This window comes from Pocillopora damicornis, chromosome 6 (assembly GCF_964200805.1).
Source record: "Pocillopora damicornis chromosome 6, jaPocDami1.2, whole genome shotgun sequence".
Taxonomy (NCBI): Eukaryota; Metazoa; Cnidaria; class Anthozoa; order Scleractinia; family Pocilloporidae; genus Pocillopora; species Pocillopora damicornis.
Genome location: NC_142675.1, coordinates 7,426,494 through 7,498,582, shown reverse-complemented (window position 1 = coordinate 7,498,582; position 72,089 = coordinate 7,426,494). Strand labels below are relative to the sequence as shown.

At 37.4% G+C, this 72,089-nt stretch overlaps 3 protein-coding genes and 1 long non-coding RNA gene across 5 annotated transcripts; all 4 read right to left on the bottom strand.

Moving 5' to 3' along the window:
- Positions 1 to 8,340: 8,340 nt before the first annotated feature.
- LOC149043717 (uncharacterized) lies at positions 8,341 to 18,459 on the bottom strand. Of its 2 annotated transcripts, XM_089210522.1 has the most exons (6): positions 16,241 to 18,459; positions 15,075 to 15,132; positions 13,877 to 14,536; positions 13,358 to 13,480; positions 12,307 to 12,417; positions 8,341 to 11,329 (listed from the first exon to the last, which is right to left on the bottom strand). In XM_089210522.1, the coding sequence occupies exons 3-6, from the start codon at positions 14,511 to 14,513 to the stop codon at positions 8,541 to 8,543; spliced, it is 3,660 nt and encodes a 1,219-aa protein (XP_089066648.1). In that variant the 5' UTR covers positions 14,514 to 14,536; positions 15,075 to 15,132; positions 16,241 to 18,459; the 3' UTR covers positions 8,341 to 8,540. The 2 variants fall into 2 exon arrangements, with proteins under 2 accessions (XP_089066648.1, XP_089066647.1); XM_089210521.1 differs by lacking the exons at positions 15,075 to 15,132; positions 16,241 to 18,459 and having other exon boundaries at positions 13,877 to 14,949.
- Positions 18,460 to 25,877: 7,418 nt separating this feature from the next.
- Positions 25,878 to 28,157, bottom strand: LOC149043716 (uncharacterized). Its single transcript, XR_016187988.1, has 3 exons — positions 28,000 to 28,157; positions 27,748 to 27,813; positions 25,878 to 26,406 (listed from the first exon to the last, which is right to left on the bottom strand). It is a non-coding gene; the product is annotated as an uncharacterized LOC149043716 (long non-coding RNA).
- Positions 28,158 to 36,399: 8,242 nt separating this feature from the next.
- On the bottom strand, positions 36,400 to 64,881 carry LOC149043714 (uncharacterized). The gene is made up of 19 exons (XM_089210113.1): positions 64,756 to 64,881; positions 60,933 to 61,277; positions 57,810 to 58,064; positions 48,058 to 48,330; positions 43,929 to 43,979; positions 43,568 to 43,656; positions 43,316 to 43,371; positions 42,163 to 42,341; positions 41,556 to 41,574; positions 41,401 to 41,431; positions 40,350 to 40,653; positions 40,071 to 40,181; positions 39,432 to 39,622; positions 38,625 to 38,747; positions 38,330 to 38,400; positions 37,739 to 37,779; positions 37,450 to 37,546; positions 37,267 to 37,366; positions 36,400 to 36,883 (listed from the first exon to the last, which is right to left on the bottom strand). The coding sequence occupies exons 1-19, from the start codon at positions 64,820 to 64,822 to the stop codon at positions 36,818 to 36,820; spliced, it is 2,469 nt and encodes an 822-aa protein (XP_089066239.1). The 5' UTR covers positions 64,823 to 64,881; the 3' UTR covers positions 36,400 to 36,817.
- On the bottom strand, positions 49,771 to 53,888 carry LOC149043715 (uncharacterized). Its single transcript, XM_089210640.1, has 5 exons — positions 52,619 to 53,888; positions 52,160 to 52,230; positions 51,537 to 51,640; positions 51,163 to 51,272; positions 49,771 to 50,622 (listed from the first exon to the last, which is right to left on the bottom strand). Exons 3-5 carry the CDS (start codon positions 51,541 to 51,543, stop codon positions 50,257 to 50,259), a joined length of 483 nt encoding a protein of 160 aa, XP_089066766.1. The 5' UTR covers positions 51,544 to 51,640; positions 52,160 to 52,230; positions 52,619 to 53,888; the 3' UTR covers positions 49,771 to 50,256.
- Positions 64,882 to 72,089: the final 7,208 nt, after the last annotated feature.

Here is a 72,089-nt window from a genome sequence, read left to right as displayed (position 1 = left end):
AAATTGTCATCCCGGCTGACAGGGTTACCCTACATGGCAGACCGGGTAACCCGCCTGGGCGGGTCACCCCAGTTATTATGTAAACGTGATCAAGATAAAGTAAGAAATTATATGGACAGGCGGGTTACCTCACCTACCTGGGGTCCTCCAGGTGACAATTTGCCATGTAAACGTCTCAAGGTGGGGTAACCCGCCTAGCCGGGGTCGCTTTCATGAAAAAAAAGGTTCTAAAGCGAAACACTTATGTTTTAAAACTTTTTACATTTCCTAGCCGTCTCATGGCAGAAATCACAAGAAACCGCAACGAATACACAAAGAGTGTAAAATGTTCACATTTCGGAATATTTGGCGTTGTAAATCGACCATGTTTCGTTTCCCAAACTATTCTAAAATTCAATTTTTTTTAAAATTATTTTTCGACCACGGCTAGGCGGGTTACCTCACCTACTTGGGGTCTCCCACCTCCTTTTAAACAGGCCCTAAAATAGCGTGTTTGTGTAGTCCACCTGTTTTCGACTGATGCATCAAATTTCATTTGTCACGCAGTAAGCATGCTAAAGGCTTGCTGACATGGAGGTTCATGGCCTGATCGCCATGAACGCGACCCCGGTCAGGCGGGTTACCCCACCTTAACACGTTTACATGGCAAATTGCCACCCCGGCTGAGAGGGTTATGCTACCTGGCAGACCAGGCAACCTGCCTAGGCGGGTCACCCCACCTATTTTGTTAACGTGACCAAAATAAAGTAGGAAATTATATGGACAGGTGACTTACCCCACCTAGGCGGGTTACCTCACCAACCAACTGTATTTGCGTTGTGGAAACTGATTCAGGATACCTTTCGCTGGGGAATCTGAGATCTGTAGGTATAATCTATTTCAAAAACATGGACTACATATACGTAAGTGCATTTCTCTATAAGTTGCATGGGAATAATTTCTCAGCAGGGTAAGAAAGTGGTCTACTACGGTAATCCATGAATTAGTGTCTGAGATGGAATATGTTGCATTATTTCTCAGATTTCTTCGACAATCTTTTCAAATAGAATTCCAACCTAGAGTTAATTTGAAAATGTATCTAAACAGCTGGGCTACACAAACATGCTATTTTCATTATGGTGACATTGGTAGAAATCTATAAAAGCAACCGAGCAAAACACCGAATGTATACACGAGGTTCATGCACAAGCGAGTATTTTCTTGCGACAGCTACATGTTTCGAACATTTTATGTGTGCGAAGATTTATTTAGCTCACACTCACGTATTTACAACAACATTTATAGTTATCTGTAATTTGCTCTAAAAAATTATGCCAGTGGGATAGATTATAAATTAAAGAACAATATAAGCGACGAGCCAATTTCAGCCAAAAACACGTCGACAGAGTTGGTATCTTTATAAACAGCGATTTGTTAATTTAGCACTCGAGAAAAATAAACTCAAAAACTTTACCTAAAACGATGGTTTTTTCGCTTAACAATAAAGTTAGGGTAATTTTTAAGTTAAAATTGATAGATTTAAATGAATCAAAACAGAAGTAGAGACCAAACACTTCGAGTTTTGTCCCAATAGCGTGTGATTTGCAATAGGAATACAGCAAAGAAAATAGCCGAACTCCGTGAAAATGCACGCTGTATATTTTGGTCTGGCGCGCTCGCTTTTCACGGGCCAAAAATAATGTTTTTACATGATAAACATGAAGAATTGCTTGTTGAAAAGAGCTCTTTTATTTTATGTACATTCGTATACCCCCGATGTTATGGTCGTATGAAATATAGCAAAATTCAGCGTACAAACGGAATACAAAATATAATGTACTTTACGCGGATGGTTACAAACGAAAGAAAGTTTAGTTGGAGAGGAAATATAGTTGGAGAGCTATTCCAAGGGATGAAAAAAATGAATCCAAGATAATTTTTCGTCGTCTTGTACGAGCGTTGTGAAAATGCACTGAAAGGCCGATATAAATTATGCAAATTAGTTACGTTTTGGCCGATTTCTAACTTTCGTATTTTTTGCCAAAATAAAAACTCGCTGGAACTTTTGAATATTATTTTTGAAAACAATTCACCAAAAGGGTCTTTTGGAGCAAATGAAAAAAAGTTGAATTTTTGCTTGTGTCGCCGGATTCTTGAAAATTACTGACTTCTCTTAAGTTCTAGGCTTCTTCACGTACTATAGTGTATACGTGCGTATAAACTGGTCTATTTTGCTGATTGAGATTGGTACACTGAAAGATGTCGGTCCTCAACAAATCACACAGAAATAAATCATGTTTAACTGTACACCAAACTGCTCATCGAGCGGGTCAAAATGCATTTACAACTGTCCTGTTCTATTTTAGAATCGATCAATTTTTTATGAGCATTATATGAGCTCGGAGATGTCGGTTTACGTTATATTCGATGAAACACCCTCGAGTAACTGCCGTATTTTAAAGCGAAAATATTGATAAAGGCCGCCCCTGTTGAATTCCTAAATGTAATAACTGTCCTAAATGTAATAAAGTCCTAAATGTAATAACATTTGGTCCTAAATGTAATAAATCCCTAAATGTAATAACGTTCGATCCTAAATGCAATAAGCCTCCTATGCAATCGTTTAACTGCGCTAACATTGAGATGTTGAAGTGACAGCTGTTGCATCAAAGAATCCTCTGACCAATATTTATGGGATATTGCGGGCTCACTGATATTTATCAGCGGCTTTTTATTTGTTAAAGACGTAGGTTGAGAAGCATTGGCTACAAAACCTTATTCTAATACTGATGTGCTTTTGGCATCAAATTGACGGACGCAGAAGCAACGAGAACGTTGACTAATAGCTCTCTCTATATCATTGGCTCAGACTCTTAAGTGTAACAGATTTTGACGAAATACTTCTGTCCTCAGTGCTGAAGTTAACACTTGATGAACCAAGTTACAAGGAAAAAGAAGTCCACCGACTTATACGTCTGACAAATTTTGGGCTCAGAAGGGCATTTTTGTACTATCTTCCCTTGCCAGATTTGTACGGGTTTGCATAAAATATATTCATATGCGTTATTGACCGAACGTGAGGTCAAAATGGCTATATATTGGCCGAGTTCTTGTTTTTTTTTTTGCGTTTTTATGGACTGAGACGAAGTCACGGTCCATAAAAAAGTAGAAAAAGAACGAGGCTAATATCCAGTAATCTTGACCATACAAGAGAGTTTATATTCTCTTGGCTTAATCATTAAAGGATTCATTGTATAGCAAAAGATTTCGCTTTGATAAGAATCAAGAATGGCCTGTTTATTTCGAGAGCCGATAGATAGACAGCACAATAAACCCAAGAGGGTCGTTTATTTTTTCTGAAATATGAATATGAAAACATTGTCCAAAAGTTACGAACTTTGTAAGTTTTCTTGCGTGGGATCAATACGGGGGATCCCGAACGGGCGAGGGTGGGCCCATCATGCCCGCTCAGGTAGCCAATCAGAACACAGGATTCACTTTATCTTGCCCGCGTGCGCTGCTAGCTATATGATAATGTGACTTGCAGAGCAAGATATCGACTGACCAATGATATGTTATCCCATTTCACGATCACAGGTCTCGACATGTTGCCTTTTTTCCACGCAAGAGTCAAATTGAACCATTGAGCTACACCATTCAACACATGATGGTCAGTTGGCGGTCTAATGAACCATTCATTTTTTTCCTTTAGCCCCTTATGACGGGTTCATCAGTTCCCGAACCGAAATATTAGGAAAACATACATTTTAAAGTTGATCTCAAGTTTATATTTCATTTTTTGTCTTCACCTCTTCTCCCCGCCGTGAAGGGAGAAAATGAATAGATAAATAGATGAATGAAAAAAGAAAGCTCAACAGTTTCCACTTATAGTCATATGGTACATTAACTGATTACTGAGGTGGAGTAAAGCCATAGAGGGCTGGAAATGCAACACCCCAGGTTCAAAATTGAATAAATCAGGATAGTCATTCTTAAAAATGAACTCAAATCCTTCATTAGAATCAATTGACACTGAATAACATTGATGTGCAAAATTTCAATAACGCTACTGATAATAATAATTTTCTTTTGGATTAACATGTGACACAGCGAAATCATTCAAACTGCTCTAAAATGGTGCATCACTTCTAAAGACTTTAACACGAACGATAACATCAACAATAGCATGCTAGTTCATCATCAATTGTAGTAAATTTCTTTACCAAAAAGTCTTAATGGTTACGTACCAATCGATTCCATCCTATGGAGCTTCCAGCCAAGCACTAGCCCACTTTGGGCTGGAAATGATTTTCTTCAACTCGATCAATAAACCGCTATAAGGACCATACTTCGACTGCTGATATTTCTTATGTCTAGCAAGACGCTGATTGATATCAGCGGGCCCATAATGTGACATGTATACTGGTCAGCGGTTTTTTTGGAGCAACAGCTGTCACTAACATATCAATGTGGATGTCCACCATAACAACAATGCAATGCAGGAGTTAAACGATTGCATAAGAGGCTTATTACATTTAGGACTAAATGTTATTACATTTAGGACTTTATTACATTTAGGACAGTTATTACATTTAGGACTTCAACAGCCCCCGAATAAATGCCAAATCATTACGCGACTCTTATTCGAATAATAGACTCAAAAAAGCAGACCGATGCCTACTGAGGGCCTGTTTTCAAGGAGATGGAGAGCCCCAGGTAGGGTGAAGTAACCCGCCTAGCTGGGTAACCCGCCTGTCCATATAATCTATTATTTCATCTTGATCACGTTTACATGATAGGTGGGGCGACCCGTCTAGGCGGGTTTCCCAGTCTGCTGGGTAGGGTAACCCTGTCAGCAAGGGGGCAACATTGCCATGTAAACGTCTCAAGGTCGGTTAACCCGCCCACGCGGGGCGCCGTTCATGTTACAAAAGGATCAAATAAGGAAAACAACAGCGAAACAGGAGTGTGTTAAGACTTTGTGCATTTCTTGGTCTTCCCATGCAGAGCTAAAACGTTAAAACATCAATTTTTACATCCACTTAGCAATAAAACCTCGACAGCGATTTAGTCACGTTTTTACTTTTAACTCAACACTACATTCACACGTTATGCCAAAGTGAAGACGTTGTACTGTCAGAAACGGTTAACGCATCGAGCTATTGGCCAAAATCTTAGAGGAAAATTAATTACGTTTTTTCTGCAACGTTTTTACGACACGTCCTAGTGACATCTTAAACTCCTTAATTGTAAGTGTGATAACAACCTCGAGAAACTTCATCCTCGCATCTCGGGGTTGTAAGATTGTATGTAAACGCTGGCTATTTTTAGCCCACGGTTAGGCGAGTCACCTCACCTACCTGGGGTCCCCCACATTCATGTAAATAGGCCCTAGGGCAATGAAATACAGGTTGGTGGTTGATCACTATTAGCCTGGAACTTCTTCGACTGCAAAACTGAAGATAGTATTGCTTACGTATTGCAGTCGGAAAAAAAAATCGATAAAGTAATAGTGCCAAAAGGGTCCACCAAATATATCCAGGCACCGGACGTTTCTTATAACAAGCCGTTCAAGGCCACTTGCACTAAAAAGGAATGATTGGCTGGGTACCGTGGGAATTCACGAAGAAACAGCTGCTGAAATTTGAAATTATCCCCTAAAAGTACCATTTTGGAAAGAATTCTTGATTCTTGAGCAGAACTACCCACAAAGGTAATAAAAAAAACTCTCTCGAGCTGCATGTTGAACCTTCCCGTGGACGACATGATTCACTGCCCCAAGGAACGACAGCCTCGTGGCAGTGAACGATTATTGCTTCAATCGCAGTTGCAAGTTCTGAGTAAGCAAGGCACAAATCCCCTTGAATGTACCGGTTCTGATTTTGAGAGAGAACATCCGTCATTATATCTTTTGGATTCGGATCATGAAGAGGACAGAGACATTGAAATTGGGTGAACTTTGTTCACTTTATTTCACATTAAGTATTGCAGTAGTATTAACACGCAGATTGTGAAATTGAGGACAAGCACTAGAACGTGTTTTTGTTTTTTACAATTAAAATGGTCAGTTACCATACTATTGTTTGCAAAAATTAAATTGAATTTTAACTAAACGCCGCCCTCGAATAAACAACGCACTTGAATCACGTAAATTTTAATAAACGCCGCGGCGTTTAATCGAATAAACATGATAAGTGAAAACACTTTATTAGCTCTATATTTAAGAGAGCTCCTTTGGGAGAAATTTTTATAAGAGTTGTTTACAGTCTGTTGGACCAAGTTCTATCCACCAATCTTTCGATGAAAGAATTTATAATTGGTGCCAATCCTGATCTTCCTGCAGCCAGCTAATTTCCCCAAGGTCTTGAAACAGGTAGGAAATCGACAATCATCCCTTCATATCTGGGGCTCTTCTGACTCGTCATTAAGTACTAGGCCTTTGCGGAAGTAGGCATCCGCCGGCACACATTACCATTTTAGAGTTATCCACAACAACTTTGTTTACCTCGCCCCTATTGTGTCCCCACCTCCCCCCTATTGTCAATTCCCCCCCCCCCACCCCACAAACCTCCCGTTCAGGAAGCTTTCAGTGATCAAATTTCATTGAATGGCTCTGCAGCTCGCAACAGAAATAAAAAACCAATGCCTATGAACGTTTTTTGTCTTGGTTTTTAATGAAAGAGAGACGCTCGAAACTTTGAAGTAATGAAAATCAAAGAGCTCTTGGAGCCAGCTCATTCATGTTATGGCTTAGGTTTGAATTGATTTCTTGGACTTGCTGAATATAAGTGCAGTGAATTCTGTTTATGTGAACTTTCAAGACTTTTGGAATAAATTTTCTTTTATTTTTGGGCAGTTGTGTGATAAGAAAACTTGTGCATACGTAGTGATGGGGATCGGAAAAAAGTTTGTGTGGGCTGGAGGTGGGATGGGCAGAGGTCATTAGGCAGACTACGCCCTCAGTTGGCTGCAATATATCTCATAACGCTGACTGCCGCAATAATTTATCTATTAAATATTCCTTGCCCGTTTCTTGATATCTTTTGTTTTAAACAGAGCGGCCATTGCATTTGATTTTTAACAAAGCGGCCACAATCGTTCCTAATAGAATTTCAAGTCTTCATATAATCTGATTTTCTCATATTAATATTTGCGTAGTCACCAAACCAACGAGAGATAACACCACCAAAAAAGTTAACAAATGGCCAGTCACGAGGGCAACGCTTCGCTTTTCCCTATAAAAATTCTCCGGTTTCTCATGAAAACCAATGACAATATAAGACACTAAGGGAAAATCAGTATGTGTACAGTTCTGAACGTTGAAAATATATCAAGTCGAAAGGAAAGTTCTGGTCTTGGTTCGCATTTTTGTCAGCAAAATGAACACATATCGGTTAAAAAGATGAATTTCTCGAATATTGCGCAGGTTAAATATTCAATAGTGGCATCCATTTACATCCACATCTACTTTTAGTTAGTTGGTAAATTCTGTACAGACATCACGCCAACCAACTCGCGCGGAAAATGAGAATACTAAACGAGGCTTGAAAAAAATTAAGAACGATTGTGATTAAGAGACAGGCAAGGAATGTTCCACAATAGTGCAAATAATCGCGAAAGATGATCACGGAAAAGCGCTTGCGTGACGCTCGGTAAGTTGTAAGATGCCATGTTATCACGTATCAGACGAAAAAACAGTACAAATTCTCAGTCTGCATTTTGTACCCGGTCTGCGGTCCGTAGTCTGCATTTTGCACAGAGTACGAAGCCATCCAAGCGCTTGATACGGCTGGACACGGTACTCAAACAACTCCATATTTCTCTTTGAAATATACTAATTTTTCATTGGAAAATATTCTACCTTCATTTACAATCCTCAAGCGCTTCTAAAAAGTGAAAAAATGCCAACGTTCTCCGTTTCGCTGACCTTGCGCACAGAGTGCGAAGAGATCCAAGCGTGACACTAAGAAAATTTTCACCAGACACTACCGGACACGGTCTTTAAATAACTAGACGTCCGGCAGTCTGATATTTTTCCATATTTCTCTTTGGAAAATACCAGTTTCTATTGGAAGTATTTTGTCTTCATTTAGAATCCTCAAGCGCTTCTAAAAAGTGAAAAAATTTGAATATTGTCCTTTTCGCCGACTCTTCATAGAGTACGAAGAGATCCAAGCGTGTTCAGGGTGGCACTTGAGAAAGACGATTTTAGAAGATTTTAGTGATCTGGGAATTCCGTGTTACAGGAAATTGGGTCGCGTCAAGGTTGTAAGGCGTTGCATCAAGGTTGAAAATGGGCCTTTAACTTGTAACTGTAGGATAAAAAGAGGCTCCGAAAACAACAGTGAAATAAACAAATTCTCCCAGAGTACCATTCTTTTTTATTATGATAGATTAAGTATGCATCATTGCAAGAAGATTTCTTTTCCAGATTGCAGGAAAATGCGTTTCTGGGAGACTAGAGACTAGAGAGTGGAAGTTCGGGCCTTCGGCAATCAATTTTCAAGGGAACCTGCCTACTTTAAAGGCAGTGCCCTTTTACTTCAAAGTTGTTTAAATTGTTAAAACCAATCCAAATTGGTTAGCATCTTGTTGACTTTGATTGCCTCAGCAATACATGTAGCACCCGCAGCACTAATACGATTACCTGACAAATCCAAATTGGTTAGCGTCTTGTTCACTTTCATTGCCTCAGCAATACATGTAGCACCCGCAGCACTAATACCATTGTAAGACAAATTCAAATTGGTTAGCGTCTTGTTGACTTTGATTGCCTCAGCAATACATGTAGCACCCGCAGCACTAATACGATTACCTGACAAATCCAAATTGGTTAGCGTCTTGTTCACTTTCATTGCCTCAGCAATACATGTAGCACCCGCAGCACTAATACGATTACCTGACAAATCCAAATTGGTTAGCGTCTTGTTCACTTTCATTGCCTCAGCAATACATGTAGCACCCGCAGCACTAAAATCATTCCCAGACAAAATCAAATTGGTCAGCGTCTTGTTCACTTTGATTGCCTCAGCAATACATGTAGCACCCGCAGCACTAATACGATTATCCCACAAATACAAATTGGTTAGCGTTTTGTTCACTTTGATTGCCTCAGCAATACATGTAGCACCCGCAGCACTAATACCATTGTAAGACAAATCCAAATTGGTTAGCGTCTTGTTCACTTTGATTGCCTCAGCAATACATGTAGCACCCGCAGCATTAATACGATTAGCCCACAAATACAAATTGGTTAGCGTCTTGTTCACTTTGATTGCCTCAGCAATACATGTAGCACCCGCATCACTAATATGATTACCTGCCAAATCCAAATTGGTTAGCGTCTTGTTCACTTTCATTGCCTCAGCAATACATGTAGCACCAGCAGCACTAATACGATTACCTGACAAATCCAAATTGGTTAGCGTCTTGTTCACTTTGATTGCCTCAGCAATACATGTAGCACCCTCAGCACCAAAATCATTCCCAGACAAATTCAAATTGGTTAGCGTCTTGTTCACTTTGATTGCCTCAACAATACATGTAGCACCCGCAGCACTAAAATCATTCCCAGACAAATCCAAATTGGTTAGCGTCTTGTTCACTTTGATTGCCTCAGCAATACATGTAGGACCCGCATCTCTAAAATCTTTCCCAGACAATTTCAAATTGGTTAGCGTCTTGTTCACTTTGATTGCCTCAGCAATACATGTGGCACCCGCAGCACTAATATCATTGTCAAACAATTTCAAATTGGTTAGAGTTTTGTTCACTTTGATTGCCTCAGCAATACATGTAGCACCCGCAGCACTAAAATCATTCCCAGACAAATTCAAATTGGTTAGAGTTTTGTTCACTTTGATTGCCTCAGCAATACATGTAGCACCCGCAGCACTAATATCATTGTAAGACAAATTCAAATTGGTTAGATTCAAACCAGTTCCAAACGACTTCGATAAATCCGAGTGAAAATCGCTTTTTTCTCTTTTACATTCGTTGATGGCCTCCAATACAATTTTTGCACCACGGCCTTTATTTTTGTTGACTTCATTTGTTAAACTCTTTACAAGAGCCACAACTTGTTCATCGCATTTCATGGCCAAAATTCCACATGAAAACAAAAGAATTTGTTTAAGTTCAACGAAATACCTTGGATCGGAAACTAGTTCTTCAGGTTTCATTTCCTTGCTTTGAATCTGAGAACAAATGAAGAGTGCTGCAAAGAATTCTTGAAAACTTTTATGTAAGAAGGCATAATGCAGTCTTTGTCTCAGTTTGCTGCCACCAGGCTGCACTGACAGAAATCCAAATTCAGTCAGGTCTTTTGCATGGTTTCTCAATTCACTTTCATTAAAATCCAGCTTATCGTCAAGTAAACCATTCAACGCTACCTTTCCAAGGTGATTCAATTGCGGTTTGTAATAGTTTGTCAAGTCTTCGATCGTTTTTAGTAGTCCCTTCTTTTTTCTATATCTTCTCAAAACACATTCAACCATATCCAAGTACAGTTGAGCTCTGCTTTCGGGGAGTGTGCCCTCAAACTCTTCGCATAAAAGGCAAAGAAGTGCTGTGTTTAGAGGATTGGCCGCTATTTCTGTCAGGTTTTTATCTCGCGACATCCGTTGCAAGAGCTTGGTGGCTAAATCCGTCCTTTCTTTAAAGTACTTGGTGACAAATCCTTTCACATGCTTTTCAGTGAATCCTTCGATCTGAAGCAGCGCATCACAACATTTTCTCACCTCTTTTCCAGCTTCGTGTCTTGCTGTTGCAACTATGTGGCATCTGGGGAGTACTCTTCCTTCAATTAATTCGGAAAACATCGACCATTTACTGGACGGTAACTCATCCAATCCATCCAATATCAGTAAAATGCTGGACTGATTTTCACGAATAAACTGAAAGAATTGTTGTTTGACTTCTTCATCGATGTCTCGGGGCAGAAGCTGATCATCAATAGCTTCCCAAACGTCAGAATGGATATCTCGGCATTTCAGCAACAATACCACTTTAAATGCAGTTGAGCCGCAGCCCTGAGGTTCTTGCTGTTTTGTGGCCCAGTCGTAAGTGTACTTTTTACAATAGGTGGTTTTCCCCATACCAGGTTCTCCTTCAATCAACACTGTTCTCGGCGCTGAACACTCTTCATACGGGTCTAGTATTGACGACATGCCAACAAATACGTCAGTGATTTCTCCTCTCGTTTTCTTTCTTCTGACCACTTTGAGCCTTGTAAAAATATTGCCAAGAAAAAACTGAAACTCTTCACACCATGGAAATGGTGAGAGCCATCCCTCTCGAGTCTTGTACAGCTGGCGAATTCCACTGATAAGCTCAGTTGGATCAAAAATACCTAACAGTAGCAAAATAAGTAGGAAATCTAATGAATGCAGCATTGAAAATTGTAGTACCTCTCTGGTATTCGGCACTGAATTTAAATATGCGAATGAGTACGATACCGTTACCAAAGAAATTACTTGGACGATGCAAAAAGGTTTAAGTATATGATTCATGCCTACTGATTAAAAGCCTTTTAGATTATGAATGCAGTTGAACCTCCTCTGTTTGTTCGGCTTTAACGCTGTCTGACAGTGAAACTCTGTCGTAAAATAAATTACTCGGGGGAGAATATTCGTATCATTGGAGCCGTAGCCTAAGCAAGGCTTCTTCGGGATACAGCGAGACTACGAACAAATAAATGAAAACCAAACAACGCCTTTGTACCTCCTTTGTCGCGCGCTTTCATCAAAAATGCTGCAGAAAACCGGAGGCTCGCCTGCGATGAAGTGGAAGGTTTTTCTTACAATCTTTTCTTCAGGAAATGTAAAATAACCACATACATCTTATTCTAACCTATTTTGCTCAAGACGACCCTCATTCAGCGATTTTTCCATGTAAAATGGTATACTCTACAATAAAGTTTGAGTGGAGGAAGAATTGCATTAGTCTTTTCCAGAATATGCAGGTCATATCGAACGGATTAAGAAGGTAGATTCATTATGTCCTTAACAAAAGTAAAACCAAAATAAGACAATGACCCTTCTCGGCCAAATGTGTATGAGAATGTGTATCCAAGCTGAGAGGTAGCCTGAGATTCCGTGCCATCCCATTCATCCCACACATTACCTTGTATCTTCATTTGTAGCCAGAGTAGGTTTATCCTAGTAGCCAAGGCGTGCTCTTACAACAATACATTACTTGAAAAGTGTTAAATTAGCCGAAATCAAGCGAATAATGTGGTCATGCTCAAAAGATGTGTTATGTACTCAAGTTAATTAATCCCCGTTGATATTTCAGTTTATCTGTGAGTAGCTATTTCTAGCAACCAACCTTCATCTGTGCTTTTCTCCACTTTGGTCGTCAGGCTACAAAGCGTCTTTTGAACCTCCTTCATTTCAATCTCTATTTTCTCAGTTGTATCTCTGAGGTCATTTAGCGAATCTGCATTAGTAAGAAAGATAAGCGTAATTCATAAGCATATTTACACCACAGATTAACGTTTAGGTGCAGATAAACAATGATACCTATGTCAATATCTACTCGATTTCGATGGGATCAAACTCAATAAGACGCTCAGAAATCCCAAAAATGCACTCCAGCAGTTGTACACGAGTACCCACGAACAGACAAAAATACTGCCAATGACAACACACTGTGGACATTTGGGTTAATTCTTAATTTTTCACACATAACGCCAGATTAACCTTCCAAATATGTGACTAGTTCCAACCAAAATGAAAACATTATGAGTTATACTACACTGCTGTGTTTCATTAGGCAAAAAAAAAGAAACGCAAAGGAAACCTAGAGACCCGTCTGCAATGGAGTGGGAGGTTCTGTCTGCAGTCTTTTCCTCGGGAAATGTAAAATAACCACATGCATCTTATTCTGACCCATTTTACTTAAGACGATTCTTATTCAACTATTTTCCCATGTAGAATTGAATACTACACAATATGACCGGAGGAGGGATTTGGTTATTTTATTGAGAAGTATGTGGGTCACATCCAACGCTATTGGGAAGTTAGATTCATCATAAGAAAGATGATACGAAAAAAAAAAAAGGACGATAAGCTATCTCGCCTACGATCATACATATGTATGAGTGCTGTCAAAACTCCATCAAATCAGAGAGGTAGCCAGGGCAGAATATCTCACATTCTGTGGCATCCCACACATTATAGAGTATCTTCGTGTATGGCAAGTGTGAGTGGTGGCCAGGGTGTGCCCTTAGATCAGTAAAGAACCAAAGTATGCTGTGTTGGCCGACATCCAGCGATTACCGTCATCATGCACAAGAGCTGGGTCATGTACTCAAAAAAACAGTGTCGCTCTTCATAACCTTTTTTTTTTATGTGAGTAGCTCTTCTTACCAACTAACCTTCTTGTGTGCTTTTTTCAGCTGAGGCCGTCAGACTAGTAAGCTTTTCTTTAACCTCTTTCATATCAATCTCTATATTGTCAGTTGTGTCTCTGAAGTTTCTTCTCATGTTTTCCAGCGAATCTGAAAATTTAAAAAGGTATGCGCATTTTCATAAGCAAATTTATATCACAGCTTCACGTTTAGGTACAGATAAAACAATGATACCTATGTCAATATCTAGTCGATTCCGAGAAGATCAAACTCAATAGGACGCTTAGAAATCACCAAAATGTAGTCCAGCAATTGTACATGAGTACCCCGAACAGACCAAAATATTACAAATGAACACACAGTTTCAACATTGGGGCTAATTCTTCATTTCTCACACAAGACGCAAAAATACCTTCCAAATATAAGACTAGTTCCGACCAAAATGAAAACTTCATGAGCTCGCCTGCACTGCTGTGCTAACTGAAAATATATACATTTGTAGCCTTCTGGTTCATCCACATTTGCAGTGGACAATGCTTTTCTTACCTTCAATTTCTTCAAGCTTGTCTCTGATGCTGTCGTCGTCTTTCTTCCATTGTTTCATCAGTTCACGATAATGCTCCTCGATATCTGGATCCATGCAGTCGTGCTCAAGATTGTCGATTTCAGCTCTAAAATGAGCTCCTCCCAGTCTCACCAAAGCTTCTCTTACTTCCTGCCAGTAAGCACTGAAACTACTGTCATCCACAGAGGCTTGAGAAGCATGGCCGTATACAGTGTTCCTGTAATACTTGACTCTGGCGATGTCATCTGCGATGCTTATGTTTGTAGCTGGGGGAAGACGATCCCATCCGTTGGCAGGAGGGCCCAAACCACAGATATTTCTAAGAAGCACCGTTAGAAGTGTGATATCGAAGGCTGCAGAAGACACGGGTGCGTGAGAAGGGTACAACTTTCCCCATTGCGTGGGATTCAGCACTTTCTTCCTCCCTTTGTACAGTGATTGCAATGTGGCGTAATACACTGAGGTACTTCCCAAAACTGTATGTAGAGTCGCTGGTGGATGTATTGTGTCAAAAGTGGACCGAAGCACCTGAGATCCAACATCCACCAGGAGGCGGCATAGCCTTGCATAGTTAGTAGTCTCTTTAGTAGACGCAAATGGTGAAATAGCCATAGCCATAATACTAACTTTTCCAGGATGACCTGTCAAACAGAGAATTGACATTAAGTGATGCTAATCAAACCCATTCGAAAAAAAGAAAACTCCCGATAGCCAATTAAGACCGAGAATGGTTTCAAATCGTGATATCATTTTCTAAATCCTTTGGAGCAAGGAACACCAACGAAAGAACCTAGCAAAAGATTTAATCTAAGATTTTTCATTTCAATCCAGTTTTTAGATTAAGAAAGAGTTTTGTTTTTTAGTTAACAAAGTAACAACCAGAGACATAAACAGCAAAAATGAAACGCGATTTAAAAGTTTGAGGGGAAAGGAATCACCTAAAAGAGTTTTCATTTCCTTTTGGGGGCCGTAAACTTAGTCAGTTCTGGTGGCTCGTTGACGTTTGATTCTTAATGGAATGGAATCTGCGTTCTAAGTACCAAGGTCGACATAAGATGTAATTATACTTTGAATATTTTAATTCAGGCATCTTCTTGAGATCTACCAATCCAAGACCTCTCCCTCACTAATAATAAAAGCATCTGTTGAAATCTTTCATAACCGAGCACGCAATCTTACCTTGAGTGTCGTATTGCAAACCAATTGACCATAAATACGTCTGAATTGTTTATTGATGCTAAAAAAAGAAGATACAACTGGACATTAGCGTCTGCTATAAGATTTCAATGTGGAAAGCTGCCAAAGTACACAAATAAGTTAGTTATGCTAGTACAACAAAAATACCGAAACACACATTTCCCAATAATCACCGCCACTGTTACGCATTAAATTCAAGCCACTCGCGTGCAGTTCATCACGTTCTGGCACATTATCACCTTTAACACTGCCAATTAACCACTGCATAGGTAAGTTTCAAAATTGATCTAGGAGCAATAACTGCGACAACATCACCAACTATAATTTGTCAGCGAAGAGATGAAAAAAACCAAAACCGTTAACCCCTACGTCCGCCAATTATCAGTGCTTCCGAAACTGCTACCACACGAGAACTAAAATCATCACTAACAATCAAGTAACACACAAAATGAAGACATGCCCAACACATTAAAAGGCAAAGCCATAGGCATTAAGCCAATAGCACTACCACTTAAACCAGAGTCACCTGAATTGGCAAATAATGACTCTTTTTGATAAAAGAATCGCCAGTGATTTCAGTCAGTCTCCAGAGCAAGGACAAGTCCAACAACAATTCCACCAGCATCAATACAAAAGCCACACCCGTTTTTACTACTTCATGTAGCTTAAAAAAGATCCAAGCATTGCCAGCGCGACTATTACACATAAACCTGAAAACCTCCAAAACTCCGATGTGATCCACAAGCTGACACAAACATGTAGACCACAGTGTAACATCAAAGCAAGACACCACAACCTCCATGTACCACCCTGCAAAGATCACTGCACCAACTTGGTCATTTGAAGCACAACTGCAGAAGTATCATCCATCACCATCCCAACAAGGATAAGAAGTACATAACCACATGCAAGCTACACATGGAACCAACTCCATGACTAGAACAGGAAATACTAACACAACAAATACCGAAATGATATTACTTCAGGTCAGTGAGTTTACAAAAATCACTAAACGACAGCCTACAGTTAGAAGGCAAAACCCATGTAACACACCTTAACTATCCCAATTTCTATGGCATTAAGCAATATGGGGTATTAATCATCACTCTAAGAGGAAAAGTAAATGCAATTCTTCACAGGTATATCACCTAACATGACACCAGGTCTCCCTCCCAGCACCAAAATTCCTGGAGCAACTCAGAAGGAATTTGCAGATTTCCTCACCAGCTTCTACTTCACTATCACAACTGGGAACATCAAAAGCCTTTTTAACACTCAGGCAATTCATGGTTTCTCTGCTTATTGATATTAGATCAGTACAGCCCTTGAGAACAGATTGCACAGTCACTGTTATTAAATGCACCTTTTTTAAGTTATGTACTAATTCTGCCACATGAAGGTAACTCTAATTGTTACTGATACAATACAAGGTCATTGAAGCTTGTGCACCAGTACAAAATATGGTGTCCCAGTTCATGGAACAATAAAGTCTGAGTCAACAGATTTAAAAGTCTCTATAATATTACCACCTACACCAGCAAAATGTGCCTAACAGCAAAACCCACCACTTGCAGTTACCACTACAGTTAGGGCAAAGAAACTCAACAAAAAAAATTGTTCTACATGCACATCCCAAAAATTTTGGGGATGCAACCTCCATCTGCAACTGAACCTGCAATGACAAAGAAGCCAAATGGGATCACTAGCATGCACTACTCTGAGGCCAGCAGGAACATAACTTCCAGAACTGGAGCTAAATTCCAGTAGGAGGTTTCCCACCAGCTTGGTAAACATTTTTACTAGAAGAAAGATGTGTTTTTATGCCCTGTCATGTGCGTGGGTCAAAGTCTGAAATCTGAATCACCACAAGAAGTTGAATTATAAAACTTCAGCTGATCCCACCCACCACTAAGCCAGTAACAGCAATTATAAGCAAGGCAAGGCCATTAATTACTAGGTTAATCTGGCACCCCTGTCACAAACTTTTGGCAGGTCTTCAACCACTGGCATTAATTATTCAGTCAATTTCCAAAATAAGCAACTCTTAGACTAGACTTTTTCCATATTCCAGGGTAAGAGAGGGGAACTCAGTCTGAATTAGTACATTTTCTCACCAACAACCTACTGAAATATCTACCTAAGGGATTAACTCAGCATCAGAGTGACACTTTCTACCTCTCAAATTGGTGTCCCAGTGCATTAATCCTTACACAAACAAAGCCCCAGACACCAGGATAAGCTAGTCAGTCTCAGTATACACCACCACTTACAGCATATACCAGTAAGAAGCAGCTCTGGCCACAATTATAAGGTTAAGTGCAGCAATCCCAGCCATTTGTTACTGGTGCCAAAGCCATATTTTCTAGGTGCCACTAACCAATATATACAGGAGAACAAACGTCTAAACACAGTCAGCAGGGGTTGCTGTGTTTGGAAAATAAAATCTCTCATTGGCTACCAAAAAAGAAAGATATACATCATTCTGTTTATAATTGCATGATCAGACTGAGCATATGCATCCTTCATGGCCACTCCTAGAATGACCAAAGAAATTACAAGCTAGAAAAATAGTTAACAACATTGCTGAGGCACATCCACCACCACTCAAAGAAGGACAAACCATTGATATTAATGTTGAAACAACACTACTGCTCCATAAGTGATGACCAACAATTGCATAATATATCAAAACCAGTCAGCAATCTCCTTTATGATAATGCATGCAAGTATTATCAGATTAACCACAAGTGACAAATATCTAAACATGAAATCAGGTTTCCCTTACACTTCACCAAGATACTAAATCCATACAAATCTGCAGAACACAGCCCACAAGTCAGTTATACCTGAGAGAAAAAATCTTTGCCAGCCGCCCTGAGGCAAAGCTCCATATACACTCATGTGAAACTTCTATTGGCCATTGCAGCCCTACAATGATGACAGAAACCAGACAAACACTTTAATAACTGCAGAGCTTCCAAAGGAGATCATACACCACCACTCTCAAAAGTAGATCAACTATATAAGGAGCATCACAGTAACTTCATTGTAGTAGGAGATTGATCAGTAGCAGTAAAAATCAGTGCACATTTTACAGGTTGATTACCATGCAAAACCTGCAGTTCCATGACCAGACCCAAGACTGTACCAATACCAATACCATAATTATTTTATAACTACTTCTGGTTACCAATATTTGCGCATTTTAGGTAAGTTATATTATGCATAGTTCTTCACATAACATTACCAGACAAAAAAATTAATACTCACATGGATATGAGTGCAGTGAGAGCATGCAGAATTTTAACATATGGAAACAGGACACAACTATTACCAGCAAATAAATTATTAAATAAACACAGATTGACAAATAAAGGCAAGTTTCAAAAATGAGAGAAAAAAAAACAGCAAGTCCTTCTACCTTGTATAGAGTTTCCTGGGTTCAAGAAAATAACCCTTGAATCAGGGATAAAGTCAGAGAGTCTGAAAAGGGAAGCAGCAGAACAACAGTTACTACATATCAGTCATGAAAGACAAAGACAGTCACAAGGGCACCAACAGGTGCCCCAAGGTTATAAGTGGTGTTAACCACAACATTCTATAATCATCATGGAGTAATTTTGTATTATCAACTGAGTTGATAATGTAAATTTGCCACCTTGACAAGTTTAAAACTGACAATTTCTTTGTTACTCCAAATGCTTGGACAAAGGGCTAACACTCAAATTTTCATTTTTTTAAACTTTATCAGCTCAGTTGATAATACTTAATTATCCTGGTATATACTCCCCCACACAGGCAGCACCACAGTCTCTTTAGAAACTTACCCCCTTTATTCATTTAATTATAAATATCAAAAGTCAACTGGAATAAAAAAAACAACAACAACAACCACAACAACAACAACAACAACCACAACAACAACAACAAACCACCATGATCCACAATGGCTGACTGAATGAGACCCTCCATATGATTTCAGGGACAAAAGTGATAACACACACAAACAACACCCCAACACAACATGCTTAGCATGTTCAATATGTGCATATATTATTTTTAAACAATAAAGGACACACTGTGTTTTGGTCAAGTTTGCATGCTTGGTCTTTGTTTTGGTTTTAAAAGTCTGATTGATGTCACGCTTAGCGTATTATAAGTTAACACAGTGTAACACAATTAAATGATAATAATTCAAGAAAAACAAAATGTACATGTAGCTAGACATTTCATTTGTTCATCCACATCTTTTCCTTTTGACCTCAATAGCACTCAATTGTGATGGGTAAGCTTAAATACTGGTAAACATATGGGTGTAACAAATGAATTTTAATGCTGTATAGTTTCCAACCATAAACATTGTTTGTATGCACAAAATTTATACACTCAGTTACAATGTTTTTTTCCTTTGTTGCTGAAGAACATTTGTGGTGTAACAACTCCAATATTGAAATAAAGAAAAATGTTTTTTTTTGTCTTGTCACGAGCATGGGACAAAGAAAAAATTCTGAGTCCCCATGATGAATAGAACCAATATTAGAATATAAATCAAAAGTTGTACATCATAATGTTATTGAACAGAAGTTTCTTGCATGTGTGCTTATTATGAGAATTCACATTCTTCACAGGGTACTTGACAGCAGAAAAGATACTTTCCTTTAACAAAGGCTTCCAAAATTTTTGTGTTAAACTTTGTTACAGACACTACAAAAAAATTCAACCTTCAATTGTTTGTGTTCACTTGACACTTTTTTCTTGTGAATTGACTATTCAGACAAAAATCATTTAATAATAATAATAAGAACAAAGCTGCTTTATATAGCCTTTTAAAAATCTTGTGGTATCCCTTATTCTGTAGCTAGATTTTGAGCTTAAGGTAAAAACTTCCTGTTATGGACATCACCTAATTTTGGTACAGATATTACAATGTGGAACTTTTTTTTACACTGGTAAGAATAAGGGAGTATTTTTGTTTATTTCTAAACTTTTAATAATTGACTTTGTCAGAACTGATAAATTTGTCTTAATCAGGCCCAATAACAAGTTAAATCTCTTTTCTGGTTGTGCTGATAATCATAACATATTTTTCCATGATTTTGATAATTTACACACTCAATTTTAGGCCCCTCAAAAGTAAACAAGGAGTCAAGCTGATAAAAAAAAAACTGGTTTTTAATTTCAGAGAAAACGAAACAAAACACTGTTTTTGTTATGGACATACCAAAATAATGTTACTTGCTCTTATTTATGAAGTACAACCATTTTGGAAAAAAAATCTTATCCACAAGTTCTTCTTTGTGTTGAGTTCTGTTAGTTTTGTTCCTCTGGTGAAATTTTGGGAATACATGTGTCTTACTTAAATCATTTTAAATCTTTCAGCATGCCAGCTACTTTCATACACTTTTCATTGGACAAAAATAAACAGTCTCTCTTAGCCAATTTCCACAAAGTCAACTTTCAGACTACTATTTTTTAAACAATCTAGGGTCTCCTTATTCTAAAAATCCATGATTGGGCTAGATATGAAATATTTTAAATTTCATCATTTAAGCAGTTGTAAAATGGTATGGGCCATGATGGTTTTCATTATTTTTACCATCCCCTAAAAATTGCTCTGGCCATCCAATGAAATCTACTTTTACACAAACATTTTGGCCATTAACAGCTATATGTAATGGTGATTTATGAATATCTTGAACATGTTGGATTGTTTACACAATCATCACAATTCGTCCAGCATTGAGTTAGATTTTGTGCTTTAACATGCTAAAAACATCATCAAAAGTAACCTCCACATGAGAAAAAGTAATTGAAGTGTCTGCTTTAAATCCTAATGCAACTCATTCACAGCCAAGTGATCCAACTTTGTTTTTGCTAATCAGGAAGTTGATAATCATAAACAGCTGTTTTAAAGTAGAAGCATGTTGTGAGCTTAAGCTTGCTATCACCTTTCTCCCAAAAATCATATGGAGGGTCACAAATACAGAACCTTGCATTAAAGCGAGCAGTTGCATCCTATATTGGTCATTACACCTGAAAACATACAAACATACATACCTACCCTGTTTAGATTTCCTGCCTTAAAAAAAATCACAATATGAGCAGTCAGAAAATAATGGACATGTAATAATTTCTGAAAAGAAAAACATAAAATAAATATTAATCAAATGCGAGAGATATTGACGGTCACAAAAATTCCATTTAAGGTGCTATATTTACTCCTTTAACTCCCATGAGTGACCAACACCAAATTTCTCCTTACAATATAAATACATTATCAACCAAATGAGTGACAAGAATTAAGAAAACTATCAATTCTGGGATAAGTAGTTGATCAAACACTAAATTCTCTGAACAAACATTATAAGAATTGTATAACTGACAGTAAGGAGAATTACAAATTGGATCTGGGATTTAAAGGGTTAAGGCAGTAATTGTTGCTATTGAAAAGTGTAATGAACTGAAGAAAGCTTTAGGACAATCAGAAAGACAGACAACATAAGGCTGTTTCACTCAATCATGCTGAAAAGGGGTTGTTGGAAAATAATTTAACTCAAGAGGAATCCTATAATGGTAAAACCTTCAGATATTTCAATTCATGGATACTGCATGTGTTTGCTATTTTTAGAGCACAGCAGGTTGAACTGGGAACTGAGGAAATCTAATATAAGAAAACTTTAATAGTTTTTGGGAAACTTTACGCTTTGAATCGGCTGTTGCATAATTTAACATCTGCAAACTATTCAGTGGTTCCTGTTACTAGTAAAGTAAAGCTATATGCTAAGGCACAAAGAAAGATTGCTTTGGGATTAGAGTTCAAATGCTCAATAGCCTCTTCAGTGCACAATGAACCTCATTTGCCATTTTCTTTCCATCCCACCCTCCTCAATGGTTATTTGTTATGGAAATATTCCCTATCTTTTAGGTTTTCTGTATAAGAAAGCCTCTCTGTTAATATTATATTTTAGCGCTGTTAGATTTATCAGCTTATATGCATCAAATAAGAGTCACATCTTGTGGAAAATTAGTTACTTATAACTAACTGTATAAGACTGCACAATTTGTCCCAAACATTACTTGTGGTCAAATGTCCCATGGTTTATCATATTGAATTTAAAGACACAATGATTTTGTTGAAAAAGTATCATTGATAAATAATGCCTTATTAATGACTTATAAATAATGACTTATGTTAGGTTTAACTTTGCAAAACCTATGATAGACAGTCTGCAGGAATGTACTAATCTCCTAACACATGCAAACATGGGGTGATAATTTCTAATCCATGTACTTTGTCAAGGATGGAACCAGCTCTCTGCACAAGATCTTGCATATTCCTGTTTTAGGAGGGGAGCTTAAACTTTTATTTTATATAAATTAACATTTCTTAATTAACCAGTGACTCAATGACCACCCAACACAGGAACCAAAGAGATGACTCAACCAGCATAAAATTGAGTCTCTCAAGTGTTAATGTTCATAAGTCAACATACAGTTGAAGCACTCTACAAACCAAGCTGTACTCAGTAATTAAACCAGCAGTATATCAGAAGGAACACCAGAATTTCTACCACATTTTCTAAGAGTATTTCCACATGTTTGGAGCAAAACATAATCACAACCATTGATCACAACATAATTAAATAGGTAATTAATTTATAATACATAGCTCTTGACATAACCTTACCAGACAAAATAATTAATACTCACATAGATATGAGTGAAATGAGAGCATGCAGAATTCTAAACATATGCAAACAGGACACAGTTACTCCCAGCAAATAAATTATTAACCCTTTAACTCCCACATCAAATTTGTAATTCTCCTTACTCCCAACCATACAATTCTTATAAGGTTAGTTCAGAGAATTTAGTATTGAATCAACTTATTATCCCCAAATTTATATTTTTCTTTACTCTCATCACTTGGTTGATATTGTGTTCATATTGTAAGGAGAAATTCTGTCTTGGTCACTCATGGCAATTCAAGGGTTAATACAGATTGACAAAATGAAGGCAAGTTTCAAAAATGAGAGAAAAAAGAACAGCAAGTCCTCGTACCTTGTATAGAGTTTCCTGGGTTCAAGAAAATAACCCTTGAATCAGGGATAAAGTCAGAAAGTCTGAAAAGGGAAGCACAAGAACAACAGTTACTATATATCAGTTATGAAAGACAATGACAGTCACAAATAATGGCACTAAGAGCTAGGTGCCCCAAGGTTATGAGTGGTATTAACGGCAACATTATATAATTATATCAAAGTACTTTCTTATTGTCAGCCAAGTTGATAAATAAATGTAAATTCGCCTCTGCAATGAAGTTAAAAACTGACAATTTGTTTGCTCTGACAAAGGGCTAACACTGAAAATGTCATCTTTTTAAACCTTATCAACTTAATTGATAATACCAAATTATCCTGGTATACTCTCCCACCAAGGCAGCACCACAGTCTCCTTAGAAACTTATACCCCCTTTATTCATTTACAATTATCAAAAGTCAACTAGAATTAAAAACAACAACAACAAAAACCACCATGATTCACAAAGGCTGACCAAATGTGACCCTCCATGTGATTTCAGGGACAAAGATGAGAACACACAACACATCAACACATTGTGCAGAATGCATAGCTTTAAAATCTAGTTGTATTCCTTATTCTGTCGTTAGATTTTGTGCTTGAGGTAAAAACTTCCTGTTATGGACATATTATACAATTTTTGTTACGGACATTACACTGTGGAACTTTTTCTTACACTGGTAAGAAGAAGGATATATTTTTATTTATTTAATATGAACTTTTGATAATTGACTTTGTCAGAACTGATAATTTTATCTTAATCAGGCCCAATTACAAGTTAATTCTCTTTTTTGGTTCAGCTGATAATCATAACATCATTCCTAAACTTAGGTGTACATGTAATGGTGGTATCTGGAGTATTCCATAAAGAGCATGCTCCTTACGATTCAGTTTTAATGAGCATGCTCTAACTAGTGTTTCTGCTGTCTTTTGGTTCTTGCTTTCTGGTGCAGATTTCTAGTGTGACACTGAGTTTTACATTGGAAGAGCCCTTAGGGTTACTGATAATGAGGTTGAAATCAAATTTCTTCACCAAGTTGTCAAAAGATTTAACTGGCCTCTGAGACTTGCAATATTGATATTGTCCACAAGAAATTAGAGTCTTCTATGACTTCAAAGAGCTTAAAGGCACTGGATGTTTCCATGTTCCAAGTCTTTCATATATCAAGAGGCTTTTTAAATATCTTCAAAAAGAAAATTTTTTCCAATAAATAATCAAACTAGCTGCAGATTGCAGTAGTTAAACACTGCTTTAATTATGAAACTTGGATTGTTCTGAACTTTTTGTAAGAGTACTATTCATTGACTGTTAATAAGCCAGTTGATACTATTTTGGAAAGTTACAATGCACTGAGCTGTATGAATTGACAACTTTCTCTATAGTATTATCAGTGCAGTGGCCTTTGAAAGTTGAATTATTGCTTGTTTTAAGCTACATTTCTGAAACATTGCATGCTATATTTTAATTTGTTATCCTCAGATATTATAAAAGAAGGTGCTGACTCTAAATATATGTCTAAGAAAACTTAATTCACACTTGGACTCAAACTTTTTGAAAATTTATACTCCTCATGTCAGCATGGTGTTACTTCTCCTAATCCATGTACAGTTGTTGTTATGGTTATTATTAATGGTGTTTAGTTAAAAGCACTGAAAACTTGGATGTGACAAATTTGAACAAAATTGGTATGCATGTGGCATTTATTTCTCCAAAAAGAATTGCCATAATTAAAGTTATGCAGTCATAACGTCCATAATATAAGTCTGTAATGTGAGGTCTGTAATGTAATGTCTTTAATATGATGTCCATTATATGAAGGGGGCTTTATGTTTTCATGTGTTTTCCAGGATTTCGATAATTTACAACACTCAAGTTTAGGCCCCTAAAAAGTGAACAAGGAGCCAGGCTGACAAAAAAAAAAATGGTTTTTAATTTCAGAGAAAACAAAAAAAGAGGACTGGTTTTATTATGGACATTATGTACTATCCATAACAAAATAATGTTACTTGCTCTCATTTACATGTACAAAGTACACCCATTTTGGAAAAAATCTTACCCACAAGTTCTTCCTTGTGTTGAGTTCTGTTAGCTTTGTTCCTCTGGTGAGATTTAATGAATACATGTGTCTTACTTAAATCATTTTAAACCTTTCAGCGTGCCAGCCATTTTCACACACTTTTCATTGGACAAAAATAAACAGCCTCTATTAGCCATTTGCCACAAAGTCAACTTTCAGATTACTATTTTCTAAACAATTGCGTCTCCTTAATCTAAAAATCCATGATTGGGCTAGATATGAAATATTTTAAATTTCATCATTTAAGCAGTTGTAAGATGGTATGGGCCATAATGATTTTCATTACTTTTACCATCCCCTAAAAATCCCTCTGGCCATCCAATGAAATATACTTTTACACAAACATTTTGGCTGTATACAACTGTGATTTATGAATATCTTGAACATATTGGATTGTTTACATGTAATTGTCACAATTCATCCAGCACTGAGTTAGATTTTGTGCTTCAATATGCTACAAACATCATCACAAGTAACCTGCACATGAAAAAAGTAATTGAAGTGTCTGCTTTAAATCCTGATGCAACTCATACACAGCCAAATGTTCCAACTTTGTTTTTGCTAATCAAGAAGTTGATAATTATAAACATGGATGTTTTCAAGTAGAAGCATAAGTGTTGTGAGCTTAAGCTTGCTATCACCTTTCTCCCAAAAATCATGTGGATGGTCACAAATACAGAACCTTGCATAAGAGTGAGCAGTTGCATCCTATACTGGTCATTACACCTGTAACAACCAAAGCAACTTTCTAATCATTACATGCATTTCAGCTGCAAGGTCCATCATAATAAGACATGGTGTCAAACACTATTGAAGGATGACAACATTCAATTTATACTCCTGAGCGTAAATTCAAAGGATTGAACCACTGGTTAAAGATTGATGCAAATTTACTTAGTGGCCTATCTTGCTACTTTAACATTATATTTTATATTCAAAGCAAACTGATATTCATGAAAAAAAAGAGAATAGCCCGAAATAACATAAACATTTTTCATTCCCATGAGAATGAGACACAAAAAATCCTTACATATATGTCTTATATTAAAGAGGGTAAAATGAAAAAAAAAAAACATATATACCTACCCTGTTAAGATTTCCTGCCTTCAAAAAATCACAATATGAGCAGTCAGAAAATGATGGACATGTAATAATTTCTGAAAAAGAAAAACATAAAATAAATATTAATCAAATGTGAGAGATATTGACAGTCACAAAAATTCCATTTAAGGTGCTATATTTATTCCTTTATTTCAACCAAATAAATGACAAGAATTAAGAAAAATTTCAATTCAGGGATAATTAGTTGATCCAATACTAAATCCTCTGAACTAACATTATAAGAATTGTATGACTGACAGTAAGGAGAATAACAGTTTGGATCTGGGAGTTAAAGGGTTAAGGCAGTAATTGCTGTTATTGAACAGTGTAATGAACTGAAGAAAGCTTTAGGACAATCTGAAAGACATAGATGACATAAGGCTGTTTCACTCGATCATGCTCAAAAGGGGTTGTTGGAAAATAATTGAACTCAAGAGGAATCCTACAATGGTAAAACCTTCTTATATTTCAATTCATGTGTACTGCATGTGTTTGCTATTTTTAGAACACAGCAAGTTGAACTGGGAACTGAGGATAATATATAAATATAATATATAATAATATGTAAATATTTCATTCAACAAATTGCCAAGGAAAACTTCAATAGTTTTTGGGAAACTTAGCTTTGTATTGGCTGTTGTTGCACAATTTAACATCTGCAGACTATTCAGTGGTTCCTGTTACTGGTAAAGTAAAGCTATACGCTAAGGCACAAAGAAAGATTGCTTCGGGATAAGAGTTCAAATGCTCAATAGCCTCTTCAGTGCACACTGAACCTCATTTGCCATTTTCTTTCCATCCCACCCTACTCAATAGTTATTTGTTATGGAAATCTTCCTTATCTTTTGGGTTTTCTGTATAAGAAAACCTCTCTGTTAATATTATGTTTTAGCACTGTTAGATTTATCAGCTTACATGCATCAAATAAGAGTCACATTTTGTGGAAAATAAGTAAATCATAAAAAGACTGCATGATTTGTCCCAAACATTACTTGTAGTCAAATATCCTATAGTTTATCAGATTGAACTTAAAAGCACAATAATTTTGTTGAAAAAAATATCATCGATAAATAATGCCTCAGTCGAGTTCTCGGAAAACATGTCATTGAATTAGAGAAGGCAAGTCATTCTCTAGCACCGGAAAACGAACTGTGAGTAAAGGCTTTCGCTTTCAGTTTCCTGTCGCCTTCGAAAATAGCAACTTCCGCCTAGACTGATACGTATTGCGTGTTCCAATCTTCACTAAAGCATTTCCCTGTCCCGTTAATCTAGATCAGAAACGACTGCTGGAAGTAAAACATCTGGTCTGAGTACAAAACAGATCCTTACTAAAGTATGAAATTCAAATAAAGTGACCTTTTAGTGCGCATCAATTCATAATTCATGAATCTACTTACCTCTCAGAATGGCGCTTTAAACGAAATAATTACACCAGGGGCACGTGTGGAGGGTACGCAATCGACCTGAAAAGAGGAAAAAAGTAGCTTATGTGTCACTTATATCTTCACCATACGCTTATTTCCAAAGGCTTGTGTTAAAATTTTCGTAATCATACGCATTTACGCGAGTGAAATACCGTAAGTCAACAACGGGTTATTGAAGTTTAAGTTAAAGTTACGGAGTGAATAACTTTACTATTTCGTCTGTACCTGCTCTTTCTTCTGGTCAACTCTTGTCATGAACAGCAATGTGAATTTAAACCGATTCGTTTCCTTGTTTCCTGATCTTCCGTCGAGAGAACGAAGAAAGTCATAAAAATTACGTATTCTAACAGACTCAGAGAAGGTAGTCGTTCATGACATGCGCAGATAAGACCATTCTGAAATGAAATGTAACACCTAAAATCGAGTAACACCATCACGCAATAAAACTAACTTTGCAATGCGTTTCTCGGCCTCAGGAAGAAACATCGTTCAAAAAATTGCAACGGCATTCTTTTAACGTTCACATGAACAATAAGCAACATTTTTTCCCCCAAAGCTGGAGACGAGTGACGCGTGATTCACTTCATACCACCTCTTACTACAGGTCACGCATGTTGACAAGACACGCACGGCAGATTTCTTTCCAAAACTACTGACGAGTGATGCGTTAGTCTCCTTACGTTTTTAAAATTCTTAAAGGCCGGAATCTTCCCCTTCCCCCCCCTCCCCAACTCCCCCCCCCCCCACCCCTAAAAAACACGGCCAGAAACTCTCAACTTCGACGCTCGTAGTTGCCACTTAATCCCAATCAAAACCTCCCTCCTTCTGATTACTAATTGTTGGAGTCTGATCAGCAAAGTTAAACTGTAAACCAAGCCTTTAGGTCTGTTCCTTTGACGTCTCCATCATCAACCCGTCCAAAGACTAGCTAGGCTAGAAGGACTGACCTAGATGGACCTGATCAGAATATTGTACGCAATCAACACATGGACAGAGAGTCCGATGGTCCTGCGGGGATTAAAGAAAGGAACTCTGCGACTGATTTTAAATTAATGCTCTCAAATATATTTTTAAGCTGACGCCTACAAAGGAAAAGCATAAAGTTTTCAAAATAAATACTTCGTAAAGCTCTACTAAAGAATTATTGACCTTATTCCTATAACTTGAAATTTATCTGTGCAAGCTCAAATAGTGAAGATAAAATCTGAATTGAACCCCGAGTCAAACACTCAGAAAGACCAGCTTCATGTTGTAAGGCGCCGGTCATTTTTTATCGCCTATGGGGGGGCTGGAGGATTTTGGTTGTGTCACGACTTAATTTACCTGCTTCCCCCCATAATATACTTACGATTCCTCATTGACAGTCAATCGGCGGTCAGTTTTCTATAGTCCCCCTTAAAACCCTGTTAGCGACAACTGATCAGCCTCCTCACTGAAAACCATGTAAATCCCATCCCCCATCGCCTCCCCCTCAAAAAAAAAACCGAAGACGAATCGTCCCTCCCCCGGTGATAAATTAAGTGTCTGGTCTCTAAAACTCTTCACATAACTCAAATTTGTTTGTCTTTGAAAAAATTTACTCGTGCTTATGTGATCACCTCTACAAATTCAAATTGGTTAGCATCTAGTCGACTTTGATTGCCTCAGCAATAGATGTAGCTCCAGTATCACTTATATCATTGCTACAAAAATTCAAATTGGTTAGCGTCTTGTTGACTTTGATTGCTTCAGCAACAAATGTAGCGCCGGCTTCACTCATCCCATTGTCAGACAAATCCAAATTGGTTAGCGTCTTGTCAGTGACACCACTACTACACAAATTTAAATTGGTTAGCGTCTTGTTGACTTTGATTGCCTCAGCAATAGACGTAGCGCCGGCTTCACTCATACCACTGTAATACAAATTCAAATCGGTCAAATTCAAGCAAGTTCCAAAAGAATTTGCTAACCGTGATTGAAAATCACTCTTTTGTCTTTCACATTCGTTAATGGCCTCCAATAAAACTTTTAAACCACTGCCTTCATTTTCGTTGACTTCATTTGTTAAACCCTGTACAAGAGCCACGACTTGTTCACCGCATTTCATGGCTAAAATTCCGCACGAAAACAAAAGTACCTCTTCAAGTTTAACAAAATACCTTGGATCGGAAACTTGTTCGAAGAATGCTGCAAAGAATTCTTGAAAACTTTTATGCAAGAAATCCAAATTCAGTCAAGTCTTTTGCATAGTTTCCCAATTCACTTTCATTCAAATCCAATTTATCGTTGAGTAAACCATTCAACGCTACTAACCCGAAGCGATTAAATTGCGGTTTGTAAAGATCTGTCAGTTCTTCTTCCGTTTCTAATAGTCCCTTCTTTTTTTATATTTTCTCAAGACACATTCAACCATATCCAAGTACAGTTGAGCTAAATCGTGCCTTTTTTTAAAGTACTTGGTGACAAATCCTCCCACGTGGTCTTCAGTGAATCCTCCGATCTGAAGCAGCGTGTCACAGCATTTGCTCACCTCTTTCCCCGGCTTCTTGTCTTCCTATCAATAAAATGATATTTTTGTTTGACTTCTTTATCGATTTCTTGCGGGGGCAGAAGCTGATCATCAATGGCCTCCCAACATCAGAATGCATTTCTCGACATTTCAGCAACAATACTTCTTTGAATGCTGTGGTACCACACAGCAAAACATATGAACATTAGGGTATAACGTTTTACTAATTTAACCAAATGTTTGTCTCAGTAGGAATATAACTCTTAATTCGTACACTCGAAGCGTGAAATTGAGGTCAGGATATTGAAACGAAAGCTAACCTCGATCACAAGCTTTACTCTGTTCCAGTTAAACAAAACACTAAATCAACTTGTTCACAAAATGTTTCGCTTGCCTATAAGTTGGAACTCAAAGACACCTGAATGCTTATGTAGTAAGTATTGTATGTCGTACCCTTAAACGTTTCTTCGATCGTAGATTAATGTATTTTGTGTACAGCTGAATAAACTACTTGCGTCGAATTTTCATTCCGCTTCGGATCTAACTTAACCGTTGCTTATGTGATTCAAGTTTTGCTGTTTTGACGATCAGAAATGATATTGACTTCAGGTGGCTTTAATTTGAAGACAAAATTGAGCGTTAAAACGGATTACCAAAAGGTGAAAAAATTTAATAACTCAGTAATTCTCTTCGCTCTTGTTTCTGACTTTAATTGAAATTTTGATGTCTAGAAAAGCCAAAGAAGTGTCGAAAATTTCCCAGGTATATTTCAAAGCCAGGTGAAATGAGTTGATAACGGTTATTAATTGAGTCAGCTCATCTCTGGTAGAGGAGGTGGCGCTGATACAATCGTGGATGTAGCGACCGTAGAGTTCAGATTTGGGGCCGTTGTATTGACTGAAAAATTGGTGTTTGATAAAATCTACGAAACAATTGGCGTAACCGAGTACCATTTTGCTTTATTAAAAGCAATCAACTTTTCTACCCCGCATTTTTTACCCCATGGCTCGGGTGTCATCTTTCCTTGAATGTCTTCTTCAATATAACCATTTCAATTACGTAACGATAAAACAAAAAGACCAGAGTGTCTATTAAGAAGCTTTTAACAAATCATATTTTATTCGAGCGTCAATCTGAACTACATATTAACCTAACAATTTTATTCTGCTTCGTGAAGCCTCTGGGTTTGGGTTTGGGGCTTGATCAAATTCTAGATTCACATATTTTTAATCACGTCGAATTCAACGTCTCCTTTTTCCTTTTTTTTGGCTACTCAGGTTTTCTGATGGGGTCAATTTTTTAAATTTAATTGACAGAAAGAACCAACATGAATCTAAAGGTAACATTTCATCTGTACAAGCTTAGTGGTCAAGACGCGCGGTCACTTATTCCATAGTTTCCTGTTTCTGACTTGTTGGATACGAGATTGGTATAGCCAATCCAAATCAGGTGCGGGCTCATGAAAAAACTGTTAAATATAGTGCACATAAATTATTATAATAAGTATATAAAGTAATTGTACGAAAGACAAAAGTTCTTTAATTACGGCTTACGTCCATTTCTTAAGCAAGACCACTGAATTAAAAAAATGCAGGGACTTGGAGTCATTAGCCGGTTCTAGGCGTTCAGTTAGTAAAACAGAACGAAATAAATGAACTGCCTGATAGTAGCAGCAAAACAGTACGCGACCTAACCCACCCCTTCCCCTTTTTTTTTCACTCAGCTGCTATCATCGCATCATTTACTATTACGCTTTGCATTTATCACGAAATGTACGTGAAACAATAAGTGGTCTTATCCAAGACAATACTCTGGACGCCGGTAATAGCAATCTACACCGTACGTCCCGTTACCAATCCATTTATTTCCTCTTTCGTGACAAAGCGCAGTTTACTTGACGATAACTACCCATAATTCCCAGAGCACTAACTTTTGTTGACTGTTCCAAAATTGTGTGGTCAGCACCCGTTCTAATTATTGTTTTTTTTGTATCCTCTCCAGGGTACTCAAAAGAATAATAATGATTTAATAAACATCTCCAGGGGGAAAACCTGTGCATTTCAATGGTAAGTGTTAAAATATCATCAGACTTTCGCGACATGCTCCTGGTTGTGACGACAAATCATAGGAGATAAAGTTTTACCTGCAAGGTGATAAACACCGATAAGAATCACAAAGAGATCGAGGAGTACTCGGGTCTTACACATGGTACAGAGCGTCATCTTATTGCTATACGCTATAATTATAGCAAATGTTTTAGATAAAACGTATATTGACGAAAGGCCATTTACATCAAACCACGTGACTTTTGACTAATCCTGGTCAGTCATGCTTGACTTAAGACTAGCCGCGAAATTTTCGGAAGTTAGGTGACACCCCTATCGAAGTGCAAGAAAAGAGGATAGAGACCCCTTTTAGGGTTCTCATTATGATTGGATATTTTGCAAGAGAACATCAATAGTTAACCGCTGAACAGAACTGTTAAGGTATGACTTAAAAGACAAAAATAACGCTCATGATACTCCTACCAATTCAACTACCTTATAAAACAGCGTGTAATATTCTTACCAAGGGGCGACTCCTAAGAGCAGTACAGAATTGTCCTTAGTAAACTTACTTAATCTCACTACAGACTACAGCTTAGCTCACCAATGACACAATCTTTGCACCAGGGCTGTTCTCGTAACGTCGTTTAGAAAGATGGATTCGGCAAAAACTCATCTATTCCTCTTAAGAAATTTCCCCATCACAAAACACAATTTCTGCTTACCAAAAACTTGAGATCTTAAAATTTAGTTTCTTTTGGGTTTCATACCTTAATTTCACAAATTTTAACATTTCGTTTCCGACAGAAATGTTAGGAAAAAGACATTTCCCTCTAGGCAAAAATCTTCAAAATTCTATACAAAATTTTCAACAAATTCATTCAAATTCACTGCACGCGCAAAAGTGAGTTGTAGATATGATGTGGAGAATGGCACTCGCTCGATTGGTCGATTCCTGTAAACTTTTTTCAATTTTAGACTTTTGAGTGCATTTGATAGTTTTTGGCGAGTAATAAACATACGAAATGGTGACCTTTGTTGCTAAGAATAGTGGTAAGGTGAAAAAGAAGCCAATGATAATCTTAAAAGTTATTTTTTTTCGTTTAGTTTCATCAAGCGGCGCTAGCGACTGGATAGCGTGCGAGGATTCACACTGAAATAAGAGAACAGCATTCGTTTTCAGTAAAATTTTAATTTACAATCTTTGAACTTGAAAACAATCCGAAGATTCATTAAAAATATCACTTACTCCGAAGTGCTCGGAGTTTTACAAGTGTTCAAAAGCTTTTCTGTTATGGCGTGAGATTGGGGAAAAAATCGATCATTATATTTCATATCGTGTGTTTTTCCTGTAGGAAGCAAATAAAGGTGTCGGCGACTCACGAAATTACAGGTTAACACGAAAATTAAATAACACCTTAACAAATAATTTTGGCTATCGATTTCCAGTGAATTTTTAAAGAACAATTTTCTTTTAAGTTTCAAGACAATTTGAAGATTCTAAATAGATATTACGTACCAAAATGCGAAATTTATACAACAAAAAATGGATAAATAGGCCTGAAATGAAATTATATCTTGTTCTTGAGTATACTTTGCCTAGCAGGTGATCAAAATCTACCCAGGTGGAAATCCAAAATGACGGTGGCAGTCTAAGCTTAGTTATGTCACTCAAAACTCGTTCCAGTTTGTCTCATTTGAGAAAGAGGGAATCATTAATGTTTTCATTTAGACAGTATTGCCTTGACTTTCCAATATTTATGATGATAGACAGTAAATTTCACTTTTCACCCACATTTACTTCCAACCTTTTCTTTTGAACCAGAAACACAAATGATGTATGTATGTTATTTGCCGGCTGGGAGGTCCGTATGGTGAAAAGCATTTCAAGACCGAGGTCACAGTTTTTCACCATACGGACCGACCCTTAGCCGGTACGTAACATATTTATTTTTTTTAAACTTGACGAAATTCTTTCCGAAAGAACCCGAATGATTTAGGGCCGTAAATATGGCAAGATCTTTCATAAACTGAACAATTTTTGAGCGAGTAAATGGTAGTTAAAATAGAGGTGATGCAAATTAAAGAGATGCCTCACCAAAACATTTTCATTTCCGTAACGATAAAGGTGATTTAAAAGGCTTCCAAACAAACTTTGAAACATTATTTTTACAAGTATCTGTCACAATCTGACATCTGTCAATTAGGGGGCGCATAAGGAAAAAAAACGCGAGAACATTTGAAAAACAACGGAACTAGTTTGGCTAGGACTGTCACGACAATGTTTTCTTCAAAACCAGTCAATGTCTAACGGAAAGTATTATTCACTCTTATCGACGATTCATTCATGAACGAAGATTTATCTCTGTTCATTAAGTAAACGGCGAGGAAAAAATGCGAGTAAATTCAATTTTTTTTATTTTGAAGTTGTGAGAGTTTGTTGGTTTGTTTGCTGCAATGGCGTGTGTAAATCTGGTCTTTCCTCCACGAAAACTAAATTCGAATGATACACTCCAACGAAACAAACGGGGATTTAATGCGGCCTTTTTTCATTGAACTCCTTCAGTTTCTATTGTGCAATTTACGGTACAAATGTCCAAATTGAACGGACTCGGAAAGACTCACCGAGAGCGTAAATTTGTTGTAGAACTTAAACTAAAACTTCGCTCGCTCTTTTACTACGAACAAATTGTTTGAGAAAATTCAGCCGATATTAAATGAATAAAAGTTACATCGTTCAGTTTAACTGTAACCAAATACTTCACCTTTTAACTTTCTATGTACTTTTTGTGAACGATTAAAATTAACTGCAGACGGTTTTTAGGCCGCTTGTCAACCAACGTAATTGACACTATTGCTTATACAAATTCATTCTGAAACCAATATTTTTCTGTCGACCAAAGTGATTTGATTTGCTATATTAGCGAACACTGAACTACTGCTCGTACTCTAAATATGACAATCAACCACAAAATTCCCTAAGCCAGATAACCCTAAACATAATCCAAAAAATTATGTAAGTCACCTGTCAATTCACGAGTTTGCTCACAGAGCACTTTGATTCAAAGCTAAGACGATTGATCAAGTAATGTGCCAAGCATAATTCTTTTTACTAGGATAACGTTAATTTTTAATTAATAATACTTTCAGTGTAAAAGTATTTCGAGTTGGTATCGCAGGTAATAATGACAATCTTTAATGAGGAAACTTTTTCACTAAAAAGTGGTTTACAAAAAGGACCTCGAAAATTAAAAATTAAAAATTTACAATGAATAAAAATGCTAAAAGATGCTACTAAAAACTAATGTATCTTATGTGTAATACAAAACTTAAATCAATGAATTAAAAATCTGACGCTTCAAAATATTTACATTATCAGAGGCTCGTATAGTTTTGTCCAGCGAGTTAAAATCACTTACAGCATGATAGCCAGTTCTTTGTTTGCCCCAGTTTCTTTTAACGGATGGAATTTTGAGGTTTGCTTTATTTCTTGTGTTGTAACTATGCTGTTCTTGCTGAGTGACTAATGTTAGTTCGTGATGCGTGAGACCATTAAGACATTTATATACATGTACGCATCGGCGCTGGAAGCGCCTTTTTTCTAGTGTTAACCACTTCAGTGTAGTTAACGCATCAGACGCAGAGGAATACAGTGGTCGATCTAATATTATTTTAGCCGCCTTATTTTGAAGCACTTGCAAACTAGACATTAAAGTTACATTATGTTTGTCTCCCCAAACTAAATCAGCATACTCGAATAAGGGCATAACAAGGCTTTTATAAAAAAGGATGCGCGCCTTAAACGGTAACAAATGCTTAATGCGTCTAAGTAGGCCAAGCCTTTGATTAACTTTCCCTGCCATGTATTCGACATGATTTGTCCACGAAAAATCAGACGATATTAAGATTCCAAGATATTTAAAACAAGTAACATTGTTTATACAATGATCAAAGATTGAAACAGTTAGAGCTATTTTCCTCTGTAACTTCTTGTTACTGCCTATAAGCATACATTTGGTTTTGTCCAGATTCAGTGTTAACTTATGTTCATTCAGCCATTTCGCCACAGCCAGGAGGTCTTGGTTGAGGTAAATGCACCGGATAGCTTTCCTAAAATCAAGCGGGTTTTGCGGCAAAACAATTTTTTCAGCAATTTACTAAAAAATGTAGACAACTATGGCACTCTGAGCTGGATCTCATCAATCTAGTTAACTGGATTTTTTCCGCGCTGTCCTGCCTTTCAGAATTGAGTCAGGAAATAAACTGAACTCTTGTGTCGAGCATACGTATAGGTGCTAAACATGTTAAAGAGTATACTTTATCAGTAAAAGCGTTACAGCGTTTAAGAATATAAAATCAATTGAGTTATAACGTTCCAACCTAATTGCTTCACACAAAATGGCTTTTTCTACCAAGTAAGCGTGTGAGGAAAAGGTGATTCAGTCTTTAAACTTGTTGTGGCAAAGTGCTCAAACTGTTAGCTGGTCATATACCGCAGAAATCTATCTAACTACACTATTAAATCCTCGACGTTTGCATACAACTGCTTGTCGTACATTGTCATGTTGATCAGCTTCTGCAGAAAAGAATGATATAATAATTAGCGTCATTAAAAAAGTGTTCCTCTTACGTTATAAGCGTTTATCCTCACAAGTGGCCAGTTTTTCACACCAAAACAAATTCAAGAAAGTATTTTATGGTGTCGTCTGCTACTCTTTGTGCGTCTCAATGCAGTCTTGCAATAATCCTAAGATCTTTTAAATAACCATAATGAGTCAATTGTCGTAGGAACATTCTGGTTTGCTTCTTCCCCGTTTTTCGTGGAGTGCTAGCTTCAGTGACATTACAAGAAGATGCAATCCAAACCTCGTAAAAATTACGCTATCTGAGCTAAACGCTCTTAAGTTTAAAACTCTAATTAGCTGAGCCTAAGCCAGTCGGTCGAAAGAAAATTCTCACCTTGTGTAGGGTTTCCATGTCCTTGAGCTGAGTTTTCAATTCAGTAAAAGTTGGTCTTGCATCCGGGTCATTCTTCCAGCACTTCATCATAATCTGATACCTGGTATTGTTCAAATGATCTGTTAGAGATTTAAAGAACGTTTCCTTGTAGGGTGAGAGAGAACGAATTGAAAAAGCACTTACAATTCCTTATCAACGTGTTGTGGCTTAGGCATCCTGTATCCATCCTGAAGTAAGTTTGCAATTTTTCTTCCATCCATTCGTGGGTAAGGTGAACCACCTGGAAGAGCCATAAGACCATCGAAATATAAATGTGACGAAAAGATGACCTTCACTGAAACATCACCCGTGTCATTTGATGTAGTTTGAAGCTCATTGCGTTTGTCTTACTGAACACGTTACATTGCTTAATTAAACATGGTATATAGCAAAAAACATCAACAGGGCCTTATAAATTTCCATTCGATGTTACCTATGGTAAAAATCTCGTACAGCAAAACTCCATAACTCCATCTGCAGAAAGACAAATCAAACAAATATATTGGGTGACTGAAGACTTTAACATTATATACGACAACTAAAATATATGAATTCTTTGACAAAGCATAGAATTCATGTCCTTATTAAAATTAATAACACTAACAGAAAGATGTTTTTCGTCATGTCACGAGTGTGGGACAAAGAAAAAATTTTGAGTCCCCACGAGGAATTGAACCTCAGACCTTCGGATTCCGCGCTCCGATTCTCTCTCTTATTTTTATGTACAAACATGACTCTATCGACATTACTGATCCTTGCAGTATGCAGGACGCGTGTCAAATGAACTTAGTAATAGACCTAGCTCACCGTAGAGTTCCTGTGGCTCAGTGGTATGAGCATCGGAGCGCGGAATCCGATGGTCTAAGGTTCGATTCCTCATGAAGAGTCAAGAATTTTTTTCATTGTCCAACGCTCGTGAGAGGATGAAGAACATCTTTCTCTATTTCATTACGGAGCCCAAAACTTACCCTCTCTCTTATTCTATTGGTAGAACTTGTTACGGGCAACAATCGGGTATACTTACACATCACTTTTGGTGGTATATTTACCATACATCAAGGCCTCATAAGCTGTCCACTTCACGGGAAGACGGCCCTAAAGATTTCAAATATCACTTTGTGAAACAGCTAAAAAATTTTTGGAAGCGACCGGTCAAAGACAGTGATATTTAAAATTATACTCGTATACGCAGGGCTAATATTTTCATTACGGTCCCGTCCAAGGATTTTGTCATCGAAATCAGGAGTACAATGATTGTGAAAGATCACTAAACTGAACGATATGTAGTACCGCCCCCACCTCCCCTCTTTCTTGAATACCTTAGTCTTTCGTTCATAAATATTTTCCTGCTGCACATCTCTTGCCATTCCGAAGTCTGTCACTTTACAAGTTTCCTTATGTCCAATCAACACATTACGAGCCGCAAGGTCTCGGTGAATGATCTAAGAAAGCATTGATCCGAGAGCAAAAATTAGCGATTCCAGAAGAAAAAGAACTGAAATTAAATGGTTCAGATAGGAAAATAGAAATATCCAGCGACATAATATGGTGTGTGTATTTCTCTTTATTCCAGATGGCAGAAAATTAAAATTACTATAATCGCTGTTCCATATTCCAAAGAGAAGCAAACCACTTTATTTCTGCAATTCATAATTATTACATAGAAGGCTTCTCTGAAGATTTTATTCGAAGTAGGGTTCTGTAATGTAGCATTTTAGCAACCAAAGACGAATTTTTTAATTTCAAGCTTTGATTCCTTTTCTTTCTTGTCACTAAAATGGATATTCGTTGTACACTCAGTTTAGGCTGAATAAAAGATCCTATTCATTCACATCTCTGCCTTTGCCTACACGAGAAAAACCCAGATATTTAATTTCGATGAGGTGCACTTGCAGCGATGCACAAATATCGCCATTCGCACACTGAAATATAACTTTGGTGATGACGTCAAAACTGGTAGGGTTCCCGGAAACAGCCTCAACGAGACGGTAAGAATACGTTTGCATATCCCGGGCGTGATCTTGTGAAGACATATTATTCTATGCAAGACATAGCTTCACATGACGATACACCTTACAAGAAGGTTTTAAAATTGTTCTTCTTTGGTGCCTTTGTAATTAACTTACAGATTTTGAGGACAAATAACTCATTCCATCAGCAATTTGCCAAGCAAACTTCATCAGCTGCTGTGACGTCAGATTTGTTTGTGGTTTGATATCCGGGTCTTTGAAGTAAGTGTCTTTTAATCCACGGCTCTTTCTCAGGTAACCCAGCAGATCCCCAAAAGGCACATATTCAATCAAAACCAGCAGCTGTTCTGAAGAAATTAAACAGTTTCATTTATATATTTCTCCCTCTAAAAAAATTAGCAATAAGTAAAGTAATAAATAGCACAGTCAGGTTCAATACTTTTTAAGAAATCGCACGAAAACAAGATGTAGTTTTACGAAGAAAAGCTGAAAAACTTTGTAACGGTCTCATAAGAAGATACAGGCCAAATGTTCCCTTAGAAAAAACGATTCTGCTCATACAACAGAATGGCTTGTACAATGGCAAATATTTGGTCTTCGTGTATCAGAAAATCCAAGAGCGTCGCTGTTAGCTAAAAAAGGATAAAATTACCTTATGCGATGGTTGTTTGTTGTGCGCGATTGTGAAGCAGTGAATCTTCCATTGAAGCAAATTATCAATGACGAGAAAGCGTTACAGAGTAAATCAGATGCAAAATGTGTACAGCAAAATTGGACCTTATAATCAAAGCTTACCAGATTCTGTAACGCATCCCAGAAGTTTAATGACATAAGGATGTGGCTTCAGCTGCTTCATTGTGTCAAGTTCTTTCATCAAATCTCTCTTGTCCGATTCAGTAGCGTTTGCTGGAGCGTTAAAAACAAGGAGTAAAATTTGGTTAACGGAAATAATATGCAAAATGTCGAATAGCGACATAAGTTATCGAATGACAAATAGCCAAAAGTTACGTAACCCGGTAACAGTATATGACTGTAGGCCAAGACTGTCATTCAATTTACAGTTCAAGAACTCACTTTTAAGCATCTTAATAGCCACTGTGGTCGCTTCAGGACTCCCTTGAAGTCCTACTGCTGTTCCCTTGGCAACCTGACCAAAAGCACCTTTACCAATAATTTTTTCTATGGTCACGTGGTGTCTTGGAACTTCCCAGCAGCGTGTTAACGGATGAAGAGGCACGTAATCAGCACCTGAAGCGGTACTTTGTGCTTTTCTATCATGTTTGTTGACTTCTATGAGATCCATGTATTCCGCAGGAGGCTGGGTGAGTTTTGCTGAATCGGGTAGACTTGGTTCGCTATCTTCTAATCCTGTTTCATTCTATTAAACCAACATACCGTTAAGGTATTCATATACAAATCTGTTATTAATCCCAATAAAATTTCCTACATTTTCATAAAAATCAGTTTACCCGTTTTCATCAGACAAGCGTTTATATTATTTCATAACAAGAGATTATTAATAGTTTATAATCTCTTGTCCTTAAATATTACTAATAATTATTATTACTAACACTTTGTTCTCTGCCATTGAAACTATCATGTCCAATGCAGTGATCGAGGTTCATAGCATATTCGTTGAAGCTACAAACCGCAACGTGAAGATCGTCGATTGGTAGTGCGATTTTTTGACAAATGCACACACGAAAAAAAAACTCTTGCTGTACTAAGCTCCTCGACTAACGCTTGGAAAATAAGACATCAAGATAAAGAGACGGCCAAAACGGCGTGAAAAAAAATTATTTACAAAACAAATATCAACCGGGTGCAGACCAGTTTGCGATCTATGAAGTGAAACCACGCAGTTGAACCAGGGACAACCGAAGGAAAATCGATGGAGCAGCTTGGTAAAGGACATGATCCCAGGACAAAGATCCTATCGATTCAAACTTCTTCCCATATTTTATTGTGCCTGTCATTAATGCATTATGCCTTTTTGGCAGAACTACACCTTTTTTCCTTCCTATTTGTTGCAAGCGTTTATTTCCTTCTAGAGAGTAGAGGTAAAGTGAGATTACATAATTACTGGCCACACTAACATGACCTCAGTGTCTTAGCTGTAACTTACGTAGGAAACACCTCTTTCATCTTCATAAGTCCTACAATTGAGAAAGCATAAAAATATTTATTTTGAGGAAAGAATCAGTTTAAGTGGAAGTTTGTTATACGATGATACCATATCTGGAACATTACATCGACACAATCCAAGTGCCAAATTCTTACCTCTGTTTCCCAACAGCGCCTGAAAAAGAACGAAAGGAAAAAAAAAGACAAATGATGCGGATGTGGGTCAAGATTTGCTTTTGCTTAATAATGAATCTTGCAGCCAAACCCTCTATCATAGATTATGAATTTTTTACCTACCTTTCTTATGTAGCCAGATTATGTAAATAATTAGAAGAACGATTGTGAAGGCAAGAACCCCATTTAAGGCTAACGAGACGTTGTTAGAAGGGCAGTTACATTCCTCAGGACCTAAAATGATTCAGTTTACAAAGCTTGATCAGATAACATTCAAACAACATTTACAGAGATCGTGGTCAATACACTGCTCTCACTACAAAGCTTATGCTCTAGAACGAAAACCGTTCACTCGAACTGGCTAGGTACTAAGGAAAAGCAAGGTGCTACTCTCTCTATAATAATTTTTAAAAGTAAGATTTTGTTTAATTTAATAAAAACAACAACAGCGACGAAAATAAAACTTGGAAATATATGACTCACAGAAATGACTTGTTTAATTAAACAGATACGGAATACAATTAAAAATGTCCATCTTCGGACGAATACGTGTAAACACTTAACAATAATATTTCTTTGTAAAACATACTTTTTGTTGTGCTTTCCGAGCCGTCTGTGGTTATAAAAACTTGTTTAATTGATTCTGGATCGACTTTGAAACCTCCGAATTTCTCTTGCCTTGCAGCATCCAACAGGACAGTCAAAACATTGCTGACGACTACACTTCGATTGAACCTCATCATGAAGTCGAGAACAACACTACCACACCTAGGTAAGGGGGAAAGGAAGTAAAATGCCGAATTGAACACCGTGCCGAAAAGAGTAAGACGTATAAGTTATGACTGATTATACAGTCTGTATTAAACAAAAAGAAATCGTGGGAAGAGTTCATTTAGGTTTGCAAGTAGCTTCTTCATCCGCTTTTACATTCTTCACCTATTCAAACATTTGTCACCTTTGGAGAATATAACTACATATCCTATTCCTAATATTTGTTTATCTCTCCCTTGAAAGCTTATTATGATTACAATACAAAGCCATTTGTTACAATAAATAACATTTTCATTATAGGACCTTGTTTCTGTCTTTGCTCTGTGAAAAAATTGTCGCTACCTTAATTTAAATAACGTTACTTGAGAAATAGTTAAACAGGTTATGAGTTAGGAGAACCGCAGTACTTAAGTTACGCAACGTTACACTTGGGGATATAGGCGTCTTGTGGTCTGTTTTGACTTATTATAAATGAGTAGCCTAAAGATTAAAAAGAATCCAGCGCCAAACAAAGTATGTTACCGAAAGGACAGAGTTTACAGCGAGAGCAATTCGACGAAGGCGCACCTTGCGTGACAAAAATTGAGTAACCACACGGCTTCAATTGCATAATCAGTCATAATTTATGCATTGTGCTCTTTACGGCACGGTTCTCTATTCGGAATTCTATTTGTACTTTGGTGACTTTCAAGTGTTAAAATACATTCAGATTTAACCAAAAGAGTATTTTTGATCTAATAAAACAAGGTAAATAAAATTAATTCATGTCATTCTGTGTCAATCTGTTGCTGTACATTAAATAAAATGTACTTCAAATGTAGATTATTTTGCATTAACTGAGATTTTTTAAGAGCAGAAACACCAATTTTAACACTAAAATACGCCAAACTGAGATAAAGCTCCTCTCCGCCCCAGAACACAGATTTGCGTTAGCGTTTGTTGTTTCAGTGTTGAGACACACTGCACCTTACCTGGTGTTCACGGTGTTGGCGGATGAGCAGCCAAACTTAAAGGCAATTTGACAAGCCTAAAAGCACATTCAAAGAAAAAATGTAAATTTGAATACTTGTTTCGTAATTGAAGATCGTTCAAAATGTCATTTTGTTTTAACAGAAATATTGAGATTTCGGTCAACCTTAGATTGATTAAGATTCCCTTTTAATGATAAATATCATGGCAGTATTCTATACACTCCAGTACACGGATCAAGTAGATTATCTAACCATTTCTGGAAATTTCGCAGCAACTTCTGAACGTCTGCTACAGTTCCCCTGTATTGTCGCTGTCAGGTAAACTTCTGTGCTTTCTGAAGCTGAAGAAAAGCCGTGTCCTTTTACATTTACGAAAAACATGAAGAGCCTTCGTTCACAAAAACTGTCGAGAAGTGGTTCCATCTAACAATAATTCAGCTTGAACATTGTTGTGACTGTTTGTGAGTCTACAGTCCTTCGCTAAGTTCCAGGCCCTCAGTGACCTAATTCACTCTTTGTCTTTTACTCAAACTCATTTTGTAACACTAAAGAACATACTATTATGATTTTACATGTAATAGAAAAAGGAAAATGCCTATAAAAGAACATTTACCTGCGGGAGTTGTTTGGGATGAGATGGCAACTGTACTTGAAACTGTTTGAACTGGGAAAAAACAAAATACGACTTAAAATGATCGACAAGAAATTTTAAATTTTATGTCATCATCATACCAACCTCAAATTACATGATAATAATAATACGTTAGCTAAAGTAACTTTTTTCACGGAGGTTCAGGGCCAAGTTTGAAATCAAAGGTCAAGTGACAATGTGTCAAGTGTTAATATGTTAATATTATATATATATATTAATAATAAATTTTATTTAATTTTAAGATGCAAATATCGAAAATATCGGAAAAAATACATTTCCAAGTAAAATGGGAAAGGTTTGGCAGCGCCAGGTTCGCCACAAAACGAACGCACAGCTTATCTGTTCGCCCGATGGAGGAATATGTAGATGTAAAGACGTGTAGATGTGTAGTTGTGTATGTTGTGGCTCAATTTTATCCTTGGTTCAAATTTTACTTTCTTTTGTTTTTGGGTATTGTAATGTATGATACTGAGTTGATACAAAGGAAAATAAATAATTAACACAAATATCTAAGTACACATATAACAACAAGACTATCGACAGAACTACATAAAAAAGAAACGAACTTACACTTTGTGGCGTAACCAGGTCTGGAAATAAAACTCTCAAAGAAAGGTAACACGGCTCTAGCAAAAACTAACGAAACGACTGACTTATCTGAAATCAACTACTAATGAGAAGTATGTAACGAAAACAAAGTTTGTACTGGAGAGAAATAAAGTGCTAACAGCACTACGTAATTCTTCCACGACCTCATGCAAAAGCGCGGGCTTAATTGAATCGAAACAGAACATCACAATAGTAGTTCAACTGAAAGAAAAACAATATAAAATATTTTCGCAGTTACTTGACAATAGACGGAAATTCAAATTCTAGTTGCTACATCCCAGCCCCTTAGGTTTACTTTAAATATTGGGCAATTAGAATTCAAATAATGAATAACCTAAGAGTCCCTTAAGTTAGTCCACTCGTGTTCAAAGTCCACGCACATCTGGTGCACAAATTCAAATGAACCAGCTTTCAGCGACGATGGCAGTACAAATCATTCTTAATGAAGACTCCTGGCGGCAAATTTAAATGCGATCGAAGTAACGAATGGTTAGTGGTCAAAGATTGTGAATCAATAGGAGTGAATACCATTGTTGAGAGTCAATGGTCGACCATTGAGAATTCCCTCAACTTCTGCCATCAACGTTGGCCGCGCGTCTCCAGAACCAATTGTTGCTTTTTAAAAAAAGGGCTCTTAAGATCTTTCTCACTGAACGAATCATGCGTTCCCAGACTCCTCCCATGTGTGATGCTTCAGGGAAATTAAACCTCCTCTTGATGTTCTTCTGATGTAGGAACACTTCTATCTTCTAATGATTCCAGTTGTTTAGGGGGTTCAGGGATTTCTCTCTCTCTCTCTCCGCTACTTAACTTCATACCATTGTTGCCTCTTACCATCTTTGGCGTCCCTCTTCTGCTGATGAATCTGCATAGAGCACGAATAAACGATTCTGTTTCGAGAGACTCGGTCACTTCAATGTGGATTGCTTGGATAGTCAAGCAAGAGAAAAGACACCATACCGCAGTGGGCCAAAGGAATCTCTGCCAACGGTAGAAAACGGGGGTTTATCTGGAATAAGCCTGATACCAGGTAAATCTAACATCAATTGTAGGCTCTTTGGAGCATTTTGTTTTTGGCATGTCAAACAGTTACTGAGTACTCTTCAAAGAGCAGCCCGTCCCTTTAAGATCCAGTACTTTTCTCTAAAACTGGTCTGGACATGTTCTTGACCTAGATGACCCACAGACTGATGAACATCCATAATGAGCAGCTTGGTAACATGGTGCTTTGAAGGTAACAGCAATTGATGTTTCGATTGGTAATCCGATGAAGAATTTTGAAGCCGACCACCAACTCTCAATATTCCTGCTCCTTCAAGAAATGGTCTAAATTTTTACACTGAACCAAGTGAGCTCATAATCTTCAATTTACGCTTCTCTGATTCTTCTAGGCTCAAGTCTGAGAGGGCTTTAACCACTGGCGCGAAAGCTAATTTTTGCACGTATGTGACGATTTGAGCCTCTGCACGTCGTAATTCGTTTATCGACAGCCTTCCACAAGGTAATGGATCAACAGGGTCCTCTTCTAAGCAACTTTTGCTCTTAAGGAATTTTTCTTAAATCTCAGACGCCAAGAAACTCTCTTCGTAAGCTCAAATTGTGACGAATATTGCAGAACCATTAGGTCTAGTGGTCTTTTATCCTCCATGAGAGTAACATGGTCTGTTCGAGCTTGACTTCTGACTGCTGGGTGTAGAAACCTTAGGGCCTCTGAACCAAACTTCCCTCTTTAATAACTCCTTTACCGTTTGTTTTCGGCCGGAATCATCAGCTAGGTGGTTGCTTGTTGGCACGAAGTTCTACTGGGAAGGTTCTGAGCTATCATGTATCACTTCCAGGTAATTGGTCACAAACATGTAGAATCGTTTGCCTCTTTGCTCTTGATGTATTGGAAGACACTGTGAAGTCTGACCAAATCACTGTCTTGTCAACTTTTGTCTGAAATTCCTCGTCTGATTCATTCTGACAGCTAAAAGAGCAGCTGACAATTCCAATCTGGGTATAGTCACCTGTTTCACGTGAGCTACGCGGGATTTCCCAGCGAAGAAACTGCAATGGGTACTGCTATTTTCATTAACGAGTTTTGTTTATGACACAGTTCCATACGCAGTCTGAAAGGCATCTGCAAAGTGGTGAAGCTCTGCATTTTGTACTCGGTCAAAGTCGATCGCTTTCAAACATATTGGTAAGGCAACACTTGAAAGCATAAGTAAATTTGATAGCCATCGTCTCCAAAACTGAGATTTGTCTCCCAATATATCTTCATCCGAGGTGACTCCTTGTTTGCAGAGATCTTAGAGGAACTTTTTAATTAGTGAGGTGATTGGTAATACTATGTCAAGTGGATAATAAATGTAGCTAGTCACTGATAGAATCCCTCTTCGTGTGAAGGACATACCCCTTGGTACCGTCTTGAAGGTAAACATGTCGCTATCTATGTTACACTGAACACCAAGGGTTATTTCAATAGGAAGTACACCAAAATTTAAATCCAAATCCAAAATTGACGAAGCTCTGTCTGAGGTTGGAATGGTTTTGAGGACTTCCCTCCAGTTACACAACCATTTAGTCAATCGAAATCCGCCTCTTGACAATAAAACACACAAATATTCTCTCAATTTACTGGCAACTTCATTTGATTGCACTGATTTCAAACAGTCATCCACATAAAAGTTCTTCAATACAGTGTCGATCACTTCATTCTTAAAGTCTCCTGCATTGTCTTGAGCCGTCTTTCCTTTGGACCAAAATTGTCCCAACTTGGTGAAGACGTGCTACCAAAAGATGTACTCAACAGGGTCCTTAGATAAGTCATCGTCAGGCCACCAAAGGAACCTTAAGGTGTCAACATCGTTTGGATCAACCATTAATGGATGGAACATGGCTTTGATGTCTGAGGAGAGAGATACTGGTTCCTGACGAAATCTTAAGAGGAAACCAAACAGGCTGTTAGTCAAGTCTGGACCACTTAGTGGTTGGTCATTGAGCGATGTCCCTTTGTATCGAGCTGTGCAGTCAAACACCACTTGCAGTTTCCCTGGCTTATTAGGATTGAAGGCAGCATATAATTGACTGGTGATATCTTAACTCGAGGTTGTTCATTGTGGTTTTTTTAATTATGACTCATTTTCGCAAACCAATATTTTAATTCATTTCGATATCATATCAGTTCAACTGATGCTGACATCATACACTACATATGAAGAAAACATTCCCTATCCTCGAAAATCTGTTAAAAACATCAGGAACATCAACAAAAGTCTTCATCGGCTTGAGAATACTGCTAACTAGCATATGTGCTGTTCGCCAGGCACAAAACGTCAACCTCATTACCAGGGTCTCTATTCCTCTCTGTTCGGGGTTGCAATGATTCACTGTTTGGGAAGTTTTATTGACGCAATGTAAACTGGTACAAAACATTTTCCCGTTTTAGATTATAGATCCAAAGTACTTAAAAATGCTCCAAGATGTTTCTACTCACCCTTTATGTTAAGTCTCACAGTGGCTTTTGCTCCATCTCCAACGTCATTATGTGGGACACATTTGTATTCGCCAGAGTGCTGAGGTCGATTGACGTTATTGAGAGTATACTCACTATTGCTGTTCTCGCCTAGGAGGCTGCCGTTGAAATAGAACTTGTAAATTGATACTTGTGGCACAGCAGCCATAACTATGCACTTGAATGTAACAGTGTCTCCTTCGGTGACGGTATTTTGTGCAGCATTGGTAGTGAGCCTCGCACCTTCAGGTTTGTCTAAAAATATAAATCAAATCAAAATCTCAATCACAGTTTATTTCACCGCTCATACATTTCGCCTGGTTATTAATCATAACCATCTTTTCTGAAAGTCTAGAGGGTGCACGATAATGCAACAAGGAAGGGTTAATCTTTTATCAATCCATGGAGTGCCTTGGGCAGAAAATATAACGCTTTTGTGGTAGAAAATTGTGGCAAGTCATTTACGCATGATTGGAATGCTGACTATAAGCAAAATACTTAAACTTAAACATTGCACACTGAAAAACAATGGCATTACTGCCGCAAGAAAAATAACACCAACTATGTTGTTACTAGGATAGCTATTTTAAATCGTCTGTTAATAAAAATGAGCAATTTGGGAGGACCAGCTTTATGTCTCAACGGACATAAAATCGTTGTCGCTCATGAAAAATTTGTGATGAAAATCCATAATAAGACGAGTGCAACAGTGCCCTAAACGCTGCACGTGAGAGGATCTCATCTCACAAAAAAGCGGCAACTCAATTTGAATCTAAGACATTCCCTATTTTCCTCAATTAATACCAGGATGATATATTTATCTTAGATTCCTGAGGAACAGAGCTTCCCTTGATCAATTTAAGAGAAACCTGAAGTCGAGGGCCTCATAGGCTAGATGCTTCTGGGTAGAGGAGCATCCTCAAAATCATTAGGGATTTTTGACTCGACTCCACTACTAAATATGCAAACAAACAATTCAATTTTTTGTTCACAATCCAAGCTTCCTCAAGTTTGCTGTTGCAAAGAGCTTAAGCAGCAGCAGAGCGAAAGACCAAAACGAAAAACCAGAGAGATTTGGTCAGGTTGTATTCACACTATCGTGGCTCGTTTTAACTCCTTGGAGTCTGAAAAAGGCTAAATAAAATTACAATTGTGATGATAAGTATTTTAAACACAGGACGAAATTGCAAGAATCCGTAAAAGGAAACGTGGCAGAAACATGTTAAACCGTTCCGGAAACACGACGGATAACCTGTGTTTCCGTTACCGGTTTCGTGACGTTTTCTCGCGTTTCCGTTGCTGCGTATACAACGGAACCGGACCACTTTTTGTGCATGTTTCCGTCAAGTTTCAGCTAAAGGAAACAAATGTTTCCGCAATCGTAATTTCGGGTTTACATTTGCGGAAACACAAGAAAACGTTGCGGAAACATGTCTTTTCCATGTTTCCGTTGACGTATTCCGGGCTACTGAATGGGTGATGGAACCTGCGGAAACACAAGAAACCGTTCCGGAAACTGAGGTCTGTTTCATGTTTCACATGGAGAAAAGATATATTTAGGTGTCCTTAAACATGGATTAATCCTGTTTAGTTAATTAGTTTTGAATCAAATTTGTGAAATCAGTGAAATATTATTGTTTTGTTGTTTCATTACTAAACTGCCACCCACCAGGTCACATATCACACTAAACAATATATGTTTCAAGTTTCTTTTATTTTAAATTCACTGGTACACATTCTTAAAGCTACTGCCTATTTGTAATTAACCCTTTAACTCCCAGGAGTGATTAACAAGTAACTTCTCCCTAAAATATCTTGAACTTATCCAGCAAAGAGATAATGAGAATTCTCAAACTTATCAGGTATAGGTCTTTGTCTTGATATCACACCAGATTCTCATAACTAAGTTACAGGGAAATATGTAGCAGCTAGAGAGGATAGTTACCAATCAGATCTTGGGAGTTAAAGGGTTAAAATGTCACACATACCTAGCTTATTTATGCTTGACAGGAACAAATTTTCCCCATCATAAGTCAATAAATTTAACAATACTTGGAAGAAACTATCCCTGTGATCTAGATGACAATAATTTGTTCTAACAAAACAATTACTTCAGTTTGCCATTAAATACATGATAAATAAATGAATAAAAAGTCAAAAAAGTGTTAAGTATTTTTTCAATCACGACTCTTTGTTTATCTGCCTGACAGCCCAAAGTGGGCCAGCAGGTGCGGGCCTCTCCGACATGCCACCAACACTCCTTGGCTTAGCCATTGCCCTGGCATGGGGGGTCAAATTATTTTTGTAGGTTCTGTCTAGCCTGGCTTTTGCATTTGTCAAGCTTGTTCTTTCCCATGATAGCTTCTTGGTTACATATCTTGCCAGTTTCTTTTCTTTTTCACCAGTAATGAAATCTTCTTGCTCCTCATAATCTGATTCTTTGCTACTCATATAATCAATGTAAAGGATTTCACTATAATACTGTTTTTCTTTTGGTGTCATAGAAGCTTGTAGCATCTCATAGGATGACCGACGCCTTTCCAGTTTCTAATGGAACAAAAAGCAACAATTTAGTCATTATTTAGTTAATAACCAGACCGAATTATATCTATGAAACATATAATTTATTGTCAAATAGAAATACTTTTCTAACTCAAAATGATATCCCACAAAAGATATAAAATATGAAAATAACAATCAGCAATAAATAGAACTCCCAGAAAAAAATTCATGCTACAAAACAGTACTAAATTAAAGCAAACCCATGTTATTTGGTTAACTACCAGCAAGGTTGACTTTCCTAATTAATGTGTATTTGTACACCAGTTGTAAACATACCAGTCCTACTTACAGTGTATGACAAATTTGTGCATGGCATTGTTTCATTTTTTGTTGCTGTATACTATCCCACATTGTATTGTGGTACAATGCCATGCACAAATTTGCCACAGTATTAAACAACACTTGTTGTCAAACTGAATTGAAACGTTTGATTCAGAAGCCATGCTTCAGCCACACTATCTTGAAAATTTATTCTTGAATATAGGTTTAGCATGGCAAAAGCAAGACAACTTAGCTAGTCCTTACATTTAGCAAACGCCTGCTCCTTTTGCACTTTTCTTTATGCTCTTCATTTTTCCCTTTTCTTATCCTCTGCTCTCTTTCTTTAGTTGTTTTGAAGTACCGATAAAACTGAGCTGTTGAGTTAAAAACAATAATTATTATCGCTGCATGATATCCTAAAATTACAATACAATGACAAGTCTATGTGTATATGTAACATCAGCTTATGGATATATATTAATTAAAAGAATTAATGATGGTAATATTGTGTTTTCCCTCTTAGTTTTTAAGTTTTCTGTCCAACATATTTCAGAAAATTTGTTTGACTTTGCACAAGGTAAATGTTTCTTGTTCTAACTTGCACACAACATTAAAACTTGATTCCTGTAATGTAATACCTTCCATTTGTAAGTCAGTCCATAGGCAGCTTTCTCCTCCATGCTCTTTTTTCAGTACTTCTTTCACTTTTGTAAAAATACTCTAGTTTCTCTCTGACTGTGGACTGTAATAAAAATGAGAATGTTATTTTTGTTTTAAACAATAGCCAGAGGCAGTTATAATAATATTATTATTATTATTCAGCCAAAAAAGGAAATAATAATTCAAGTAAAGCAGTTATACAAGAGGGACAATTTTCTAATCACTGCTGGTACAGTGCAGAAGCTACATGCTTTTTACACCTTCAAACTGACATTAGGATTTCTGGTTCCTGGAGGGAAAAGATTTCTCAAAACTGAAAATTTTACAAAAATCATGTATTAATCTATCAGCAACATAATAGTTGAAATAACAGATTCTAAAAGTTTACCACCTCCTACTCCCAATTTGAATATTTTACACTGGCCCCAGACTCTAAACACTGGCCTCAAAACAGATAACTAACAGTCCCTTAGAAGAAGCTGGTCAGAGAGATATTTAGTTCTTGGTGGTAAAGTTTTAATTCTAATATCTTGCATGCCATCTCTCTTAGTGCCTTGCTATTTAAATACATCATCTTATGTATGGTAAAAAAATAACATACTCCTCATCAATGATGAAACCTTGTGTCACTTTTTTTTCTACCATCTTTTTGTAGATGAACCGAAACCGTTTCTGGAAGATACTATGGAAGAACATCATATGTCAAAAGTCAATTCAAACCACAAACTTGTTTATTTCTTTAATCAGGGTCAGCAGGGTTTTTGGGTAAACAGTACACAGTGGAATTTTAAACTGGGTAAACAGTATTTTTGCTAAATGCTTGCAAAATAGGCACAAGAATTCAGCACAAGGATGTTCCAACTTTGTGATAAGCACTAGAACCAACATCTACACATATTGTGCTTTAAGTTAACACAGAACACGCGTGATGGCGGAATGGCGGTGTCTTTGAAGACACGTTTTATGCTTCTGATACACCGCAACTGAAACTCTCAAACACAACTTAACGGTACTAAAGTTGAAAAAATTTATATCCTTAAAGTAATTAAAGAATATTTACCCTTAAGTCATTTGGAATCACAACATTTGATTCTCTGCGAGAGCTTTTAGAACGTTTGTTGCCTTTCTTCTTTGCCTGCCCTTCCAGACTCGCAAGTTGGTTCTTCAGCTTTGCATTTTCTTGCCGAAGGACTGCATTCGTATCTTCTAGTTTCTTTTGCCCTTCGAGAATCGAATCAATCCTTCTACTCATTCTTTCCATAAGAATAAGCTGTCTCTCTTGAACTGGATCGTTTGCAGCCATCATCCTATCGAGGAAGAATCCAAACACGTGCCCGCAACGAAACGAAACTCGACCGAGTGAACGAACGACAGTGAAAGATCAAATATCCCGCGATTATAGTTTTGGACATTTGATTGGCGTTCATACGGTATTTGTCATGCGCATAAGGATCTCGGCCTCACTCTGGGGACGAGACATACCGCGTCCTCGATACAAACGCGCGCTTTTCAACGTTCAGTTAGAGATGTCTGGTGACGTTTGCAGTTCAGAGCTGTTTACTTCATGCTCAGAAACCCCGGTTTCCTTGTTCAGCAAAACCAATGCTTGGGAAGTTTTAATACCCTTTGTGTGTGGGACGCAAATAACTTTGAACCTAGAGCATCAAGCTACTTTTTGCCTGTTTATAGGATACACAGTCTTTTTGCTGGAGCTTATTTAACTCTTGACAATGTAAAACTCATGGCAGTTTGCCCTATTCCACGCCGTGCCATTATTTTACCAGCCAGTTATTAACATCAATCTACATTCACATGTCGTTGTTGTTTTTAATATATTTAACAATAAATATTATTCCCCTTAGTGGTGGTGGATATTTAATGAGCTGTGAAGTATATACCAAACCAGTGAGATAAAAGAATTATAAATTTATATCTCAGAACACTGCAAAAAAAAGTTTTTCACACTTCAGCTTAAGCTGGGAAGTGGATAGCACATGCATGTACTATCCTGAGTTTGAGTAGCCAATCAGAGCATGCAAAAAACACTGTCCACTGGTTTGGTATATACTAAAATTATATGGTTTTGAAGAAATGTATCTTATTTGCTCAGGTTAGTCAAATTCCCTGTGCAACCACCTTCCTTTAGTGAAACAGTTTCCAACACAAGAAATCAAGTCTCTTGTTCACAATCAACAAACACAGTTTCATTACCCAAAGAATTGAAAAAGCAATAAAATCAGTAGCGTGAAATATTGTGGCTTTACTAAATACATAATATTAATATTAATCTATGATTAATTCATTGAAGGTTGCTGGAGGCTGCTCTCATATGGTTTCTGGTTCTGGCGAGAGATTATGTCAATAAAGTAGACTTGGTGTACACCAAAAGATTTGATGTGTTTTTAAGGTCCTTAAACACGGCATAAATATTATGATAAATTTAATGTTGTATTTAAGGCTCCTTTAACTAGACCTTAAATCTCCCCAATAGGTTTAACGTTAGATTTAAGGTGGCTTAAAGTAACCCTAAATCCTTCAAAGGATTTAAGTACGGTTAAAATGACTTAAACATAGCTTAAATCTCAATGTCGATTTAATTTGCATTTAAGAATGCTTAAACCTCGCCTAAACAAAGGTACATTTTTAAGTCATGTTTAAGTTTAGTAAACATGGCTTAAATTTGTCTTTGGGTTTAATAGTTGTTTAATTTTACTTAAATGACACTAAAATTTGCGTGACACTGATTGAACATTGACAATGTTATAAGGCCTTGTATGGGATTAATTATTAATGTTGTTATCAATGAGTTCCTTTTACGATACTTCGGTTAACAAATAAGGAAATGTACATTTTATTCTTAGCCATTCGCTGTTCACTTTTGCCTTTCTTAGGCTTTTCAGTGGTGTTTTTGCTCTTTTGATTCGGTTAGATTTACTGACAATTTCTTTGTTTTTTTTGTATTGTTGGTGACTGGTGGAACTAATAAAAACAATTTACAGGTCTATCACCTGAAATTCAGAAAGTTGTGTACCTGACGTTGTTGTTTTTTATATTTAAGAAGGCAGGGGGGGGGGGTTAAGTAGGCTCATCCTCAACTGGTATAACAACTTTTTGGCTCAATCACACAACTATATTATTTGGCCACAGTGGCTCAAATGGCACACCTGTCTTATTTGGCTCAACCGGTTAAATGACACGACTGTCTCATTTAATCCAACCTACTCAAATCACACAACTGCTTCATTTAGCCCAACCGGCTAAAATCACACAACTGTCTAATTTGCCCCTACTTGATTAAGTGACACAACTGTGTCATTTGGCGCCACCGGCTCAATTTGTACAACTGTCTCATTTGGCCCAACTGGCTCAAATCAGACAACTGTCTCATTTGGCCCAACTTAATCAAATGACACAACTGGCTCAAAACACATTTGTCTCATTTGACCTAACAGGCTCAAATCACACCACAGTGTCATTTGGCTCAAATCACAGAACTGTCTCAGAAATGTCTCATTTTGCCCAATCCACTCCACTCACATGAATGTCTCATTTGGCTTAACCAGCTCAAATGACACAATTGTCTCTTTTTGGCCTAACCAGCTCACATCCCAGAAATGTCTCACTTGGCCCAACTGGTTCAAATCACACAACAATCTCATCTGATCCAACCGGCTCAAATCACACAACTGTCTCATTTGGACAAACCAGATTAAATGACACAACTGTCTCATTTGGCACAACCGGTTCAACTTGTCTTATTTGGGCCAACCAGATCAAATGACACAGTGGTCTCATTTGGCCCAACCGACTTAAATCACACAACTGTGTCATTTGGCCTAACTGGCTCAAATCACACCACTGTCTCATTCGGCCCAATCAGATCAAATGACACAACTGTCTCATTTGGCCCAACTGGCTCAAATCCCACAACCGCCTCATCTGACCCAACCGGCACAAATCACACAACTGTCTCATTTTGCCCAATCAGATCAAGTGACACAACTGTCTCATTTGGCCCAACCGGCTCAAATCCCACAACCGTCTCATCTGACTCAAATCACACAACTGTCTTGTTTTGCCCAATCAACTTAAATCACACAACTGTCTCATTTGGCACAACTTGTCTCATTTGAGCCAACCAAATCAAACGACACAACAGTCTCATTTGGCCCAATCCACTTAAATCACACAACTGTCTCACCTGACCCAACTGGCTCATATCACACATCTGTCTCATTTGGCCCATCTCATTTGGCCCAACTGGCTCAAGTCACACAACTGTCTCATCTGATACAACCGGCTCAAATCACACAACTGTCTCATTTGGACAAACCAGATTAAATGACACAACTGTCTCATTTGGCACAACCGGTTCAACTTGTCTTACTTGGGCCAACCAGATCAAATGACACAGTGGTCTCATTTGGCCCAACCGACTTAAATTACATAACTGTCTCATTTGGCCCAACCGGCTCAAATCCCACAACCGTCTCATCTGACTTAAATCACACAACTGTCTTGTTTTGCCCAATCGACTTAAATCACACAACTGTCTCACCTGACCCAACTGGCTCATATCACACAACTGTCTCATTTGGCCCATCTCATTTGGCCCAACTGGCTCAAGTCACACAACTGTCTCATCTGATACAACCGGCTCAAATCACACAACTGTCTCATTTGGACAAACCAGATTAAATGACACAACTGTCTCATTTGGCACAACCGGTTCAACTTGTCTTACTTGGGCCAACCAGATCAAATGACACAGTGGTCTCATTTGGCTTAACCGACTTAAATTACATAACTGTCTCATTTGGCCCAGCTGGCCCAAATCACACAACTGTCTCATTTGGCCTTAAACTGGCTTAAATAATACAATGTCTAATTTTGGCTGTCTCGTTTGGCCCAACCAGCTCAGTGCACACAACTGTCTTCTTTGGGTAACCGGATCAAATGACACAACTCGTCTCATTTGGGTCAACCAGATCAAATGACACAATTGTCTCATTGGCACCAACCGACCTAAGTCACACAACTGTCTCATTTGGCCTAACCGGATTAAATAACACAGCTGTCGCATTAAGATTCCTTGTTGTTCAAAGAACCATCTCGCGTTTGTGTTTTGGTAAGATGTAGCAAAAAACTGCAAATCCGTTTGCAGAAACATGACGGAAACGAACAACAGCGGAAATGTGCTGGCTTAAATATGACGGAAACGTGACTTGGCATTTCCGTTCCGTTAACGCGACGGAAACACGTAGACTTTAATTTTCACGTTTCCGTAAGACGTAAACATAACGGAAACATGGAGTTGCATGTTTCCGCCACGTTTCAGAAATACGGAAACATGTAATTTCGTCCTGTGAAATTTGCACGGACAATAGTATGTAAACTGCTTGTTTGAATGAAAAACCTTGGGGAAACTAAATGAAGGTAGGAATTACATATCTCTCATAGGGGGGCGGCATAATGCTTACAGGTTATACAACCTCCAAAACTAGAAAGTCATAGAGATCAATTACCCGAGTGCAGGATTTGTTATTCCTTTCCCTGTCTTTAAATGAGATAAAAGTGAAGGTTTTAATCACTCCATAGCACAGTCCGTCACTTTTGTGTCATTTGGCAGTCGAGTATTTAGTATAAAGTGGCAAGGCTTACGAATAATTAAATACAAAATGGATTCTCGCCCTGAAATAACATATCTCGAATGTCACACATGCAAATATGTGGGCAAATCTTAAGTATGCAGTTTTGGTTTGAGCCGATTTCCGCACCTATTAGCTGATCTCAGCTATCAGTAAAGAAAACTGTAATTTCTCAGCAGAAAGAATTTTGACCAAATCTCAGCTTTCCATTAAGCCGCAACCAGAGCCCTCACACAGAATCAGAATATGCGCTAGCCTTGTACGCTAGTCAAAAGGAGTGAATTTTGGATTGTCACAATGATTCGGAAACGGATTTAAGCCATTTTCTGAGTTGAACACAGTCCAACTGAAGCAATGACTTGGCAAAAAAATGTCACATCCTTCTAATAAAATAACATGAGCGATGATTCCACGCAAATTCAATTGTCCCAACCAATAATTGGGACCAATGTATACAAAGCCAAAAAGGACTTGATCTGGAATTCTGTTTCCTTTCAACTTTGAACACATTTGTTAGTTCTGGGTAGCTGACCCCAATAACAGGATTCGCACTGTAACTAAAGTAAATTCAGAAATAGAAAACTAAAGTTAAAATGTACCTACACTGAACTACAATTGATGTGTCAATAGAAGTGACTTCCACTGAGTTATTGGCTCGACATGTATATTGTCCTGCATCCGTTCTGTTTATGTTATCGAACTTTAAAAACGTAGCTTTCTTCCCTGAACTTTCCAGGGCTCCATTTCTAATCCATGACACATCCGGCAGTGGTTTCCCAGAAGCTTCACAGGCCATGGTGACAGGGGATCCTTCAATGTAATATTTTCCCCTTAAAGAGATGTTTATAAGTAGTGCCTCTGAAAGGTAAAAGAGATTATATCATTCCTCACATAGCGTACCAAATCTTACTTGGACTCAGTCTTAAAATTTACCCAATTTCAATAAAATAAACAAAAGCATCCAGGAATTGGTCCCCAACAACCAACTAGTATAAGGAGGCTCAAACTTCATTCAGCACAAGTTAACCTGTTGGCGTTAGCTACTGGAGAACTTCTCACACGCTAAATTATAAAGCAGATCCCCAGCCAAGGGAATTAAGGGATAATTTGGGAAGTTACTCTTTGGGCTAAGGACCCTGGCTTCTAACCTACTTCCATTCTAGTGGATAAAGTTTTTGCTGCTGCACAAACAGATAGGAATAGAGCCAATCAAGCCACACCCCACTCGGAACCTGGTCCAACAAAGGATCTACAGGAGACATCCTCAACCCAGAGACCTGAAATTTTGATAAAAAAGGGAAAATATGGATTCTTCGCAATGAAAAGAATATAACAGTGGCATGCTGAATGCTGCTTGCCCATTACTTAAAATTAAAAGAAAGTCCAGTCTTAGTAAAGAAAAAACAAGATATTTGGCCCTGGATTTTTTCTACAAGTGAAATGTGAGACATGGATTGGCTTTGGGCTACAAAAGGTAAATGCAAATGATGATTCTTTTGCCCTTTTTAAGCCTTAATAACCTGGTATCTTTCTATCGTAATACAATTCGAGAAGAGAAGTAGTGTGACAGGTATTGTATTACAATTAAAATAAGCCAACAGAACATAGCAAATGCATAATTAAAATAAAGGAAAGAAAAAATATTATGTAATGGATGGTGAGCTCAAACAATTTCTATTCATGAGTCCAAAGGATAAAAACAAGCAAGTGAACATAATAAACTGACCCCAACTTTTCACAAGCTAAATTATAAAGCAGTGCCCCAGCCTAGGGAATTAAGGGCTAATTCAGGAAGTTACTCTTTGGGCTAAGGACCCTGACTTCTAGGCTACTTCCATTCTGGTGGATAAAATTTTTGCTGCTGCACAAACAAATAGGAACAGAGCCAATCAAGCCACACCGCACTCAGAACTTGGTCTGACAAAGGATCTACAGGAGACATCCTAAACCCATAGAACTGAAATTTCGATGAAAGAGAAACTATGGATTCTTCACATAAAAAAGAATATACCAGTGGCATGCTAAATGCTGCTTGCCCATTACATAAAGTTAAAAGAAGGTCCAGTTTTAATAAAGAAAACGATGTTTGGCCCTCATTTTTTTGTGAAATATGAGACATGGATTGGCTTTGGGCTACAAGAACCAAATGCAAATGATGATTCTTTTGCCCCTTTTAAGCCAAATAGCCTGATATCTTTCTATGGTTATACAATTCGAAAAGAAAAGTAGTGTGATAGGCATCGTGTTACAGTTAAATAAGCCAACAGAACATAGCAAAAGCATAATTAAAATAAAGCAATGAAAGAAGATTATGTAATGGCTGGTGAGCTCAAGCAGGTTTTATTCATGAGTCATAAAGGATCAAAAACAAGCAAATGAACATAGTAAACAGTGAATTTGGATTCTTCACAAGTGAATAAAATCTTTCAAGCAAACAATGAGGTAAACTGTACATGAGTATTGAGATGTTTGATTAGTATAAGAAATTACTTGAGGAAGTCATCATTCTGCTGGCTAAATTTACATCAGCAAACCTCTTACATCATATTATCCTCAGAAAGTAGCAAATGGCACAGTGCCGACTTTCATTGCCTTTGGCAAATCCCTTTAACTGAAGGCATGAAAAGAAATTGTAACGGCTGCCACGCCTTTGCCACCGGACATTGACTCGCTATAAGTTTGTTTCGTGTTAAACGTGTTAAACCGCAATAATGACGTTACTGTTTGTCCATTAGGGGGATCTTTAAGTTCCACCCAGAACAGCATTTTAGTTAGTTGTCCTGCTTTGGGCTAATGATAAGACGTGTTTATCGGGAGAGCACATTTTGCCCACCTTATCTTCGTTTTGGTCAAACTCTTACAAGCGGGGCTCTTATGTAAGTTTCTATGTTCCTTTCCTTGAGCTTGTCTAAATATCTAGTCTTTTGATAGTTTCGCCTAGTTTTTACACTTGTTTCTTTATCACTCGTTTTCGCAACCTTGTAACACGTGGCTTTGTAACGTTGTTCACGCTTCGTTAGAAAGCTACATGTTTTTCCCATTTGGTTTTCCCTTTGAAGATAGTCTTTTTGTGAGTTTGTTTTTTACGTTTTAGCTAGTCCGGATCTTGTCTTTATATCAGAATGATTGGAATGTTGACTCGTATATTAGAATTTAGCTTCTTCCTTATAATTTCATTTTTCAGGTTACGATAAGTACTTGGATACTTCGACTACGTTAATTAAAACGATTCAAGGCTTGTCCGTAAATTATATCCTCGCTTCAGTGTGTCTTCATTTGCAAAACTCATAGTTGTCGTTGAAAATTTGCTTCGCTTGTGTCGGCCGCTACAGAATACAATCTTTTCACACCCATTTAATTTCACATGCTGCCTGTGATTGATCATGCAATATTTTCCTTTTGACAGCTTTGCTAAGAGAAAATCTCAGTACTCGTATTAATAATGGTTATCTATACATAACGGAGCAACCCAGTAATTGGTGCCAAAGGAATAAAGCAGTAACTCTCTCATAACTCTTTGATTTCTTAATCATGAGAAACAGCAAAGTAAATGAAAAAATTTCTTTTCTCCTTTTAGGAGTGTGGTGTTGCATGCCAATTTAAAGTGGCACTATTGTTCCCAAAAGTTCGGCTAGAAAATTTATGCTATTGTTTACTTTCTTGAGATCTCAGAAATAGAGACATGAGTTGAATGCATTTGATTTATGTTTGGTTATTAATTTTTACCTGCCACAATAAGCTGCACTGTTCTTTTAAGCGAGAGTAGGCTTTCCCTGAGTTCACATCGAAATTCGGTATTGTCTCCAGGGTTGATATTCTTGATAACCAGGGTAGCTCTTCCTTCGATTTTAACTCTTCCCTTGTAGGATGGAGGAATACTAGGATGTTCTTGGACACCACGGCTGTCATTAACCATCATTTCGACAAATCGACTGTTTACCAAAACACTATAGATAATGCCCAGAATCTTATTATGTGGATCAGTGTAGTCCCACACCAAGTTGGCATCACTACCATTGTTAAAATAGCTCGGATTAGAAGGTTCCTGGGTGAAACGCACATCCACACCCCCTAAAATAGACAACCATAAACATAACATTCTCAGCCCTATAGTTATATGTGTAAAGATAATATTCAGCAAGAAGGGCTTAAATAGAGTCCACCGCAGAGGCACTCTTAGTGTAAGCAGTAACGACAGCTAGTGTAACTTTGTACTACATTTGTAATCACAGATATCAATAAGCGTGAAATATACTTTTATTTGCTAAAATGTGTAACTATTTGTGCCTTTTGAAAATCATTTTTGACAAGTTCCGCCTCCTTTAATTTCCAAAATGTGTACAGTGATGAATTTCCAAACTTTAAAAGTACACTTAAATAAATTTTTTGAAGAAGAACTTGTTGAGATGGAAAATGGAAAGTGGAAATGTCCACACATATTATATGTTGAACCATCGAATGAGGGATTTATTATTCCACTCATTTTGTATGGTCTTATCTGAGCATCCTACCCATCACATAAGATATGCATGAAAGAAGTAAATAATAGAAAAGAAACCATTCAATTTTTTTGATGACCAGAACAGAATTCTTGTGGGCTTTAGAGTTCACTGCTGAAAAATTCAAGTCTAAAAATTGGAAAAGAAATTAAAGTCCACACATATATCACTGCTGTCTGTATTCTTGCCCTTTTCTGCAGTGTACAACCAAGGCATATTTGGTGTGATCCATCACCTAATATGGTGAAATGACATAATAGTTTATATAAAAATTCACAAATATATTTGCTGAAGGTGAAGTGAATATTATTCAATGATCTTCACTTTGCTATCTGCAAATAATTGTTTTAAAATAATCGCTCAGGTGCCTTTGAATTCTGTTATAAATTCTTTGAATAAAGAAAACATTGCATACATTTTGTTACAATTGTGTTGATTACCTGTATCAAGATGAGCATGCAAGTAGTTTTAGGAGGTTTATTTTTTTAATACCAAAAACTTCATTCCTTTGTTTTGAAGAGTGTTCTGTTAATCTTTTTGCATCTTTCGTGCTCTTTTCAATTTAATTTTCTCCCATTGCATTTAACACTCCCTCGCAAACACTTGATAGACCGCAAGGCAGCCATTTTGAAATTTAGCACTCTTACTATAATCACCCTGCACACCATGATTATAGCAAGATATGATGCAATGCCTGACCAATCAGGGCATACGCAACTCTATAATCACCTGAGTGAGAAATTATGCTAATAGTATAGTTATTATTGAAGCCATCACATAACACAGGGAAAGACAACAATGACAGCACAAACAACAATGTAATGATCAGTCATGTCACATTTGCATGATTTTCTGAAAACTTTGGCATATTAACCTGGCATAAAAATTCCAATGTTATAGAAATAGAAATAAGAAAGACGTCAAACACAATTTTCTATTGTCTATAGCCTTGGTCATAGAAAGGATGACAACAATGGTCAAAACTTGTACTGTGCCTCCTTTAGCTTTGAATATCTTTGACCTCATTCTACCATCAGGAAGGTTTTATATAACAAGCTGAATTCTACCTACATTTTGATTGCTTCTTTCATGTAATTATGATCTATGAATGGACAAATGCATTTTTTGTTTCTTCATTAAATAAAACAAATAGATTCCATGCTGCCATTGCTCTGTACAGTTATAATTCACAGGGGATGTCAAAATGTGCTAAGAACATCAGTGACACACTCAACTGCCCCCAGCTTGTTCTAGGCATTCAGTGAGTAAAACATAGCATAATAGTGAACAGTTCTGTAGTCTCCCTCGCTTTTTCACTCCTCCACTACTGTTGTGCCATTTGCTATATTCTGCTCCATGTTAATAAATGACAACTGGAACAAGCTAAGATGAATCTTATATGCCACTTTTTTGTTCTTACAAAATTCTGATGTCATATGTCATCTATTACTGAACAGATGTACAGCTACTTGGAAGCTATTTTTTAAGTAAACAATGGAAAATTATGGTGGATTTGTTTAAGTACTTTTGTATAAATTGATTTCTAGATTATTAATAGATAAAAATCATACAGTCAAGCAAACTAAACATGATGAAATTTGAGGAAGTGCAGGTTGTGTGTGATTCATATGCAGAAAATAGAGGGACATTTACATTCCTGCAAGAACAAAGGAATGTCAAAAACAAGGAATAGATTAGTGGATTGAAAAGCCTTTGTTAATAGCATAGGAATTATAGTGCCAATATGAAACAGAAATTTTTGGTCATTCACATAAGCACAAATCAAATCGCAATTATGGATTGCAATGCTTTCTTATCAGAGTCAGAATCTAGAAATTTAAGTCTTTTATACCATTTTGGAGGAGATTCTACTTTAGTTCCCCTGATTAAAAATGTCAGGGATTGATCAAAGCATAGATTTGGACAAAGATTGTGATAAGTTTGCATGAGGCCAAATCAGAATGAGTTTCCCCAGTTTGCATGAAGTGCTGCTGACTTCTTGTTTTCAACCTTGAAGTCATGATTCTATAGTTTTCAGCAACTGGCAAACCTTGCTGATATTCACTTTCATTAACTTTAGCAAGCCCCCACAAAATAGAGGCAAAAAAACCCATACTATTGTTTCCAGTGGTCAAAAATTTAATCTTCAACTTGGGACTACTGTACCTACAAGAATTTGTGCAGTTTATTACATATCCTTTTTTTGCTTCGTTAATTTAGCTTAGAGTAGATCTCAGTATGTATATGATAAACAAAGATATCTTCACACACATTTCAAAAAGGTTGGTCCTGGTTAAAACTTTTACTGTTTCTAAATATACAAAAAAAATAAGTCTTTCAGAACTACCAGTGTGGGATACCACAATCATATGTGCATGCAGCTAAAAACCGGTCTAGTAAACAAATCACACATGAAGGTATGAGCAAATACCGCTCAATTATCCATCCAAGTGTATTATGTAGTATCTTTACATGATTGCTGCCTGGAGGAAGAGTCACACTCAACTTAGCTAACAGCAATTATCCTTGCTGGGGTCATTATTTGCACTAGTAATGAGTGGAAAAATTGGTAACAGCTCTTCCCAATAATAAATGATGGAAGGGAAGAAAGAGAGTTTATGTACAGATGGCAACTCTCTTCTGGGCAATTGCATAGCCATCATGTTTGTAATGGAAAGCCAACTAACAAAGCAGTAACTTTTCTCATGGCTAAAAAGACGACTCACACTAATCAAAAAAATATTGTACTTCTAAGTTTCAATGTTGATGTTAAATCCTGAACGTATGGTATTGTTACACTTGAAGCATAAAATCCCTTGCTCTTGATTTCTATCGCATCATAGTTATTCAGACCTCATTTATCACACGATTGAAATCCCAACTACACATCTAAATTTTGAAATACAAAAGCTGTTGAAAGCCACCTTGGAGTTCGGAAATCATTTGACGAAAATCACGTTCGGTCGGCGTTTTCGATGTACAAGCTTAAAATGGCACATGGTAAAAAATATTGTCAAATCCTTGGTACGGAAGAATAACTTCACACTCACCTGACCCGTGAAACTTTGCCAGCAGAAGAGAGAGTAAGCAAATTTCATAATCACGCAAAGACACCATCCTATCATACCTTTGCTGATGCTTCAATGAGGGAAGGTTATGCCTAAATCTTACAGAACTCTCTTGAAGAGATGGACTAGAAGGCACTCTTCGTTTTGAGACTGGGACCGAGTGTCACGATCATTGTCGGCAAATTACCTGAACAACATGACGGATGGTGCGATTTATGGTAGAAAACTCCATTTATGCTAGACACTCAAGAAATTTGCATGAATTGTGGAAACTTTTCTTTGGGAGAAACGTTCCATTCAGATTAAACTATGCGTGAAACTTGCGAATGTGTCGAATGAGAACAAAGGCACCGATCGATCACGCGCGTAGATGAAAGTCACGCAAATAAAAAATTAACTTGTAACAGACAGATTTCAACTCCTCTTTCTTGCTTATCAACCGTGGATTCTTTTCCTAGGGTTACTAAATATAATCAAGGTCGGGTTCCACTGATCTATCCCCTGTGGGGATGCACAAGAGTACCCATATTCCTGGGGCCGGAAACGGAAGTCAAGTGGATTACAAGTTAGATAATAACGCAATCCAGACCCGCCAAGTTAGTCAGTACATAGCAAGAAATGCGGGAAAGTCAATTTGAAGACATTTTTTTTTAAGAGTAATTTTCCTCGATCTTGATATCAGCTTCTTCGTGTATCTTCGAACCATGTCATCCAAAAACATCTCTAAGACTTTTAGTTTTGTGCCCGGTGTAAAAAGGGACTTTACGATACGGTATGGTGAATCTGTACTACTGCTACCTTGGCCGCGATAGACTAGGGTGAGTACGGCGTATTTCCATCCAAATACGAAACGTTAAGATACAGCGACACTACGGCGAAAAGCTCAGAGCTCAATGCGTTGTTTTGCAGTCATTCAATTGGCAAAAATGTAATCCTTCAAAGAAGCAAGAGAGTTACTCCGTCTTTGTTAGAAGATGAATTACATTAGTGATGACGAATTTTTGTTGCTTTACGTTAGCTACGAATCACAAAACCTAGAACTTCCGTACGACTCGTTCTCTTAATTTGACTTCAAAAATTTTAGCGACGACGAATGTTTGGCACAGTTTAGATTTTAAAAAATACACATACCGTAATATTAGATGCAGCCATGGGAAGGATTGTGATGGAGAAGTAGCTTTATGCTGTTAAAACGCACGTGTTGTTCATGTCGGTACAGTGACATGGTACATTTGTTCGCCAAGCCTGTTTTCCTGTTATCAACATGATAACAAATGAAGTGTTCACTTACATTTATGCAATTCGCCGTCATCGTATTCAACAATTGAACTATCAGCTGCTAAGACCCAGGAATCTAAAATATTACGCCGTTATAGTTCACTGAAAAGGAGCACCACTGGATAACTGCTTAGGGTTTGTCGACGGAACTGTTCGGCCTATATTTAGACCAGAATGTAACCAAAGAATCGTCTGCAACGATTGCTAATATGTTTGGACCTGTTAGTGGGTACTTTAAAATGTTTGCATTCCAATCTTTATGTTTGCTTACATTTGTTTGAATGGTTTTTGTATTTAACCATCAACAAATGATTTATTATAAGAGTGTGGCAACAGCAAATGCAACTTTTTTAACGACCTATTTACTAATTCTGAGTTATCAACTAACATTACAGGGACCGCGTAGAGGGAGGGCCTGAGGGGGCCTTAGGGCCCCCCTCTCCTTTTTGCAAAAACAAAAATAAATTAAACAAAAATTATTTAACAAAAATAACGGAGCCAAAACAGCCCCCCACTCAAAAAACTTGCTGCGCGTTCCCTGCATTGTATTTTTTCAGAGGGAAGAAAGCATGATGCCGGGATGTTGGCAGACTCCAATCTGTTAGCAGATCTCAACCGATATACCCTTTCGCCAGCTGGACGGCCTCTATGTATATACGGTGATCCGGCTTATCCTTTGCGAGTGAACCTCCAAAGCCCATTCAGAAATGCAGTTTTGACTGCTCAGATGGAGGCATATAACGAAGCCATGAGCTCAGTTATGTTTTTTGGGGACTGGCTCTTCGCAGACATTTTAAACTATTTCAAGTTTTTAGATTTTAAAAAGAACTTTAAACTTCGTTATATGCCTCAGATACCATTCAAATTATATGCCTCAGATGGAGGCATATAACGAAGCCATGAGCTCCGTTAGGTCTTCTGTGGAATGGCTCTTCAGAGACATTGTAAACTTTTTCAAGTTTTTAGATGTTTTTACATAAACTACAATTCGCGGCTAAATATTGGTATATTGCCATTATGTTGCGAAAAGATATTAAATTACGAAAAAGAATGACTTTACCTTGTAAAAAATTGATCCCGTACAAGAATTTCCTGGAAATAACCCTCCCATATCAAACTCTTTCCCCAATGCGACGAACATTTGTTTTTCTCGGTTCCAGGTGTACAACCACTAACCCCACGTAATGCGCATGCTCTCCGTTACGAATTTTCAAAATAGCGGACAGGCCAAAGAGGGAAATTAAAAAAACAAAGCGATTTTGCAATGAATACTCAACATACACCCTTGTTAGAAAGGCGAATCCACGGAAGAAAGATACAAAACTTTATGATATTGAGATTGATAGGATATTAAATCGATACCGAGGACCCGTTTCCAACTTGCTAAGAAGTGCATTTAGTTGCCTTCCTCCACGATTACTAGCTTTCTTGACAGCTTTCTGAAGACAGAATACTTTCTTTCTGAAGACTTGAAGTATGCGGCTATTGATTATTACACCTCGTATATCTGATTATTCAAACACTTTGTTTACGATTGTTGAAAGGAACGACTCATGGTTCTCCGTCTTCGTCTTTACATTGCTTTGAAATAGTATAGATTAGTAAGTTGAAACAAAAAATTAATCAGGGAAGTTTACGAAAAATCCAGCAAACAAGCTTAAAAGGGGCATTTATTAAGACTTCATATTTCAACGAACTTCACATAATAAACGATGGCAGATTAATTCCCGCAGCGCTTTCTCAGTTTCCCGATCCCTCTCCTACTGCTTTCACGCTTACAAAACAGGAAAAAAATCAAAAGGAGGAAATAAAGCTGCTTTGAAACGCCATTTGACGAGCATAAATCTGCTTTTTGTTCGACACTCTACATATCAAAACAAAGGAAATTTGTTACTTTTTTTTATTCTGACGGTACATTTTTAGTTTGCGCCTGCGTAAAAGAGATATCGCCCGAGACCCTTCGCTCGGTCGTGTTTTGATCAAGAACACCTTGTTAATTTCACGCAACCGCTCGGAGAAAAGGTAAAAATGACGAGGGAAAAACTTTACCTTCAAGTTAGAAAATTAGCGAATAGAAAGCCACAACATTATAGTTTAATATTTCAGAGGTACATTGAATGCTTTTTCCGTAGAGAATCCGCACGATGGTAAAACATTCGAAAATTACACTCGAATTGAGCGGGGTGTTGAAGTGGATGTGGTCACTACATTCATTTTAAGACTATTTGTACCCCATGAGTTTGATATGCATAATTTACCACAGATATTCTAGTTTTTTTAAGGTAAAATCCATGTCGAGTTCCGGATCAGGAAAATAGTTCTTAAATTTTAATCTAGCACGTTCGACACCTCTTTTTCTTAGAGGTGACTTAGGGTGTAAACAAGTAGTACTTTTCATCCTCTGCACTGAATTTATAATCAGGTAACTTCTACGAACAGCACGTAGCTCTTTTAGGGGCGGTACCTTGGGCACGCCCTTTCTTCTCCGAATTTCCTGTTTATTCTGCTGTTATGTAACAGTCTTCGAGGACTATTTTCTCTTAAGATATCTTTTCAATTATGATTATAATTCTGTCAGTGAGTTCATTTGAATTTCTATATTACCAGTCTTGTTTAGTTAAATTGATTAACACACACACTATACTTTATTTCATGCAAATCATTTTGCCATCTCCACCCGCAAATAGCAAAAGCTAGACGAGGCAGGCGGAGAGGAAAGGTTACAGCAGTCATAACAGATAATATAATTGTAAAGTAACTAAATAAACTATCTGGATAAATAAGAACTACTGAGAAAAAAAAAACAAAAAAAAAAACAAGCTAAAGTTACAAAATATATAGTCTTACAGAATGATATTACAATCAAATTTACTACTAACAGAACTATCAATTATATACATTGAGTCGAGGATGCAGAATTTGCCATTTTTTGTAGGAGAATGGGCACTTCAACATAATCGTCCTCTGCTTCCATTATCGAGAGCAAAAAGTCATGAAAATTTTTCTTAAAAGCTCCTTTGGAGAGTTGACGAAATTCGTTAGGAATTGCGTTCCAAAGTTTAGCTCCAAACCTGGAAAAAGAATCTTGATTTAAATTCAGTCTTGAAGTTTGAACATAATAATTTCCAGACGAAGAAAACCTGGTCTCATGCCTGTGCTTTGAATTAGCTTTAGTGAAGAAATCACAGATGTTAGACGGAGCATTCATGCAGGAAACGTCAAACATTATAGAAGATACTTTTTCAGCATATAACATTTGTAGGGGTAGAATTTTTGAGGAAATAAATAAAGGCACAGCATGGGCTCTAGGTTCAGAAAAGTACATCAAACGAAGGGCTCGTTTTTGAAGCACGAGGATTTTTTTTAAATGGGTTTTGGCAGCTTGACCCCAAGCCGCCAAACCATATGTCAGATGAGGCAAGATCAATGATTGATAAATATTTAAAAGGGTTGTACGTGGGACGAAGTGCCTAAGACGGGCAACAACACCAACAGTTCTGCTTATTTTTAATGCAACATTATTTATTTGAAATTTCCAGCTTAAGTTGCTGTCCAATAGGACGCCAAGATATTTAACATGGTCTTCGCACTGAAGCGTGGTAGGAATTTGAGTACAGTTATCGATCATTTCAATGTTAATCGAGTAGTTCAACTTACGTTGATATGGACGAAAGATAACATAGTTTGACTTTTTAGCATTGAGCGTTAACTTATTTGCATTAAGCCAGTCAGAGACTTTGAGCAGTTCGCTATTGACGGTTTTTTTAAGAGATTTCAAATTAGAGTCAGCATACAACAAGCTCGTGTCATCAGCAAAGAGATAGAATGACAATTTCGCTGAAGAGTTGTGAATATCGTTAATATAGATTAAGAATAACAGAGGACCAAGCACAGACCCCTGTGGGACACCACATGAGATCACACATTCGGTAGATAAGTTAAAACCCACTTCAGTTACTTGTGAACGACCGAGAAGGTACGAGGCAAACCAAGCATTGATAATTCCTCTGATGCCATAATGATTAAGTTTTTGAAGCAAGATTAAATGGTCGACGGTATCAAAGGCCTTTTTTAAGTCTAAAAAGATCCCGCAAGTGAAAAGTTTTTGGTCCATATTGTTTTGTATGACATTAACGATATCAATAATGGCATGTTGCGTGGAATGGTTTTCGCGGAAGCCATACTGTGACTTAAATAGAATATCGTTTTTACCAAGATAGGATTTGAGGCGGTAGTACATTAATTTTTCAAATATCCGATTGAAAATAGACAGTAATGATATCGGACGATAATTACCAGGCTCAGTCTCATCGTCATTTTTGTACACAGGAACAACTTTCGCTTTTTTCAGTTTGGATGGAAAGATGCCCTTTTGCACAGATATGTTTATGATGATGGAGAGAGGGCCCGAGATAACGCATCTTGCGTCAGTTAAAATACGAATCGGACAAGAGTAGAGACCGTAGGTTTTATTTTTAGGGCTCAAAAGTATCTCACGCTCAATTTCCTCTGGCGTAACTGGATCAAAGAAGAAAGAGCTTGGATTATAATTGGGAGACAAGTATTCGGTAAAAAAGCGAGATGAACGAGGTACGCGTGAAGCTAGGTTTTTACCGACCGAAGAAAAGTAGTTATTGAAGATGTTAGAAATCTCAAGAGGATCATTAGTTAAGCTTTTATCATCAGGACGTTTAAGGGAAGAAATGACTTGTTTTCTATTCTTTTTGTCGTTAATTAGCCTATTTATTCCATTCCAGGTGTTTTTCATATTGTTTAAATTTTCAGCAAAGAACGCATGATCATAATTCTTTTTACTCAGTCGAGTAAGACTAGAAATTTTATTTCTGTATATTTTATAATTTACAAGATCACCCGATTGGAGGAGAGAATTTTTTATTTTGATGGATTTTCTAAGGCCACTAGTTATCCATGGTTTAGAGAACTGCTTAAGCTTGCGATTCGAAACAGTCTTTAAAGGAGCATGTTTGTCAACGAGTGCCAATAATGTATTGTAAAAGTAAGAAAAAGCTGTATCGACATCAAACTGATCGCGAAAGTTAGTTTGGCTTACCAAAGCATCAGAGAGTTCAGAGTTGAACTTGCTCCTGGAATAACCAGAAAAGTCTCTGCGTTTTTGCTTTCCGCGTTTTGGCCGCTGAATAAAATTGTGAGAAATACAGAATTGTGAATAGTGATCGCTTATGTCAGAGATAATATTCCCACTGGTAATTTCAACATCAACTTTGTTTGTTAGAATATTATCAATTAAGGTGACTGAGTTATTGTAAACACGTGTTGGTTTGTCAATAGTTGGGATAAATGAAAAGCTTTGAAGAGAAAGTAAGAAGTCCTGAGCATAACAGGAAGTTTCGGCATGAAGGAGGTTTATGTTGAAGTCGCCCATAATATATATTGATTTATTTGAGGTAATTAGTCTTTCAAGTTTATCATCAAAATATTCTTGGAAACGTTTGGGAGAGTTATGTTGTCTATATATGATACCACAAATGATGTTACTTTTCTGTGGAAGTTGAATTTCGATCCAAAGTGACTGGAAGGCTTCATCAGATACTTTTTCAATGACGGTATATTTCAGGGAATCATTAATACACAAGCCAACACCTCCAGAAGCTAGAGGTGTCGGCACATATTCGAAAACGTATCCAGGTATGCATGGATTAAAATCCATTTCTTTACCACTGATTATTTTAGTTTCTGAGACTCCTATAATGCTAAATTCGAAATTTAACTCGTCCAATAGATGAACTTGAAAGTTTTCAAGATTTCGCTTAAGACTCCTGATATTATTATGTAAAAGAGAGAAGCTCGAATCACTGACACAACTGGGAAGTTCACTTTTAAATTTGTAGAAACTATATGGGGAGTAGTATCGACTATGGATACGATGATTATAGATACTATCACTCGGATTGGTGTCTTCAAGTGCGTTTAGCTTGAAAAGATTAAGGTCATAAATGCTAGAGAGTTTTTCTAGGTATTTTTTGGCCGGTAAATGGGAAGGTAAACAATTATTAAAT

Bases quoted from the DNA above. Each gene is read 5' to 3' on its own strand.
- LOC149043717 (XM_089210521.1), bottom strand. From the start codon at position 14,558: ATGTCAATTCTCTGTTTGACAGGTCATCCTGGAAAAGTTAGTATTATG. The intron at 13,481-13,876 runs GTAAGAAAAGCA...TTAAATTTTCAG, and splicing joins CAAGCTTGAAGAAATTGAAG to ATTCGCTGGAAAACATGAGA. The intron at 12,418-13,357 runs GTTAGTTGGTAA...TTACTAATGCAG, and splicing joins TGAAAAAAGCACACAAGAAG to ATTCGCTAAATGACCTCAGA.
- LOC149043715 (XM_089210640.1), bottom strand. The intron at 50,623-51,162 runs GTAAGGACTAGC...TTGTTCCATTAG, and splicing joins GGAGCAGGCGTTTGCTAAAT to AAACTGGAAAGGCGTCGGTC.
- LOC149043714 (XM_089210113.1), bottom strand. From the start codon at position 64,822: ATGGTGTCTTTGCGTGATTATGAAATTTGCTTACTCTCTCTTCTGCTG. The intron at 39,623-40,070 runs GTAAGCTTTGAT...TAATTTCTTCAG, and splicing joins GGGATGCGTTACAGAATCTG to AACAGCTGCTGGTTTTGATT. The intron at 38,401-38,624 runs GTATTCAAGAAA...TGAAATCTTTAG, and splicing joins TTTATGAACGAAAGACTAAG to GGCCGTCTTCCCGTGAAGTG.